The sequence below is a fragment of the Tripterygium wilfordii genome, chromosome 12 (genome assembly GCF_013401445.1).
Source record: "Tripterygium wilfordii isolate XIE 37 chromosome 12, ASM1340144v1, whole genome shotgun sequence".
In the NCBI taxonomy this organism is placed as follows: Eukaryota; Viridiplantae; Streptophyta; class Magnoliopsida; order Celastrales; family Celastraceae; genus Tripterygium; species Tripterygium wilfordii.
This window is the reverse complement of record NC_052243.1, coordinates 9880256-9951971: the sequence shown is the minus strand read 5'-3', so window position 1 is coordinate 9951971 and position 71716 is coordinate 9880256. Positions and strand designations below refer to the sequence as shown.

General features: G+C 35.5%; 5 protein-coding genes across 13 annotated transcripts; 3 read left to right on the top strand and 2 right to left on the bottom strand.

Moving 5' to 3' along the window:
- The first annotated feature begins 14342 nt into the window (after window positions 1-14342).
- Window positions 14343-17200, top strand: LOC120010610. Of its 2 annotated transcripts, none has more exons than XM_038861391.1 (2): window positions 14343-14755; window positions 15580-17200. In XM_038861391.1, exons 1-2 carry the CDS (start codon window positions 14693-14695, stop codon window positions 16675-16677), a joined length of 1161 nt encoding a protein of 386 aa, XP_038717319.1. In that variant the 5' UTR covers window positions 14343-14692; the 3' UTR covers window positions 16678-17200. The 2 variants fall into 2 exon arrangements, with proteins under 2 accessions (XP_038717319.1, XP_038717318.1); XM_038861390.1 differs by having other exon boundaries at window positions 15577-17200.
- An 18423-nt stretch (window positions 17201-35623) lies between these two features.
- On the top strand, window positions 35624-38646 carry LOC120011322 (glucuronokinase 1-like). The gene is made up of 6 exons (XM_038862409.1): window positions 35624-35974; window positions 36076-36225; window positions 36297-36485; window positions 36581-36697; window positions 37478-37638; window positions 38329-38646. Exons 1-6 carry the CDS (start codon window positions 35750-35752, stop codon window positions 38582-38584), a joined length of 1098 nt encoding a protein of 365 aa, XP_038718337.1. The 5' UTR covers window positions 35624-35749; the 3' UTR covers window positions 38585-38646.
- Window positions 38647-38791: 145 nt separating this feature from the next.
- On the bottom strand, window positions 38792-41256 carry LOC120011323. Of its 3 annotated transcripts, none has more exons than XM_038862411.1 (3): window positions 40707-41256; window positions 40173-40327; window positions 38792-39354 (listed from the first exon to the last, which is right to left on the bottom strand). In XM_038862411.1, exons 1-3 carry the CDS (start codon window positions 41181-41183, stop codon window positions 39348-39350), a joined length of 639 nt encoding a protein of 212 aa, XP_038718339.1. In that variant the 5' UTR covers window positions 41184-41256; the 3' UTR covers window positions 38792-39347. The 3 variants fall into 3 exon arrangements, with proteins under 3 accessions (XP_038718339.1, XP_038718338.1, XP_038718340.1); XM_038862410.1 differs by having other exon boundaries at window positions 38792-39347; XM_038862412.1 differs by having other exon boundaries at window positions 38792-39344.
- Window positions 41257-47883: 6627 nt separating this feature from the next.
- LOC120010718 lies at window positions 47884-55203 on the bottom strand. 3 transcript variants are annotated; one of them, XM_038861527.1, is made up of 16 exons: window positions 54899-55203; window positions 53608-53767; window positions 53352-53463; window positions 53088-53240; window positions 52152-52256; window positions 50033-50116; window positions 49851-49966; window positions 49662-49763; window positions 49475-49588; window positions 49271-49327; window positions 49124-49190; window positions 48989-49042; window positions 48819-48893; window positions 48672-48707; window positions 48478-48580; window positions 48242-48381 (listed from the first exon to the last, which is right to left on the bottom strand). In XM_038861527.1, exons 2-15 carry the CDS (start codon window positions 53625-53627, stop codon window positions 48491-48493), a joined length of 1185 nt encoding a protein of 394 aa, XP_038717455.1. In that variant the 5' UTR covers window positions 53628-53767; window positions 54899-55203; the 3' UTR covers window positions 48242-48381; window positions 48478-48490. The 3 variants fall into 3 exon arrangements, with proteins under 3 accessions (XP_038717453.1, XP_038717454.1, XP_038717455.1); XM_038861525.1 differs by lacking the exon at window positions 48478-48580 and having other exon boundaries at window positions 47884-48381; window positions 54899-55201; XM_038861526.1 differs by lacking the exon at window positions 48478-48580 and having other exon boundaries at window positions 47884-48381; window positions 54962-55201.
- A 5334-nt stretch (window positions 55204-60537) lies between these two features.
- Window positions 60538-67954, top strand: LOC120010724 (SAGA-associated factor 29 homolog A-like). 4 transcript variants are annotated; one of them, XM_038861542.1, is made up of 10 exons: window positions 60538-60805; window positions 61475-61726; window positions 63316-63409; window positions 63729-63805; window positions 64517-64632; window positions 64784-64869; window positions 66751-66804; window positions 66987-67140; window positions 67308-67321; window positions 67560-67954. In XM_038861542.1, the coding sequence occupies exons 2-10, from the start codon at window positions 61609-61611 to the stop codon at window positions 67660-67662; spliced, it is 816 nt and encodes a 271-aa protein (XP_038717470.1). In that variant the 5' UTR covers window positions 60538-60805; window positions 61475-61608; the 3' UTR covers window positions 67663-67954. The 4 variants fall into 4 exon arrangements, with proteins under 4 accessions (XP_038717470.1, XP_038717469.1, XP_038717468.1 ...); XM_038861541.1 differs by having other exon boundaries at window positions 60538-60837; XM_038861540.1 differs by having other exon boundaries at window positions 60538-60867.
- The last annotated feature ends 3762 nt before the right edge of the window (window positions 67955-71716 follow it).

Below are 71716 nucleotides of genomic sequence, written 5' to 3'. Positions count from 1 at the left end.
CATTTGCATCACAATTCATCAAAAATGCTATTACAAGTTCTCTTAAAAACTCAACTTTATCCATTTGAATATCTACGCATATATATCGAAGAGAAAACATTGGTTGACTCCCCGCGGAGCTCACCATATCATGAGAATTTATATTGGTTTTCCACACACAAGAAGTTATCTTGATCTTATATGGACGAGAAGTTACACCTTTCATAAAATATAATTGTTGAAATCTACTACCTATAAAACTAAACAACTTTTGAAGGTATGTATCATAGGTTAAATTAACGGAGTGTCCATATCATAGGTTTTTCAATCTTTGCATGACCAATTTGCAAGTTCAAATATTTCAGTGAGTGAATTGAAAATGGATCCTTCCGGGAGTAATCTTTAATTTTTGCCTTTAATATCTAGACCACTAAGTAATCAACTTGTAATTTAAAAGGTGATACGGTGCGGAAGTACGGATCGAACGGTTAGTACACAATTAAGTCAATATAATTTGAAATTCATCAAAGAAGCTTGTAATTCACCAAGAAAACAGAGAGAAAACTAAAAAAAAGTACTTATTTTATTTTAAAGATTACTTAGCATGACGGCTTACAATCCTATTCAAATAAAGAAAATAAAGAAACCCTAATGAAATTAACAATGCTAGTTTGACCAGAATTCCTATAGACAATTAAAGTTTCTAATAATTCTACAAGAATTACACTTCTAATAGGAAAAAGAAAATAATAAACTAACTCCAAATTACTATATGAAACTACTAAATCTTCTCCTACATCAAAATGTTTGAAGAGATCGAGTCTGTGCTCGTTGGAAGTTGTGATTCAATTCTTACCTTTGAGCCCGTACTTGAAGTTTCCATGTACATGCGTAATTTATAAAATATTACACGAACTCATAAGTTTATCCAGTACAGAAGTGGGTACAAGTTTTCGTGTAAAAAAATATAGGGTCCGTTTGGTGCACCATTTATTGTTCACTAGCCATATATTGTGGAGACCCACCAAACAACAATATTAAGGTTCAAAATCCTAGATATTTGTTTGACAATTATATTGTCATTTTGAAATTGTTCACATTTCAACAATTTCAAGACCATTTTACATGCTAGTTACTCATTTGCCCTTTAATTTGAATGAAATATCACTTATACCAATAAACGGGACCACATTACATGACAAGATAGTTCTTTTTTATATTAAAAAAATGTTATAAAAATACTGTTACAATGTTTGGACATTTTCAAAACTTTTTCAGTTTTTAATTCTTTTATTAGTTAAAAGTTTTTTATTAATATAAACATTATAAAACTTATAAAATATAATTTTTATAATACTGTAATTTATTTAATATTTTTATTATTTATTAGAAATTGTTTACAATCTATTTTGTTATTTATTTTAATTTGTTACAACCTAAATGTATAATACCCCTACGCATAATTTATACAACAATTATATCACCATATATGCTAACAGTAAAAGTAGCATCAAACAGCTACCAGTATTTCAATCACCATATATACTACCATTTATTACCACCATTTATTATCTATAATATACGCACAATATATGCTACTGTCAAAATTGTCTACCAAACAGACACATTACCTGGTACAGATATGGGCCGAGTGAACAATAGAGGGGGGTGGTTTGAAGAGCCCATGGAATTCAAAGAGTATAAAGATCTTCTCACTATTTTGGAAACAACTAACAAAGTCAACACATTGAATGATAAAATCTCAGCTGATGTGGTTCCATCCCATTGATCCAGTCATCATGATCTTGTGATTTTTTATCAAAAACTGTGAAAACTGGATAAGGTGTGCAGACAGTCGAGGTGGTGTCTGGACACCTATGCAGGAAATCAAGTCAGAGGCGGCGGAAATACTAAGTGTCCGGAAAGCTCAGGGAGGTGTCTGGACGGGGTGTTGGGGCTGCACTATTTTAATATAAATAGGGGATTTGTTTCTAGGTTTTTAACCCTAATTCCAGTTATAAGTTTCTCTGGGTTTTGAGAGGCGCCTAGGAGTGAAAGAGTGAGCAAGGTTGGGGGAAACTTCGTGGTTTATCTCTTAGGTTTAATTGGGTTCAAGGTGAGAGAAATTGAGTGCGTGGTTGTACAAATTTTCTACATAGTGAATTTTCTCTTGGTTGTCTTTTGACAACGATCGTGGTTTTTCCTGCGGACTTGGAGGTTTTCCACCTAAATCTTGTGTGTTGATTGTTGCTTTTCTCAGTTTCAATTTCTCTATTATCGTGTTGATTTATCTGTCTAGGAGGAGAGTGGGTCTAATTTCCCAGCAATTGGTATCGAATATCTAGGATTCAGTTTCTTGGGTGGTCAAAGATTCTTTAGAGTAGATATGTCAGGGGTAAAAGTCAACATTGAGAAGTTTGATGGGAGAATGAATTTTGGTTTATGGCAAGTACAAGTCAAGAATGTGCTGATTCAATCCGGGTTACACTAGGCGTTGAAAGGGAAACCTGATTCAATAGATAATAAGGGACAGGTTAGTAAGAGTGATGAAGCTTGGGAGGAACTTGATCTAAAGGCGGCTTGTGCAATTCGGTTATGTTTGGCCAAGAATGTTCTAGCAAACGTGCATGGAATATTGATGGCTAAGGCACTTTGGGAAAAGCTTGAAGAATTGCATTAGTCGAAGGGTGTTTCAAGTCAAGTGTATCTAAAAGAGTAGTTTCACACACTGTAGATGGATGAAGGCACAACAATTTCAGATCACTTAAGTGTTCTCAACAGGATCATCTCGGAGTTGGAATCTGTTGGAGTGAAGATGTATGATGAGGATATAGCCTTACGACTGATATGGTCTCTTCCATCTTCCTATGAGCACATGAAGCCGATTTTGATTCATGGGAAGGAAAATGTTGTTTTTTCTGAAGTTATCAAAAAACTTTTCTCGGAGGAGCAAAGATTGAGTTGTGGGAATAAGGATTCACAGGAAAACTCAGCATTGGTAGTGGAAAACAGGAAAAATAAAAGGGGTTCCATGAAGCAAAAGTTGAAGTGCTGGAGGTGTGGTAAAAGGGGGCACCTCAAAAGGAATTGTCAAAAACGTGGAGCTGCTACGACAAACAACTTGGGTGAAGTTAACGGTGCATTTTCAGAAGAAGACGTGGATGATGCTCCTTTCTAAAGGGCAAGGACATCCTCATGGCATGGCGATAGTGCCATGAAAGAGGATGTGTTAATTGATAACGGGTCCATGGGTTTGCACACGGGCATTGGCTTGAAGGTTATGCAGGGTGTGTGGTGGAAAGGATGTCAGAAGACTAAGGAACTCCCAGGAAAAGTCAAGATGAGGGTCGTACCATTAATTCAGTATGTTTATTTCGACATGTGCCGAAGGAAAATCTTAGAGTGGTAAAGTTCTGAGTGGGTATATTCTTTATGGTGGAGTATGATTGTCAGTCAAGGCAATGTATAGCGAAAGCTATGGAGGGAAATTCTCGGTGTAGAGAGTTGTGACTATCGGTGAAGACGGTGGTATAGCGAAAGCTATGGATTTTTTTTGAGCAAGGTGGAAATTTGTGATTTTTGATCAAAAACGGTGAAAACTGGATAAAGTGTCCAGACAGTCGAGGTGGTGTCTGGACACCTATGCTGGAAATCAAGTTAGAGGTAGCGAAAAGACTAAGTGTTCGGACAACTCAGGGAGGTGTCCGGACGGGGTGTTGGGGCTACACTATTTCAGTATAAATAGGGACTTGTTTCTAGGTTTTTTTGTTGGGGCTACACTATTTTAGTATAAATAGGGGACTTGTTTCTAGGTTTTTAACCCTAATTACAATTGTAAGTTTCTCTGGGTTTTGAGAGGCGGCTAGGAGTGAAACATCGAGTGGGCAAGGTTAGGGGAAACTTTGTGGTTTATCTCTAAGGTTTAATTGGGTTCAAGGTGAGAGAAAATTGAGTGTGTGGTTGTACAACTTTTCTACATAGTGAATTTTCTCTTGGTTGTCTTTTGACAATGGCTGTGGTTTTTCCTCCGAGCTTGGAGGTTTTCCACGTAAATCTTGTGTGTTGATTGTTGCTTTTCTCAGTTTCAATTTCTCTATTATCGTGTTGATTTATCTGTCAAGGAGGAGAGTGGGTCTAATTTCCCAACATATTAGCTGCTTGATTAATGGAGGAATATTAGCATAAAATTTCCAACTACGTTACAGGCAAGAATCAAGCAACAATAGTAGGAGAATAATCCGTATTTAAGCTAGTCTTTTCTTCTTGTTTTAGCACCTTACTTGGATTTGATTAATTATCTTGTATTTGGGAGAGATTCCTTGGAGTGATTCCATTGTCTAGAGAGTGATTCTCATATATTTTTTTCCTAATATCATATTTCCTTTCGTTCCATCTCTTGTTATCTACCCTATTCACATCAATTTGGTATCAGAGGAAAGATCGATTCGTAAGAAAAATGCCTACTAGAAAAGAAAAGGAATACTCAGCAATTGAATTTGATCCAACTCACCAGCACAACAGAGTGATTTCATGAAGTCAATGGCCTAGCAGCTTCCGTAGATCCTTCTAGTGGTTCAATAGGTTCCTAACATTGCATAGCAACTTGAACATGTGACGGAACAATTGAACGAGATGCGAGAAAAAATGGAGTTGATGTTCCCAACGAAGGCTGAGATAGGAGGTGCTAAACCAACGAAATCCAGTGAAGAACCAGTGGAGAATGGAGAACAGGGTCAATACTCAGGGACTCATTAGCAATGGGATGTTAGAGACCGAGGCCAGAAATTGGAAGGACATCAACTGTGGTCCCATAATCAAGGGAGTTGACACCATGCTTACGTGCATAGTATGATCAAGAGACACATCCGCCTTATAAATCTGGTGGTAACTTTGACCAAGGTGATCAAATCATGAGACGGATCAAAGCAGATGTCTCGGAGTTTGATGGCAACATGGAGTTTCATGAAGTGATGGATTGGCTGCTTAAAGTTGAGAATTTCTTTGAGTGGGTTGGAATGTCGAGCGAGCAGAAAGTTCATTACATCAAGATGAAGTTCAAGGGGCAGGCTTGCGTGTGGTGGCAGAGCATGGAAGAACAAAGGTACCATTCATAGCTTCCTACAATCACGGACTGGAGGGACATGAAAGATTTATATCAAAGAAGAGTACCTTCCTTGTAATTATAAGGAGTTGGTGTATCGAGAGTTACTCACTTTGGAGCAGGGAAGTAGCACTGTAAAGGAGTCCAATACAAGATTTCATGAGCTAAATGTCCGTTCTAGAATCAATGAAGACCTTCAACAATCATTGGCAAGATATAAAAAGAGTTTGAGGGACGAAATTTGCAGGGAGTTGGAAACTGTCAAGTTGGAAAATGTGCGAGAGGCTTACCAGCTTGCTCTCAAAGTGGAAGCATGGCTAATGATGGAAAACTCAACCCACCAGCATGATATTGTAGGCACTGTGTCATCTCAACCCAAAAACTAGTTTAAAACGCGTCATACTAGTTAAGGAAGGGCTTGTCCATATAAAGCACTTCACAAGTCATCACCCAAACGATGTGGGACGAAAGATCTGCCACATGAATTCACATCATTACCACCAATTTTCAATTTGTGTTTTAAGCAAGAAGTAATGCATATAGCAAGTAGTAATCCTAAATGTGTCAATACAGCAGGATTGAGCCAATCACATCAAGGACTACCTCTAACACAAATGTAATCCATAAAACAAACAAAACTTTGATTTATGCAACATTAGTGAATCTTATCACTTACAAATACGTATACAATTATATATCTATGGAATATGTAAACATAGGAAGCAAATTAAAAGTCTACTTTATTTTGTATCTCTATGTGATAAGAAGGAATGTTTGGCAAGACACATGGACATGTACGATAAAGTGATCATCTCTCTAGATTAATTTTTTCTTTTTTCTTTTAAAAGATATTCTTCTTAAATGTCACTATTAAAATAAATAAAGTGATCATCTCTCTAGATTAATTTTTTCTTTTTTCTTTTAAAAGATATTCTTCTTAAATGTCACTATTAAAATAAATATTTCATTTCTTTATACGTTTTCATATACTATGAAAGGATATGAATTCAATAAGAGTTGATAAAAATATGATTTATAAAAATATGATTCTAGATAAAAATGAATAGTGAAAACGAACAAACTTAATATATTTTCTCATAAATTTTTATAGCCGACCCTACATTTTAGGGATAAAGACTCAAATAATATTGATATGAACCCAAAATGTTTGATTGCATCATGGTCTTTAAAATATCTATAAAAAAAGTGAGAATAAATTAAATAAATTTAGTATGAGGGAAGATTAATTCCAACACTTATCCCTATAGAATGAAGCACTAATTTTTAAAAAAAATGAATGAAACATTATTGTCATGTACTAAGAGTCTTTTAATTAAATTCACTACCAAATTCTTAGTTCACTTCTTTCAAAGTCACTCTCTTTCAATACCCATTCAACCAAAAAAAAAAGGAATAAAAATGGTTGAAACAAACAGGCATTGTGACTTGTGAGAACTCTAACATTAATTAGACAAGCCCTAGTTGGATATCTTTATGACCCAACTCAATTTAAAATTGTTATTAGCAACTAACAACAGTACTCGCATTAGAATCTCTTAACAAATTTTCTATTTTACATACTTAGAGCACTTACATTAGTGTCTCTTAACTGATTCTCTATATTATCTCCTCAAACACCATTTTTTGATAATTTACAGCTTCTCTATTTAATAATCACTGCATCAATATCTCTGTTATAATCTCTACTTCATTAAAATATTAATTTTTCTTTCTTTATTGATTTATATTATTTAAGAGAGGAGTGAGATGCAGAAGAGAGGAGATACAAAAATAATATTAGTTTAATAGTTTATTATCTACTTGTAGATAATGAATACAAAAGTTATCTATTATATAGAACTCTAACAGATTCTGATGCAATTGGTTTTTTGCCCAAATCTGAATTTTCTATTATCTAAAATACCTACTTAACTCAGTTTGTAGAAACTGATGCAAGTGCTCTTAAACATCACTTTTTGACAATTTACAATATCTCTATTCAACAACAACTACATCTATATCGCTATCATAAATCTCTAAAACATTAAAATACTAAGGGTCTGTTTGGTTACAGTTTTCAAAACTGTTTTCTGTTTTTGAAAATTCAAATGGGATTGAAAATTCGTTTGGTTGGGTGTTTTTAGAAACTGTTTTGTAAAATTGAAAACTGTTTTTGGTTTTTAAAAACTAAAAAACCAAAACTGTTATTTGAAGTTTTGTAAAATTCTTTTCTGTTTTCTCTTTCATCTTTCCTTTTCTCCGTGCAAAATCCTCTATCAAATGAATTTTGTTTTCATCATTATTTCTTAAAATTGTTTTCAAAATCTAATCTTAAAATCAGTTTTTGAAACCCAAAAACCAAAACCATTTCCAAACACACCCTAATTGTTTACATTAAAACGTGTGGCATATTTTAGTTATTGATTGTATCTCAAAACTTATTGTTCACTTATGATATAAAGTCTGTATGAGTTCGTCTCACCTTGTAAAATTTTTTTGCAAAAAGGCCCCACTTAACTGTGCAGCTTTGGATACCAAAGTAGTTAGGACTGGCCTTGCTTGATCCTAACCAATGTTTTGAGTTCCCATGTTGACACTACTATTCCTAAAAGTTTTTACATTTCAATTTCATGAATTGGTCATGATACAAAGAAATAGCAATTCTGTGTTCAATTAATATGAGAAAATATAAGTCCAATTGTATGTAGTCCTTCCATTTACTTACACTAGATCTAGTTGGACAAAGTATTATCAATCCTCCATTAATGGACACAACGCTGGTATATACTTGGTCAAATAATATTCATTTCCTTATTTTTCTATATCTAATTTAATAAAAAAGATACTTTTTTTTTCCTGTGCAATAAATGGACAAGAAAATTCGTACCTAAACAAAGCTAGGCCCCTTTTTGATGTTATTGAAACCCCCCCCAAAAAAAAAGAAGGTCCAATCCTTTTCTTGGTCGGGTTGAAATGGTAAGAAAATATTTTCAACATTTTTTGTATTTATGTAAATAACATCACAAAGAGACCTAGCTTTTTTTTTTTTTTTGGTTTTCAAAAATTATTTGACTTTTTTGGCATTACAAAATTAAAAATAAAGAAAACAAAGGAATGAATGTTTCTTTCTATAATGTTGGTCCTGTCCTCCCTTTTCCACACACAAGAAGTTATCTTGATCTTATATGGACGGGAAGGTCACCCTTTGATAAAATATCCTTGTTGAAATCTACTCCATATCATAGGTTTGTCAATCTTTGGATGACCTATTTGCAAGGTAAAATACTTCAGTGAGTGAATTGAAAATGATCCTTCTGGGAGTAATCTTTATTTTTGCCCTTTAATATCTAGACCACTAAGTAATCAACTCTTGATAAAAAAAAATTTAAAAAAAAAAAGTATTCAACTTGTAATTTAAAAGGTGATACGGTATGGAAGTACGGATCGATTGGTTAGTACACGACTAAGTCAATATAATTTGGAATTCATCAAAGAAGCTTGTAATTCACCAAGAAAACTAAGAGAAAGTACTTATTTTATTTCAAATATTACTTAATCTGAAGGCTTACAATCCTATTCAAATAAAAAAAATAAAAAAACCCTAATAAAATTAAAAATATTAATTTGACCAGGATTCCTATGGACAATTAAAATTTCTAATAATTCTATAAGAATTACACTTCTAATAGGAAAAAGAAAATAATAAACTGACTCCTAATTACTATACGAAACTACAAAATCTTCTGCTCCATCAAAATGTTAGAAGTTGTGATTCAATTCTTGCCTTTGAGGCCGTACTTGAAGCTTCTGTGTACATGTGTAATTTATAAAATATTACACGAACTCATATAGCAAGTAGTAATCCTAAATGTCCCAATACAGCAAGGATTGAGCCAATCACATCAGGGATTACCTGTAAACAAATTTAATCCATTAAACAAACAAAACTTTGATTTATGCAACATTAGTGAATCTTATCACTAACAAATACGTATACAATTATATATATCTATGGAATATGTAAACATAGGAAGCAAATTAAAATTTTACTTTTTGTATCTCTATGTGATGAGAAGGAATGTTTGGCAAGACACATGGACATGTACGATAAGGTGATCATCTCTCTAGATTAATTTTTTTTATTTTTCCTTTTAAAAGATATTCTTCTTAAATGTCACTATTAAAATAAATATTTCATTTCTTTATATGTTTTCATATACTATGAAAGAATATGGATTCAATAAGAGTTGATAAAAATATGATTTTAGATAAAAATGAATAGTGAAAACGAACAAACTTAATAGATTTTCTCATAAATTTATGTAGTCGACTCTAAATTTTTGGGATAAAGACTCGAATAATAATGATATGAACCCAAAATGTTTGATTGCATCATGGGTCTTTAAAATATATATATAAAAAGTGAGAATAAAATCAAATACATTAATTATGAGGGAAGATTAATTCCAACACTTATCCCTATAGAATGAAGCACTAATTTAAAAAAAAATGAATGATACATTATTGTTATGTACTAAGAATCTTTTAATTAAATTCACTATCAAATTCTAGTTCACTTTTTTCAAAGTCACTCTCTTTCAAAACCCATTCAACCAAAAATAAAAAGGAACAAATAGTTGAAACAAACAGTCATTGTGACTAGTGCGAAATCTTAACATTAATTAAACAAGCCCTAATAAAATTGTTATTAGCAACTAATAGCAGTACTCGCATTAGAATCTCTTAACAAATTTTCTATTTTACATACTTAGAGCACTTGCATTGGTGTCTCTTAACCGATTCTCTATAATACCTCCTCAAACACCATTTTTTGACAATTTACAGTTTCTCTATTTAACAATCACTGCATCAGTATCTATGTTATTCTACTTCATTAAAATATTATTTTTTTCTTTCTTTATTATTTTATATTATTTAAGAGGGGAGTGGGATGCAGGAGAGAGGAGAGAGAAGATACAAAAATAATATTATTTTAATACTTGTAGATGATCAACTCTAACAGATTCTTATGATGAAACTGGTTTTTTGCCCAAATCTGAATTTTTATCATCTAAAATACTTACAGTATCTCTATTCAACAACAATTGCATCTATATCGCTATCATAAATCTCTAAAATATTAAAATATTAATTGTTTACATTAAAACGTGAGGCATATTTTAGTTATCGATTGTACCTCAGAGCTTATTGTTCACCTATGATATACAATCTATATGAGTTAGTCTCGTCCTGTGAATGTTTTTTGCAAAATGGTCCCACTTAACCGTGTTGCTTTGAACACCAAAGTAGTTAGGGTTCGCCTTGCTTGATCCTAACCAATGTTTTGAGTTCCCATGTTGCCAATACTATTCACTATAGTTTCTACATTTCAATTTCATGAATTGGTCATGATACAAAGAAATAGCAATCCGTGTTCAATTAATATGAGAAAATACTAGTCCAATTGTATGTCGTCCTTCCATTTACTTACACTCGATCTAGTTGGACAAAGTATTATCAATCCTCCATTAATGAACACAACGCGTGTATATACTTGGTCAAATAATATTCATTTCCTTATTTTTCTATATATAATTTAATAAAAAAGACACTTTTTTTCCCTGTGTAATAAATGGGCAAGAAAATTCGTACCTAAAAAAAGATGGGTCCCTTTTGATGTTATTGAAACCCAAAAAAAAAAAAAAAGAGGTCCAATCCTTTTCTTGGTGGGGTTGAAATGGTAAGAAAATATTTTCAACATTTTTTGTATTTATGTAAATAACATCAAAAAGAGACCTAGCTTTTTCTTTTGGGGGTTCAAAAATTATTTGACTTTTTGCCATTACAAAATTTAAAAAAAAAACAAAAAAAAACAAAGGAATGAATGTTTCTTTCTATATAGCTGTCGTGACCGGGTCAAAACGGCGCGTGACTAACACTCAATGACCGAAATACCCTTTAGTCTCCTTCCTTTTACAAGTCGAATAATCAACGGTAGTGATATAAATACATAGGATTGATGTACATAAAAGATACATAATGATGTGGTTGCTGATTGGATATGCTGACTAAGCAAATTCAAAAATCAAAAACCAAATACTACAAATCACTTTTATCTCTCCTCAATTTTACTTTTCTTTCTTCTCTCTCTTCCTCTCCTCTCTCTCACGCGATTCTCTCGTTTCTCTCAGGGCCAATAACGGACCTCTGTCGTCCGGCCACCGATATGAACGCCGCTGCCCCCAAAAGAAGCTTCCGGCCACCAGGAGCAACTCCCAGCCACCACTTGATGTCACCGGTTGTTGATTTTGTCGGAAATCCACCATGAAGCCTTGGGTATCCACCAAACAAAATTCACAGATCCGGCTTATTCTGATGTCGGTTTGGCAATCCGACACCACCAATGGACTCCTCTACGTGAGGAGCACTTAGCCCAGCCCTTCGTCAATCGAAATGGCCACTGAAATTGGAGACCCACGTCAAAGGTATGCCAGTGCGTTATTACACTATACATTTGGCAGTGTATTTAGCCTTTTCTGTTGATTGAACATCTTATGGATTACTTGTGAAGTTTGATAGTGGGTTATTGCGCTGTCATAATGAAAAGTGTAATTATTTTGTTTCATGGTTTGTTTCTTGCCTAACTTACCAGATACTGTATTTTGTAAATAGTGTATTTAGCATTTAGTGTATTTAGAACATAGTGCATTTAGCATTTAGTGTATGTTGCTGGGCTGCTCCTCTTCATGGTGTCCTGGATTGGTGATTTCTTGGTTCCACAAAATATTTGATTACACTTTCATTTTAGTAATGCATTTGTTTTATACAAAACCAAAATATTACATACACTGTAAGTTCCCATAATGTAGTTGCATTGAATATGTTAATTTCCTTGCTTGATGGGGTTCGATTGGTTCACTGTCAGTGTGCATAATGTTTTTAACATATGTTCAATGTTATCTTGTTTAGGTATACTCTGTTCATAAATTTTTGTATGTATGAACAATGCTAGAACTACACTTCCATATTGCCTAACGTATTTTTTGTGAGTAATTTTAATTATGGACAAAGCTAGTAAAATTTGTAGTTATGAACATTGATAGAACTTTTTGATGTCCTCTTATCTAGTTTGATATGCTTGTATTGAGATATTTTTGATTTGATTTTTTATTCCCTTAGGTTGCAATTTCTCCTGGTTTGCTCATTCATACCCTTTCGAAGTTGTTTGAAGGGCTTGATTAGTTTGAAGGTGTTGGTTCAGGTCATGGGAATATATACAGAGTTAAATACACTTTCAATGCGCAATGTCATTATGATTTTGGTGTAAATTCATTTTGATTTACATTGTTGCTGCCAGACAAAGTAATTGGGTTGTTATTTACAATTATAAATGAGTTTGTCAAGTTCTTTAGTAGCAATGAGCCATTGGTGATTAAACTTGTCATTGCTTATTTATTTAACTTTCTAATGGCTTATTATACTGTGCAATTGACAGTGTATTTAGCTCTCTGGTGGCTTATTGCACTAAAATTGACAGTTTATTTAGCCCAGTCCATTATTACACTGTGCAATTGACAGTGTATTTAGTCTAGAAAAATCTTAATTATCAAGATAGAGAGTTGAGTTCAAGTTTATTTGGTGTGATAGAGACCCACATAACATGTTGTGTACTCATCACAAACAGAGCCTATTGAGAGAGCAAGCTCGTTAGAGAGAGAGATGTCGAACGAAGTCAATGAAGAAGGGCAGAACCCTGGGAAGGACTACGTGGATTCTGGTTTGGGGGGTGTTTGGATTTCTTTTTGATGTTCTCTTATCTAGTTTGATATGCTTGTATTGGGATATTTCGGTGTAATTAGGATTTTGGTGTAAATTCATTTTGATTTACATTGTTGCTACCAGACAAGGTAATTGAGTTTTTATTTACAAATATAAATGAGTTTGACAAGTTCTTTAGTAGCAATAAATCACTGATGATTAAACTTGTCATTAGTTGCTTATTTAGCTTTTTAGTGGCGTATTACACTGTGTAATTGACAGTGTATTTAGCTCTCCAGTGGCTTATTACAATGTATTTAGCCTAGTGATTTATTACAATGTGCAATTGACACTGCAATAAAATAACAAGTCACCAATCATAAACTCGGAAGAAAAAAATGAAAAAGTAAAAGAGGTGAGGAGAGAGAATAAGAAAGTTGGAGAGAGAAGAAAGAAGTACAAAAAGTTAGAAAGAAGAAAAAAAAAAAACAAAAAGTTAGCTTGATGAGAGAGAAGCGGGAAATTAAATGTAAGATATAGGGTTTTTAAAAAATAATCTATGTGGCATGCTTAGTTGGTATGCCACATAGATTATGTATCTTATGTACCCCATATATTATGTATCTAAGTCATTTTCCAATAATCAAAGGTTATGAAAACTAGATTTTCGCTTGTCAGATGTTTATCCAAATTTAGAGGTGTAAATGATGGTCGGTTACTATTTTTTTCACATGAATTTAACCGACTAATCAATCGGTTATTGAATGTTATTTTGGTTATTTCTATCAATTAGTTCTAAGTATTTTTTTAAAAAAATATAACTTACCAATTAATCGATTTGACGATGAATTCGATTTCTATAATTTTTTAACACCCATATCCTAATCAAACACATCACACCCTGTTGTAATAGGGCGGAGGGGCTTTTTTCGTAGTTATCTATAACAGCCCGGCTATAGCTAATTTTGGCAATAAAAAATAAAATTTCTCAAAAAATTATGTGTGTAACAATTAATTTAACAAATACAACAATATAAATTTGTGCCAAACAAAAATCTAGTGAAGAATATTTAAAACTTTCAATTTATAATTCTTATTTTATCCTCAATTCATGTCAAGTGTTGGATGTTAAGGAATCTGCATATGTGTTTATAATCAACGGATTTGTAGCCTTGCTCAAATCTAATTAATCTTAAAAAAATTGATAATATTTTGAATTTATATTCAACGATATAAAATTATCATCGATTATTAGCTGGAGATGCTGCCCCGACCCCATTTTAACAAAGGCGAATGACAACTAAGCATGTAATTTTCCGTAAACTACAATGTAGACGTGGCAACATAGGCATAATCGTCAAATCATTTACAGAGAATTTCTAGGACGGATAAGGAATTTGGGAATATTATTTAATTGTTTTCTTTTAAATTTGAAAAACAAAATTAGGAAAAAATATATTTTGTGTGTGTAGTTGGGGAAGTGTGCGGCTATATATTCTCCCTCATTTCCTTCGAATCCACTATATATAGAAGAGAGGGTATCCGGTGAAGAGCGAAAAAACCACCAAACGGCTATTATTGACGTTACAGAGACGGCGAGGCAGGGGACAATACAGAGACACACGCACAGACAGACAGAATGAGAGGGATTGGGCATTGAGAGATCGTCGGTTTTTTTTGGAGAGTTTGGGTGTTTTTTTTTTTACTACTATTAGCCAAAATTTTCGAGGGGGAATTTTGGCCTCTGGTTTTGGTTTTTGGGGGGTTTGATCTGGGTGGAGGAGGATCTGATTTTTCCTGGGTTTGTGAGGGAAAGCTGAAATTCAGCATTGATAATTTAATTTAGTGTTAATCATGTCTGAAGGGTATTATAATTCCAAGAAGACTGATGATATTTGCGAGGAAGTTTGTGGCCAGGTATTTTTCTTCTTCTTTAATTTTGTTCTCTTCACTCTTCTACTTTTTTTTTTTTCTAATGATTTTGTTGTTTCTGAGATTCTGTTCAAGATTCTGGGAGTTTAATGGATTAAGTTAGTTTTCAAATTTTTAATAAGATTTTCTCTGATATGGGAAAATTTTTCCTGGTGAATGCTATTAAAACCCCTTTTTCTCTGAATTTTGAATTCCTTGTTTGGCTTTTCATTGTTATTTGTCTTCTACGTTCAGAGTTCACAATTTTTTTCATCTTCTGATTGGGGCTCCTTGGTTTTGGCATTTTGTGCTTCTCTTGCCTTTTGTTTCTCTGGGTGATTTTCGTTTCCTGAACTGGCAATGTAATACAAGAGAACGTGAAAGTAGACTTTGTTTTCATGTCTATTTTTTTTTTTTGTCAGAAGTGCTTGTTTAATTCTTATTCGTGTTGGCAATAAGAGTATAGGGGATGTCTGGTATTGCTTCATTTCAATGGTTTTTAAATCTCAATTTCCTTTGTCTCCATGTTCCTATAAGAATTTAAAAATTAGTCGTGGGGTTCACTGTCACAATCTCTCTATGAAGTTAAATTCGACACGGTGAACAAGCTATTGAGGGGTTTTTGACATTTGAAAGGCCTGCTTCATAATACATTTACTAAAATATGAGTGTCTTTTGTTGTGGTTAATGTTCTCGAGTAGCCATAGTTGGTTTTGAGTCTTTTGTTCTTTAGAACTTTCTTTAATTTTTATGTGAATTAAGATTTTTTTTCTATGTTTCTTACTTATAGTCTGGGTATCTTATGAACCTTTGTTTTTAATTTGCAGCAGGCCTCCCGCGTAGCATTGGGCATGTCCAGATTGCGGTGCATCTTGAGAGGATTGGATTTCAAGACCTATATATTTTTGTTTGTGGTGGTTCCATTGTGTCTCTTTGGCGCATATTTACATGGCCAGAAAATCACCTATTTTTTGAGGCCTTTATGGGAATCTCCTCCGAAACCCTTTCAAGAAATCCCGCACTATTATCATGAGAATGTGTCTATGGAGACTCTCTGCAGACTTCATGGGTGGGGAGTTCGTGAATCACCGAGAAGAGTCTTTGACGCAGTGTTGTTCAATAATGAGGTAGACATTCTTACAGTTCGTTGGAAGGAGTTGTATTCTTATATAACTCAGTTTGTGCTTCTTGAGTCGAACTCGACGTTTACTGGCTTGCCCAAACCACTGCTCTTCTCGCTGAATCGTGAAAAATTCAAATTCATAGAGCCGCGGCTAACTTATGGGACGATTGGTGGTAGATTTAAGAAAGGAGAAAATCCATTCATCGAAGAGGCATATCAGAGAGTAGTGTTAGATCAGCTTCTTAGAATAGCAGGAATTGAAGATGATGACTTGTTGATAATGTCTGATGTAGATGAGATTCCTTCTGCCCACACAATTAATCTCTTGAGGTGGTGTGATGACATCCCTCCTAGTCTTCATCTTCAGTTGAGGAACTACATGTACTCTTTTGAGTATTACGTGGATAACAACAGTTGGAGAGCTTCAGTTCATAGATATCAGAAGGGAAAGACTAGATATGCACATTATCGTCAGACAGATGTCCTCTTGTCCGATTCAGGGTGGCATTGCAGCTTTTGCTTTCGTCATATTAGTGAGTTCATATTTAAGATGAAGGCCTACAGCCATTACGATCGGGTGAGGTTCTCTCATTTCTTGAAACCCTCGAGGATTCAGGATGTGATTTGCAAAGGAGATAATCTGTTTGATATGCTTCCGGAGGAATACACATTTCAGGAGATAATTGCAAAGATGGGACCTATCCCTCCTTCCTATTCTGCTGTGCATCTCCCTTCATATTTATTGAATAACGCTGAAAAGTACAAATATCTATTGCCTGGTAATTGCAAAAGGGAAAGTGGCTGATTCCTTTTGAAATAATAAGCTTAAAGATGCAGATTTTGCTTTGGGCTCTGTTTGAATATTGATAGCCATGGTGTGGCATTGATTGGTAGAGCCTTAGAGATGTATAACTTGTCTGACAAATTCTCGATCATTCTTGAGACACTGGAAGAGCTTGATGGGTCCTTGATTTTGGGTGAAAAATTATGTGCATTCTGTTTTGGTTTCTTCCCACATGGAGGTATAGCTAGTTTATCTATTCAGGGATCTGATTTGAGGTTCAATGGCACCTTTGTTTGTAGAATTTGTAGAATTCTTATGTACCAATGCCTCCCGTTCGCAGCATGTCTCGATCCCCTTACTTCGTGAGATTAGAATTGATGTATCTCAGGTTTCTATGCTGGGAGTTTTGTTGAGATGCGTTTTTTTTGGCAGGAAGCTTCTAACAGTCACTGTAATGTAGATTAATTGTCTCTTCCCTGTTCTTTTGTTTGCTGTATCAATTGATGAGTGGTTTAGTTTTGGCATGTAATAATATACTCAACTTTTGCATAAACACACACTTCATGAAGCACATCTGCTTGTAGGAGGAATATTTCTTTTTTTCCCACCACATAAGGTGTGATGACTTTGATTTCTTCCACAATTTGTGACCTGTGATTAATACCAGTCAGCTTCTGTGTATCTTGACCTCAAGGAGTCTTTGGCCCCATGGAAGTTGACCTGGTCACTTGGTGCTGTCAAGTTTCCAGGAAAAGATTAAGCAAAGGTTACCCCACTAGCCACTCAAAAACCGTTTTTAGATAAAACCCATTAGAAAATTTTGATTCCTCCACTAAGCCTCTCATTTACTAACACTTGGGTTTGATTATGACTGTGTTTGGATTAACCAAACAGATCATTTATGGGTTGAAAGTAGACCCTAGCTTTATGCCTTGTCTAATATAAATTCCTTGATATGTTAATTTATTGGTTTCTTGCCGCAAAAACAAAGAGAGAGATTGGATTTTTTTGTAACGGAAGGGGATTCAAACCCTGATTATAAGAGTGATACACACTATCTTTACCCATCAAACTGGCTCGCGTGTGGGAGACTAGACTTGATACATCATGACTTTGGTTCAAAATTCATATCATAAAGACTCCTTTTGAATATACATAATTACATGTATTCTGCTAAATGGGCCACTATCCAAGGCAGTGTTTGGAAGGTGAAAAAATATTGGACTTTTATATATGCTTGACACTAGTCGTTAGTTCCTAAAGAAATCTCACATTTTAACTTTGTTTATGAAGAGCTTATAATACCATTTTCTTAAGCTAATTGCTTCGATAATAAGCTAACTAAACCGATTATTTTTCAGGGCTCGATTCTAGCTTTTATTTGGTTCATACATATATGGTAGTTGAACTCGCACTGCCTGATTTTAAAGAACGGAAGCTAAGAGAAAGTATTCCCAGTTTCAATCTACGTATATCTGCCACATGAATTTGTCTTCAGTAAATTAAATTATATTAAAAAGTTTCTTCTTCAAAATAGCAAAGCAGATGACGATGTGATCTTTCAATATGTTGTGCTAAAATTCAATACTCACAAACTAAGTACAAAATCAATTGACTGAATCAAACAAATTCTAGCTAAGCAATAAATCAAAATGGTAAAGAACACAAATGATATATGTGTTTCAGCGTAAAACCTACGTCCACGGACAACAGAGATCCAATATTCCACCATGTTTGGAGAAGTTACAAATCGAGAGACTCACCAATACAAGGATAGCCGCTTGCCAATATGATTCTGGAGTTGCAAGTAGTAGGAAGAAAAATACGTCAGAGAGTAGAAATGATGTTGAATGGGAATATGATATTGAGGTTGGTAATGATGCAAAAAAGGTGCAATGCAAATCATGTGTTAAAATTTCCATTGAAGGTATATATCGTTTCAAGCATCATCTTACTTGCACAAACGATGATGTTGGAGCTTGTCGAAGTGTACCTAATGAGGAAGAGAATGTTCGAGATTTTTTCTCAAGGTGCAGAAGCAAAGGAGAGGAAGAGTAGGATGTTGTTGCATCAACATGAAATTGGGAGCTCAATTATTGAAACACAACCCGAATCTCAAATTGGGATGTCATCAGCTATGTCTAAGGGTAAAGGGAAGAAAAGTTCTACTCAAGTGACTATGAATGAGTTATTCAAGAAAGATTTGATAAAAAGTGCATTTAGAAGTATTGAGATATGGTTTGATACAAGTGGTAATCATTTTAATACAATAAGAAATTCATAGTTTACAAAAACGTTTGAAGAGGTAGCCTGACATGGACCTAGTTTTAAGGCTCCCTCTTACCAAGAAGTTAGAAAGACTATGTTGAATGACGAAGTGAATGAGACAAAGGATTACATTGAGCTACATAAGGCTAAATGGAGAAGAGTGTGGTGTAGCATAATGTCTAATGGTTGGACAGAAAAAGCGAAGATAAATATGTAATTTTTTGGTGAACAATCCTAGAGAGATTGTCTTTTTGAAGTCATTGGACACATCTGATTTTTTTAAAAATAGCATAATTTTTTTTATTGAGATGTTGGATAGGGTTGTTGAGGAAGTTAAGGAAGAAAATGTTGTGCAATTGATTACTAAGAATGATGCATCCTATAAGGCAGTAGGTTCATTGTTGATCGACAAGAGGAAACATTTATTTTGGACACCATGTACAACACATTGCATTGACTTGATGTTGGAGGATTTTGAGAAGAAATTGAAGGTCCATTGCGTGACAATCAAACAAAGTAGGAACATAACGACATACATATATTCATGAACATTTCTCATTTCCATGTTAAAATACTTTATTGAGGGGAGAGATTTGATTAAACTTGTTGTTACTAGGTTTGCTACGACATACTTGACTTTAAGATGTCTTAACGAACACAAGGGTGTATTAATGATCATGTTTTCATCTTCAAAGAGCAAGGAAGCAAGTTTGTATGCGTTGAAGAAGGGAAAGGGGTTGAAAACATTGTACTTGATTGTAGATTTTGGAGAGATGTTGGTATACGTCTTAACGCCAAATTACCATTGGTTAGAGTGCTTGACTTGGTGGATTCAGGTGAGCAAGTCGCTATGCCTTTCTTATATGAAGAGATGTATTGTGCAAAGGAGAAAATCCAAGCTAATTTCAATAATGTGACAAGAAAGTTAGTAAATTTACTGATAATATACAATTTTTACAATTCCATATGTATTGTAATTTCTCAATTTCTAACTATTTTATTTTTTCATTGTAGTTATATGCCTATTTTACATTCATCTTTAGCAAGTCTCCCAATCGTGAATTTGTATCGGACTTACCATGTTTTCCAAGCTTCTCACTATTCCCACTCTTTGACCTTCCTCTCACCATCAATGCATCAGTAGAAGAGTCACTATAAACTTCCTTATCCTTCTTTCTGCACTTATTGTTATTCAAGGCATTGCACATTTTTTCAAGCTCAATCTCGTTCTTCCCATAAAGGAGTGTGGTGATTAAGTGATCCTATGATTCAACAAAGAATTCAATAGCAGGAGAGCTTTATCCTCATCTTGAACCTTGACAGCCAAGTTCTCCAAATAAGCCAAAATCATTTCGTACTAAGTACTAACTCAGATGGTCTGACATAGTACTACTTATCGAATACTGGAATCGAAACAACTTCTTCAAAATGAGCCTATTCTCAATACTCTTTGTTATGAAGTTACCCTCTAATTTTTGCCACAAATATTTCATTTTTGTATCCTTCATCACTCAGTACTTCACTTTGTTTTCAAGGCATAATTGAATGGAGCTGCACACCCTGCCAATTTAACTTCTTTCAAAGACCATTCGAAATATCAGCAAGTTTGTCACCTAGAATGACATCCAAGTCCTAGTGATATAACATGTCCATCACCTTACACTGCCACATCCCAAAATTTCCTTTACCATCAACTTCTCTACTTCAAACCTCGCATTAGAAATCGCCTTCTCATAAGACGGAATTGATGTGTAAGATGATGGTGTACCCCTCTTTGAATTCTTCCCACTCATCTTCTACCCAGCAATATGTCAAAGTGAATTTCTCGCTTCAAAAAATGTTGTCCATAATGTTTTCTGTAATTTAAGCCTATATTAAGGCCAAAACACCCATCTTTTCCTCCTCCTGTCTGATTGGTCAATAATTAGAATCCAACTGAATATTTTCTAATAGAAATACTCCGGTCAAATCAATACTTGGTTCAACATTAATCAATATTTGGTCCAACTAAGTCCAACATGAACTTGCCCGAGGTGAACAAAGTATGGCTCTCCATTATCTAAACTCATAGGTGTTATTAGTTCGATGGCATTCCATTGCTAATCATACCTTTATGTGGGTGTTCAGGATTTGCGCAATTTGCATAAACGTGGTGAAATGTTGAGAGAAAGTATTGACAATTTTGTGCGAAGCCAAGTAGACAATTGAGGTCTGTATATGACTGCCACCTAGATTTGTTTTCCATTAAAATGAATTATATTAAACATTTTGTTCCTTAAAATTGCAAAGCACATGACGATTCTTCAAATGATATGTCAGATATGGTATTATGGCCTTTTTAGTTCAAGTCGGATGTCTATCTAACCGACTTACGCTAAGTTGTGTGTACTCTATCTGTGTTAATTGTTATTTGATGATTTTTGTATTTTTATTTTTTATTTCAGGTTCTCCATGTTAATCGCACTGATTACCAATTGAATGATATTTTCCAACTTAATTTTTTGGACTAGTAGTAGAAGTTAGAATTTGGATCATGGACTTACTTGAGGTCTTTGGTATATCAGATTTGGTATTATGGCCTTTGAGTTCTTGTTGGGTGTTCTATCTAACTGATTTTCACTAAGTTGTGTGTAATCTATCTGTTTTTATTTTTATTTTTATTTTTTGTTATCGGTTCTCCACGTTAAGCGCACTGAGTACCAACTGAATGGTATTTCTGAGGATGGATTTGTGAGTTCTTTAATAAAATCTTTAGGAGTAAGTAGAAGTTAGAGATTGAATCTTAGGCTTATTGGAGATCTTCAATAAACAAATGAACTGCAATGCATAACTTCAGCAAATCTCATAACAAGTTCTACAACTCTCGAGCAACATTCACATTTAAGTTATGTTTTGATTGCCCTTTTGACAAAGGAATGGTAATAGGCATTACATCACTTTATTATCACTCTTATGTTTGATTGGTTTTGGGCGTATTGTCATGGAATGATCATGGGAATGGTCATTCCCTTGTTGGTGGTAATGGACATTCTCACCTCTCTCAATGAGTGGTCATTCGCTTTCCCATGGGAATGGTCAACTATTGCATTTTTATTATTATACCCTCATTAATAAAACATCTCATTAAAATGTAAGGCTATTATGGTCAAAAAATTTCATTGTCATTCCCTTATCACATATATTTTGCATATCAAAAATAATATTATAATTATACTTATTGGAATATATTTAAAAAAATAATATTATATTATATTTTAAATCTAAAAATATATAATAGAATATTTTAAAAAATATTATAATATAAATTTTTATCATATTATATTTTAAAATCTGTAAAACATATATAATAATATTTTAGAAAATAATATTCTACAAATATTTTAATCGTATAATATTTTAAAATTTATGAAGAGACAAGGGTATTTCAGTCAAAAAATAATTCATTCCTATTCCGTTCTAACAAAAATTTTGCATGCCAAACGTTGTAATCCATCATTACTATCATCATTCCTCAACCAAACATATCATTATCACGGTCATTCCTATTCTCATTCTCATTCTCATTCTCATTCCCTAAGTCAATCAAACATAATAATAGTATTGTAGTGGTACTAGTACTATTCCTACCAATTGAACATAGCATAGGTTTTTACCTAGTTGTGCTTATTTTAATAGTCTCAATTAAATGAACGATAAGTTATAATTAGTGAACAAATGAATATTGAACAAGGAATATATCCAGTGACTAAAATCTTTTGTGGAGAAACAATGCTCCAAACAAATTTGGCACTTCTAGAATACAAAGGAAATTGACAGTGCAGAAATACATTCTTCTACACCTCCTATGGTAGGACTAGTGAACTCAGATTATATGAAGTCAAAGATGCTTAAATGTCCCTTTTCATCCCCGCTTTGGTGAAATTGGGAGCTCAAGGGACCTAGTACTGGTCACGAGTGGAGGTCTTAGAATCTAAGAAAGCTTTTGAACGTAAATGGACTCACTTGATTTACTCATCCTTCTGGTTATTAGCTACAGATGCTTCGTAAAATCATAAACGGGCATCAAGCAACATAGCTGGCTAAGAAGGTTCCCTGGAAAGAAAGAAAATTGTTGATGTTAGAATAGTGAGGTTGACTTAGTCATTTCTCATATTTTGTTTAGTTGTATGTTTACTGTGTTAAGTGTGTTTGACTTATGTGTGTTTAGTTTGATATATCAGCTTCTATCTCTTACTGTTAGGTTGATACTTGTTTCTGGAAGGTTGCATAAAGAAAGCTATGTATTGTACTGCTTCTTAGTTTTTGTTAAGAAAAGTATCGAATGAAGTAGAAGCTTTTGTCCTAAGTTCTTGCTTTCGTATATATGCTCTAAACAAGCTTCCTTCTTTTGTATCAGTTGTGTCAGTTGCCTGTCTTATTTCATTGAGAAGAAGTGAAGGTTGTTGAGCTATTGGTTCTGTCTTTGTTTGCTTTCAAGTGGTATCGGAGCCGTCTGTTCTTAGTGACCTGTGGTGATATCGATGGCTATCAGTAAGTTCATCAGTATGTATGCTTCTTCACTTCCTTCTGCTCTAGTTTTTTCAGGTGACAATTTTGATTTCTGATGTATAAAAATGGAGGCTTTCTTTATGGCCCATAATTTGTGGGATATAATTGAATCTGGCTTTGATTCTGCTTCCTTGTCTAAAATGCTTCCTTGTCTAAAAATCCCACTGTTTCTCAAATTAAAGAACACTCTAAGCAGAAACAAAAGAATTTTAAGGCTCTGACTATTCTTCATTCAGCTTTATCTGATGAACTTTTTCGTAGAATTGTGGGAATTAAGATTGCCAAAGAAGCTTGGAATAAGTTGATTGAAGAATTTCAGGGAAGTGAGAGGGTAAAACAACATAAGTTGTTAACTTTCAAGAGGGAATTTGAGGTGCTTAAAATGAAAGATTCAGACACTATTAAGTCTTACTCTGTTAGATTGGTAGAGTTGGTGAATCAAATGAGACTATATGGTGAAGAAGTTGTAGATTATAAAGTTGTGGAAAAAATTTTAATTAGCCTGCCAGAAAGATTTGAGTCAAAAATCTTAGCAATTGAAGAAAGCAGTGATTTGAAGAAAGTGTCAATCTCTAAGGTCTGTAGTAAGTTACAGGCTCATGAACAAAGGGTAAATTTAAGACAGGATGATGTGATTGAAGGTGCTATGCAAGCAAAACATAAGGGTAAAAAGCTATTCAATCCTAAGGATGGCAAGAAGAAGAATAATGATAAAGGGGGTAAGGAGAAGTCCATGGAAAGTTCCAATTCTGGTGGTGACTCTTTTAAAAAGGGTGAGTTCCCTCCTTGCTCTCATTATGGCAGGTCTAATCATTCTGAGAAGTTTTGAAGCCAAAATATAACTTTTGTAAAAGTTTGGGCATTTGGAGAAGAATTGTAGACAGAAGCAAGGCAAAGGGCAAATTGGCATTGGCAATAAACCTACTAAGGAAGCAAATTACTCGAATGAACAACAACAGTCTCAAGACTCTCTGTTTATGGCTTTGAGCAATTATCATGATGAAAGTCAGAGTGTTTGGTTGGTAGACAGTGGGTGTACAAGTCATATGGCAAAGGATGAAGGCTTGTTTACAACACTGGATCATTCGGTTAATATCAAAGTCAAGCTTGGCAATGGTGAGATTGTAGTATCCTCAGGTAGGGGGACTGTTTCAATTAATACCAAGCAAGGTACTAAATTGATTTCAAATGTTTTGTTTGTACCTCAACTGAAGCACAACTTGCTCAGTGTGGCACAAATGATGAAAAAGGTTATGAATTGTCTTTCAAAGGTTGCTATTGTTCAATTATTGCACCTAGTGGCACCTTGATGGCTAATAGCAAAATGGAGAATAATTCATTTCCATTGCATTCTGGTCCTGACAAGCAGCTTGCTCTGAGTCTAAGTGCAGATGAGTCAGTCTTATGGCACAGCAGATATGGTCATTGCAGTTTTGACACTTTGAAAATGGCATCTGAAAATAAGTTGATTAGAGACCTTCCAAATATAACTGTGGATCAGGGTGTTTGTGGAGTCTATCAGTTGGGCAAGCAGCAAAGAGAATCTTTTCCATCTGATGGAGCCTGGAGAGCTAAGGATAAATTGGAGCTGGTCCACACTGATGTGTGTGGTCCTATGTCAGTGCCCTCTCTTGGCCAAAACAGGTATTTTGTACTGTTTATTGATGATTTCTCGCTAATGTGTTGGGTGTATTTTATCAGCAACAAATCACAAGTCCTCTATGTTTTTAAGAAGTTTAAAACTCTGGTTGAATCACAATCTGGGAGAAAAATTAAAACCTTAAGATCAGATAATGGCACAGTTTAACTCAGCTGCTTTTAATCAGCTTTGTGATGATTCTGGGATTTTTCATCAGCTCATAGTGAGCTATACCCCACAGCAAAATGGGGTTTGTGAGAGAAGAAATAAAACTGTAATGAATATGGCTAGATGTTTACTGGCAGAGAAAAAGTTACCTAAAAGTTTTTGGGGTGAAGCTGTTTATACAGTAGTGTATTTACTAAATAGATTACCTACCACGTCTATGGAAGGCAAGACTCCTACTGAAGCCTGGTTAGGCATCAAGCCTTCTCCAAACATTTAAATGTCTTTGGTTCTATTTGCTACACTCATGTACCTTCACAGAAGAGAAGTAAGTTAGACATGAAAGCCGACTTGGGAATTTTCTTGGGCTATTCTTCTCATTCTAAAGGTTACAGGGTATATAATATTCAGTACAAGAAGATTGTGGTTAGTAGAGATGTGGTGGTAGTTGAGCAGTGTTACTAGAACTGGGATTTGAACTCAGTCCAGAAAATTGATGAAGGACAAGAGGAGTTTGTTCCTACTGGTGTTGTTTCTGAGAAGCCTGTTGAGGTGGTAGGAATTGATTCTGATGATGACATACCTGTGGTAAAGCATAAATCGCTTGCTGAAGTGTATGAGCAATGTTGTGCAGCCTTGGTGGAGCCTTGCAGTTATGATGAAGCTTCTAAATTTCCTGAGTGGAGGTCTGCCATGGATGAAGAATTGAGGATGATTAATAAAAATCATACCTGGATTTTATCTAAAAAGCCTCTAGACAGGTAGGTTATTGGTTTGAAATGGGTCTTTAGGACCAAATTAAATTCTGATGGTTCAATTCATAAACATAAAGCCAGATTAGTTATAAAAGGCTATCCTCAAGTTGCTGGTGTGGAGTATGGTGACACTTATGCTCCAGTAGCTAGGCTGGATACAGTCAGGTTACTGTTGGCATTGGCAGTTCAATTGGGTTGGAAAATTTATCATTTAGATGTGAAGTATGCTTTTCTAAATGGAGAGCTTGAGGAAGAGATATTTGTGGGGCAACCTGAGGGATATGTAATTCCTGGTAAAGAGGGGTAGGTGTACAAGCTCTGTAAAGCTCTTTATGGCCTTAAACAGGCACCTAGGGCTTGGTACACTAAGATTGATGTTTTTTTGCTGGAAAATGGTTTCACTAAGAGTGATAATGATGCAACACTCTATGTGAAACATGGTCAGGATCAGTTGTTAGTTTCCTTATATGTTGATGATTTTCTTGTTGCTGGAAAGAATCCATATTCTGTGGATTCTTTCAAGAAAGTGATGAAAAAGAAGTTTGAGATGTCTGATTTGGGTGAAATATCATATTTTTTGGGTATGGATGTAGTTCAGAAATCAAAGGGTATTTTCTTGTGTCAAAAGAAATATGCACTTGAAGTTCTAAAAAAATTTAAAATGGATCAATGCAAGTCAGTTGTAGTTCCATTGGTTGTGAATGAGAAGTCATCGAAAGATGATGGTGCTGAAAAAGCATATCCTAGTGTATTTAGAAGTCTAGTTGGCAGTTTGCTATATATGACTGCAACTAGACCTGATTTGTTGTTTGCAGCCAATCTTCTTTCCAGATTTATGAGTTCTCCTTCTCAGATTCATCTTGGTACTGCAAAAGGGGTACTTAGATACCTAAGAGGGACTGTAGATTATGGTTTTTGGTATGGAAAAGGTGGAACTTGCAGTCTTTATGGCTTTGTAGACAGTGACTGGGCAGGGAGTTGTGATGATATGAAAAGCAAAAGTGGCTATGTTTTCTGGCTGGGATCACGTGTATTTTCTTGGAGCTGCAAGAAGCAATAAGTTGTGGCTCAATCCACTGCTAAAGCTAAGTATATCTCAGCTGCAAGTGGGTCAAACCAAGCAATCTGGCTCAGAAATTGAAAGATTTGGGACATGAACAACAGGGTGCTACTGTGATATATTGTGACAATAAATTTGCCATCTCCATAGCGAAAAATCCAACTCATCATGGGAAGACAAAACATATTAAGGTGAAGTATCTACAATTAGAGAGGTAGAAAAGAGTGGTGAAACTCAATTAGTGCACTGCAGTTCAGAGGAGCAGGTTGCTGACTTGTTAACTAAGGCATTATCTAGAAGAAGGTTTGAAGAGCTGATGTTCAAACTAGGCATGACTAAGTATAACCTCAAGGAGGAGTGTTAGAATAGTGAGGTTAACTTAGTCATTTCTCATATTTTGTTTAGTTGTATGTTTATTGTGTTAAGTGTGTTTGACTTATGTGTGTTTAGTTTGATATATCAGCTTTTATCTCTTGCTGTTAGGTTGACAAGTGTAAGGTTGACACTTGTTTCTGGAAGGTTGTATAAAGAAAGCTATGTATTGTACTGCTTAGTTTTTGTTAAGAAAAGTATCGAATGAAGTAGAAACCTTTGTCCTAAGTTCTTGCTTTCGTGTATATGCTCTAAACAAGCTTCCTTCTTTTGTATCAATTGCCTGTCTTATTTCATTGAGAAAAAGTGAAGGTTGTTGAGCTGTTGGTTCTGTCTTTGTTTGCTTTCAGTTGATCAGGATAATATTAGAGAAATACGCTTAATAAAAGTGGTGGGGAGCGAAGAAATAGAACGAAAAAATAACCCTATGAATATATGAGTCTCTGCAAGTCCTTTCGGATCATTTCGCTAGCATGTTTATGACAGCTCAATGTTCCATGAACACTGCTAAGTTTTCTGTCCGCATTGCTACACTGGTGATCGATCTTTGCTCGCTGCGCAATGAGAGTTATTCTCAATTGCCTCTACCAGATTTTCATTGTCGTTCATCTTGATCTTGTCGTAATTATCACGTATACAATGGTATTGTGTCTTGTTGTGTTATTGATGGCTGTGGCATAAAGAAATTACTTCACAGGATTGTTCTGCGATGTGCATGGTATACTGATATTAAAGTTATAATATTTGATTTGTTATCTACATTCTACACCCATCTTTTCTTAGAATCTACTGGGCCGGAATGCATCTTTGGCTGGTGATGGCTCTTCCCAACATGAGCAAAGGGTTAGTAGTGGATCAGATAGAGTCCAGGTAGAGACACTCCGAAGGGATCTTCAAGAAGCATTGCAAAGGATAGAAATATACTCAAGGCAGAGAAATCTAGAATTGAATCCGAGGCATCCATGTACCAAACTTTAGCTGGGAAGATGGAAGGTGATCTAAAAGGCTTATCTGACGCGTACAACAGTCTGGCATTAACAGGCCAACTTCCATCTGGAAAAGGAGGTGAAAACACCAAAGAGTGGAGGGACTTCTACATTTCCTGATCATGTAAAGGCAGAAGCACAAAAGGAGAGCGAGGCAGAATTGAATGATTTGCTCATGTCGTGTGCCTTGGGCGGGGCAAGAGCAAAGTAAGGTGGAAAAGCTGAGTGCAAGTTTGATGGAACAAGGGGTGGATGCGGACAAACTGCTTGAAGATATTGGAGATGATATTGATCTGACAGGAGGTGGTGATGAAGAGGAAGACTAAAGGGTGCTTGTTCGATCTTGTGCTTGATTTGTATGTTTGTGAAGTTCTTCCCTAGTTGACTTAATTCCCATCTCTGTTCAGTTATGGCTGCTGGTGCTGACTGCCCCTTCATTTGTACATTTCTCAGTGAATTGTACATTCTACTATCATTCATCAGCTATTGGGATATTAATCGACTTGTTATAATAAAACAAACATGAAACACCATGCATCGAAAAATTGTAATTGTAAGTCTATGTCTGAAGACCAAATCGCCATGGATCTACTTCATATATGGACCAAACTTAATCACTATGGATCTACCTCTGTCGGAGGTTTATACGCCACCTCATGAAAATGCTTTAAAATTTTATTCGCTAATTTCTATTATAACTGTACCAAAGTGAGTAGAAAATTATATAAAAAAAATAAAAAAACTTATTAGTTTCCATGAAACAACTACTTTAAGAGGTATATTAGTCGATTACACTAATTAAAACGAAATAATAGTAAAAGGATAGTTTTTAGGGCATTTCGTTTGTCCAATTAATGGCAAAAGAGTATTTTACATCCCTAAACTATTGGTCGGGTTTCATTTTCGTCCCTTTGCTTCTTCTTTTTTTTTCCCTTTTTCGTCCCCTAACTATGGGAAATTACCATGTTTATCCCTCGAATAAATCTGGCCATTGAAAAATCCTACGTGGCATCATATTGTTCGTCAGATCAGGTTTTTCCCAACCTCAATCTCACTTGAAAGGATGAAAATGATACTTTTCAATAGTTGAGGGACACAAATGGGAGAAAAAAAAGCTTAGGGACAAAAATAAAACTCGCCCCATAGTTGAGGGACGAAAAGTATCTTTTTGCCTACAATTAATACATTATATCATCTCTATAAATAGGAGTCACTATTCCACCATTTTACATAATTTCTCACAAGGTTTGTTTGATAGATAGTTTTAACAATATATATGCTGGTAAAAAAATGATAGAAGATATGATTCCTGAAATGTTGATAGGTGTTTAGTTGTAATTTTACTGGTAGTATATTAGTGTTAAAATTATTGTGACAAATTATGTGTAGGGGTATTATGTAATCAAGTTATAACATATTAAAATAATTTATAATAACATTAAAAAACATTTAAATAAATTTAATAAGATAAAATAAAACTTAGATATTTTTTAATGCTTCCATTTATTTTATGTAACCATATATAAAAAAAAAACAGAAAATCAAGGAGGAAGATAGGAGAATAGAGAGAGGGTGAAAGTGAGGGTATCATTGATAAATCATTAATAATGTGAGGACAAATTGATAAAGACGTGTAATTGTGCCAAAATGATCTCAATATTGCTGAAAATGAGACAATTTAGAAATGTTCATATTATAGTCTCATCTCTCTATAATTCTTTTAATACTCTCTAATTTTCTTATCATCATGTGGAATAAACCAGCTTAATTATGACAAAAGTAAATAGTTAAGTATTCTTAAAGTCGTGTACAAGCACAACCGACCGCAACAAAACTGAGAATGAAAATTCCTATGAATGGAAATTGTATTCCACCAAGAGAAAATTCCAACAAAATTATCAAAAATCCAAGAAGTTACAAAAATTACGATTGATTGATCCAGTTGATTCCTCTTTTTTCAAAAGAATGTGCAAGCCTTTTACAGTGAAGAGCAATTTAGTTTTTTTTTTTTTTTTTAAAGGATCTGCATGACTTCTGCTGTGATACAATGCTCGTCCAAAAAATTTAGGGTAATCGAAAAGAAAGTAAGCTAACAATGTATGATTATTAAGTTATGGAAAAAATGTTAATTTTTTTTTAACCTTTGTACGTTATTAATTTATGCATAGTTCAAATTGCTTTTATTTTATAATACAATTAATGTTATATTTTTGAGGTGTCAATAGTGTAATATTATTGAGGGTGTTGATTGTGTGGACCAAAATGTGATTAAAAAAAAGCACTTTTATAATGTTTGGAAGAGCATTTTTGGTCTTGCTATTGGTGTGTTTGGAGTCCAATGTTATCAAATCGAATCGACTAGTATGAATTGTCGAAAATTTTGAATCGTAAATCGTTAATCATAAGATTCACTTAATTTTTAATAATATCTTACGATATATATATATATATATATATATATATATGCATATTCATATAAGATATATGTATGGTACAAAAAAAACACATTTATAACAATCTAACATAAATTTTATATTACTTGTCTCGATGTGATACGATAAATTAGTTCTTGACAATAGATGTTGGATATGTTGAGCATGAATAAACCATGGTGGAACTCCATATATATGCATAATCAAAATGACGTCGTGTTAATTTTTTAAAGAAAATAAAAAAAATTTCATAAATTGAATCCTTCTACTTCCTCCGTCTCTAGAATAGTGTGTATCGCTTGAATCGGTATGAATCTTACGAATTGAATCGCGAATCGATCGATTCATCAAACTTCACGATTCAAGCTATAAATCGAATCATTTCACCTTGAAGTCTATGAATTGTGAATAGTACGATTCTAAAGAAAAAATCATTTTATAACTATTATAGGTTATTGGATCGAGAAATTTTATTTACACCACATAAACTAATAGCACTTATTTTAATCCTATAAGTTTACATCCATATTTTATAAGTTTATACCAAATATTTAAATAGATAACCTAAATTATCATTAACTTGTAAAGTTGTGATTGACAAACGATTAAGTTTACACACTCTAATATGTTAACCACTGAATGCACTTATCAAATAGACACTCACGCAGGCTCGATTTGAACTCCCCTTATCAAGAAGAATTTCGAGCCACCTAGCATTTGACCGACAAACGTCCGTCCACCGACTACAGAACATCTCATTTTTGGGCATAGCACCACCCACGCTGTCGACATCCAATCACCGACCAGAGCACCTCATCTCGCGGATAAAGACAAGTTTAATATTTCTTCAAAAATCAATGTAAAGAAAGTGGGCCCCGGCCAACCCAAGTAATAGGATTGTACAATCTAAAAGATCGTGTTCTCAAAGAGGGAATAGTGGAGTTGCAAAGCGATTTTAATCTAGCACCAGCCATTCCAACAACTTAGTCGATGAGCGGAATCTACCAGTAGAGTTCAAAAATTGCTATCTACCAACTAAAGAAGGCGAACGTAAACATAGAGCATGCGAAATGAACCAAACCTGCAAAAAACAAAACGAATGAAAATCCCAAATCAACAACCACTCTCAATAACTAGAAAGTCCATAAGAGTATACTGGGTCATAAATTACAGTAGAATCACATGAATAATTGCTATTCGCAATCTAGCTAGTCATGAACAATAATCAGCAATAAGCATTAATAAACCTCCTCAAAGTCAAATAAGTAAAATCTGGAACCGCTACGATAAAACAATCAATTTATGTTATAAATCCACACCCCCATACACACCAACAATATTATCCGTTTTGGTTGTCCAGTTCCCGTGGATACATTGAACCCACACGTCTTTGTTTCTCCTTAGACCCAAACAAGTGTACTGACCCAACTCACTCAAACCTAGAAAAAGATCTTGGCAGTGGTTAAGGGTGGATTTGATCCTTATAAATAAGGAATCGAAAATGTTAATCTTCCATAGAATCTTTTTCCATAAGTGTACATAATAGCCACATGTGAATGCCACCTAAGAATGTGGTAATAAAATATTTATATGTAGAGCCACATAAGTCTATATGTTCCTGCCTCTCTCTCCTGTTTTGTCTTTATCCTATTAATTAAGTTGTTTCTTTCTCATACTTTGTCAGAAACAATTAAATGCATTGAATTATAGAGTGAAGTTATTTCTCTCTCTACTGTCTTCCTTATTATAGCTTTTTACCTTTTTTGTTTTTTTCTCTTTCTTGCTTATACTTTTTTCTCTTATGGAGAAGAGAGTTATGACAACGTCTAAATCAATGTGTAAATATGACAACGATAGTGTAATTAGAATTTTCAAGGTGTAATTCCAAATTGAAATAATGTAATTACCCACTTCAGACAGTATAATGTGTAGTTAAAAGTTATCCAGTGTAATTGGACTTGTAAACAATGTAATTATATATATATTGTTGAGTGCATTAAAAGAGAAAACAAATTGGATTCACATTAATATTTGTATGTTTGAACTCAGTCTTTTTGATGATTTCATAGATTTTATATAATTTTGAGAAGACAATTTTTAACTACGACGTTAAAGCAATATGTTGTGAACTGTGTAAATATGATCACAATAATGTAATTAAAAATATCAATGTGTAATTACGCATTGGAATAATGTCATTATTCACTTGTTTTGTAATTAAAAGTTATCAGTGTAATTACGCATTGAAATAATGAAATTAAAAGTTATTCAGTGTAATTGGACTTACAAACAATGTAATTACACATATATTGCCAAGTGTATCAAAGACAAAATAAGCACCAACGACAAAAAAACCCACAACATCAAAGACTCCAAACACCAAAGCCACAACATGAAAGACCCCAAACAAACAAATCCATAATATGAAAGATTCAAAACAAACAAACCCACAACCAGCCAAGAAAAAACAACAGCGACCCACCAACCTAAACAAACCAAGCTGTGAAGATATGACTGTGTCATTTTACACCGGTCCTAATTACATTGTTTCGGTTCATAATTACATAGTATATGACATTGATTACATTGTTTTGGGTAATAATTACACAATATCTTACCTGCAATCTACAAACGGATTTTCAAATTTTCAAAATCAAATCAGGGAAAAACAAAATATGTAACTAATTAATAAAATTAGAAAAACCCCAAACCACCAAAGCCACAACATGGAAGACCCCAAACAAACAAACCCACAATATGAAAGACCCCAAAATCGAATAAAACTCAAATCTCACATCAAATATCACTTTTACTTACAAAATCGTTACATAAACACAGATCAATGGATTCCATATCATCTATGGTCGGAAACCGATCGAATCGCCTTTGAAAATGGAATATTGGTTGACCGTCACCGTCGATAATGGGTATCAACTTCTCTCATTTTCTCTGGGCTTCTCGAATCTTCGACTTGTTTGAAAGAGTCTGTCTTTGTTTTCTCTAAGAGGAAGAGAGAGTGAGGGAGAGACTGATATGAAGAGAGTGAGAGGATGCTCTAACTCTTTGTCGTGATACATTGTCGGAACTGGAGTGCTAAACCATCATCTGTAGAGGAAGAGAGAGTGAGGGAGAAAGTGCTGGAAAGTGAGAGCAAGAGAGAGTGAGGGAGAAAGTGAAGTAAAGTGAGAGAGAAAAAAGGAAGTGTAGGAAAGTGGAGAGGGTTGCACACCTTTTTAGTCTAGGTTTTAATTTTTTGAAATTCAAAAAATTACCATGTCATATGGCTTATGTGGCATGCCATGTGTATTAGGGATATTTAGGGATGTTTGGCTATGTACATCTAGCACTACTGATAAGGAATTGTTCTCGCATCTTACCGATGTGGGACTTTACAACTTACAGGATTTGAAAGAACTTCAAGCAGAAAATGAAATTGGTCAGGGAACGAATTGCTTACTTGCTTTTTCAATTTTTGCCATGATGGATTTTAGTTTAGAGGATAAACAATGAACAAATTGGAACTATCTTTGCTTGGTCTACAAGGTCATAGAAAATTAGTAGATTGGAACAAATTGAAACTATATTGATGGATTTTTTTAAACTTTTAAATTTTTAATTCAATATGTAAATATTTATTTAACTTATTTTCAATAAAGGTGTATTTATCATTCCAAAAAAGAATATATATATATATATAAAATAAAAATAATGTAAACTTAACAGATTTTGTGGTTGAATTTTAAGCTCGACTCACCGGCCGCCTCTAGGCAGAGCCGGGCTCACTTAACGCCTGCCTTAGGAAAGTAGAAATGGGATCAAGATTTGACAAAAGAAGCAATCATTAAGATATATGAAATTTCAACCTCGTAAAGTTTGTCTCAGCGAAAAGCATTGATACATTCTCTGTACACAGTTGTTAAGAAGGTCCTACTGGTTTGTCTTCTTCCGAAATATTGTTTCTACCGCACAGTTGGCCGATGTATATCCACCAACTCTCTCCTTTCATGAATTTTGAAGAAACCAACTCGTGCCCGACTCATTGGTTGACGAGGTCGACCCCGATCATTACTTATTTTTTAGACGGACAGGGGTTATACTTATTGTATATAATCAAAAATCCTTAAGTATTCATAATTACCGTTTCTTTTCTTAACCAAAATTTCAAAACAATTTATCTCTTGAAATACATGTTAGATTTCGAAAAAAAAAAATACACATTCGGAATCAACAATCACTTTCCAACAAGACCCTTTATCGATATTTTTCGCATGGTCGTACTTTTTTGCACTATTTGGAATAATAAAAACACAAACATTTATTTCATTATTTCGATCTCTTATTACATTATTTCACATTCTTATTACATGATCTCGACTAACTATTACATTATTTTCTCAATAAACCAGACTTCTTTCACTTTGTTACTATAGGAGCGTTCAAATTATATGTGACAAGCTAAACTCGTCGGAATTGAGCTCAGGGTAGTGAGACAAGTCGGAATCTGTTCTCAATGTCGTTGGAAAATAAAAATTTAACAAGATTCACGTCAGAGATTTTCTGAGGATTTCAATAGATTTGCACAAACTTGTACTACGTTATGTCAATATCTTACTACATTATTACAGTCTTTATTACACTGTTGCATACTCTTATTATTTTCATATATATCTAACTAGTAGGATTATGGATAAATAATTATATGGAAGTCTAACATTTTCGTTCCAACTCTAATGATGAATTCAATTAGTGACGTGGGGTGTACCACTCTACCCATCATTAGTTGGCACGTCGTGTTGATTTGATTTGATTTGTATTTTATACATATACAATGAATCGAAGACTCAGAATTCAGGACTCCATCGGCGAAAATGGATCACATTGACGGAGACGCCACGACTCCTTCAACAATACAACACAAGGTATACGCTCGGGTCGGCCTTCTCGGTAACCCCAGCGACGTCTACTACGGCCGCACCATCTCCTTCAGCCTCGCCAACTTCTACGCCACCGTCAACCTCCAGGCCTCCGATCACCTCCTCATCAAACCCCACCCCACTCACGACCTCGTTCAATTCACATCCCTCGATCACCTCGTAATTTACCTTCCTATTAAATTATTCACATTGCATTCAATCATCAATCGATTTTGATTAATCAACTTCAATTAAAGCTGTATTTGATTGATTTCGTGCAGGTTGGTCGCTTGCGAAATGAAGGCTACTATGGAGGAGCACGGCTGCTTATGTCGATCTGTAAGGTGTTCTACGGTTATTGCAGAGATAATAACATCAATCTTCACAAACGAAACTTCACGCTCTCTTACGATACCAATATTCCTCGCCAGGTATCTTAATTTCGTGATTTGATTGTCAGGTTTTGATACAAATTATATGACTCATCTGGATCACAATCCAGACAGGATTATCGGGATCTAGTGCTATTGTGACGGCTGCCTTGAACTGCCTTCTTGATTTCTACAAAGTGAGGCATCTAATCAAAGTAGAAATCAGGCCTACCCTTGTACTTAGTGCGGAGAATGAACTTGGAATTGTTGCTGGTCTTCAAGACCGGGTAGCCCAGGTGTATGGTGGTCTTGTGTATATGGTAATGTGAATGATTTTATGTGATTTGGTGTTTGTGAAAAACAGGGCAAAGTGTAAGAGATTCATTGAGTATGTTTGTGTACTTTGGGTGTGTAGGATTTCAGCAAAGACCATATGGAGAAGCTGGGACATGGAATTTATACTCCCATGGATATTAGTCTTCTTCCACCTCTCCATCTCATCTATGCCGAGAATCCAAGTGACTCTGGCAAGGTTAGCACCATGCAATAGCCTCCAGTTTTGTATATTTTTGTGTATGTGTGTAGATTTTTTATGGGTATACTGGGTTTTCTTAGTTTCAGGCATTGATAAAAATGCATGGGCCATGGCATACCTCTTTTAACATCTGAATTTATCAGGTTGTAAAGTTTGTTCTAATGGTCATTTTCTTTGTGGGGACCGGAGTGTCTGTGCTCATATTTGGTGTTGGGGAATGTCCTTCGATTTTCAAACTTCATTTTCTGCTGTGTCCTTGTCGTGGCTGCCAAAGCTTGAAATCAAAAGGAGTGCCATTATTTATTTTCTTCTGTTTTTGTTGGTACAATGGTAAATTGAAGTGAGCCATGCTACTAGCCTTCCTAGAGCTTATCTCCTCTGATTTGTCACGGTGTTAGCTTATCTCATCTGATTTCACATGCTTAATATATAGGTTCTTGATTAGGGTTAATTCTTCAGCAATTTTTCTGTCTTTCAATGTTGCCTGTTTGACTGCTTGTTTTTATGCCTTCATCTGACATCTAATTTTATTTTCGTATTTATGTGTCAGTGTTCATTTGGTTTATTTTCATGTCAATTGAAGCTAGTGCATATGGCATAAACATATGAAAGTTGCATGTAATTATGTACATAGGCTCACTGGAAGTATACTGGCAAGTGGCAAGGTTTAGAAATTGTAGCACCCTATTTAAGAGAGCCATAAATTTTGTAGCAATTCATAAGCTTCTAGTGATAGGCTTGTGAGATACATTTCCCAACACAATAGTTTGAATTCAGGTACATAGTTCAGTCAGGCAAAGGTGGCTTGATGGAGACAAGTTTATAATATCATCAATGGAAGAAGTTGGAAGTTTAGCTGCAGAAGGACGGACCGCATTGCTGGAAAAGAACTATTCCAAACTTCTAGATCTCATGAATCGTAATTTTGACCTACGGAGGTAAGATTTTTTTTGCAATTTACAGTACCAGAACATAAGTGAAAGGAAACCGCCAATCGACTTCTGCCTATCAAATTACTGGCTGGGTGCACTCTTGCATTCTTCAGTAGCTCTGTATCATGAAATGGTTTTTGAATCAGGAAGTTCTACTCATTTTTACACTTGCTGCTTTCCTTTTTCTTTTCTTTTTTTATTTTCCTGTTTGATTTCATGCATAACACTGTACATGGCTCTGCTTTGAAGAGGGCATATGAGTAATTGCTGAAATGTTGTTGATGGTCCTGAAAAAACTGTCATTTATCGCTGTGTGAACCCTACAATGAGATATCTCATCTCTCTTGAAAAATGGTTCTCTGTTTTAACTTTTAATGCCTCTGCCGACAAATCTTAGAATCCTGTGTAAATCAACGGAGATTACTTAAGTGAGCTTCTTATGTATTATCTTGTATCTTATGTATCATCTTGTATGACGCAGATTGGTTATGGTTAATGTAAACCTTATTACCTTGTTCATATCACTTAGCAGATTAAGAGACTCTTAAATTAGGGATGTCAAAAATACTCATACTACCCACATAACCCTACCCTAAATTAGGAGTCCTAATAGTATGTTTATTCATTATATTGTGGCTTTAAAAATTTTCCATGTCGTGTTGTTGCTCAATTCTTCTGGTAATATGTTTCATTTAGGAGCATGTTCGGAGATGATGTGCTGGGCACTCTAAACCTAGAAATGGTGGAGGTGGCCAGACGGGTCGGTGCTGCTTCAAAATTCACAGGTAGTGGAGGCGCTGTAGTGGTATTCTGCCCCAGTGGGCCATCACAAGTTAAGCTTCTGGAGGAAGAGTGCCAGAAAGCTGGGTTTGTCATTCAACAAGTGAAAATTGCTCATTCCTATTTAAAGGATGATGATTACAAAACTGTCAAAGTAGGCCACGACAAGTGAAAAACCTGTTTTTGCCTTAAATTAATTATTTGATTCAATTCATTATTGATTTTATTTTTTAAGCAGTTGTACTTGTACCCCAACAGTGGTGTTACTACCACTTAGGGGTGTCGAGCCCGCCCCGCTTGGGGCTGGCCTGGCACTTGCTGGTTGAATATCCCACTGCTGTCGAGGATTTGTTACCAAAAATGGCGGAGTGGAGTCACTCAAACTTTCCTCCCTGAGGGGCCTCATGCTACTTTTCTCTAAGGCCGTAGGTTGGTTCGGACCGGGGCGCTGTAATGAAATGGTCAAAACCATTTCCCACACTTGCTTGCCTTTACTGATAGAAGTTTGTCACTCTAGGGACTGAAGAATTGAGTTAGTTAGGACAGAGCCACCTTTACTAGTTAAAAAAGACAGTGGGGATGAATGATCATATGAAAATTTAGATTTTCAGCTACCTCAACTGCAAGAAAGCTGCAACAGCTTCCTTCCATTGTTAGACGGCTAGTTGTAGAAACTTGAATCGATCTTGAGCTTGGTGCAATTATATTCTTTTTATGATCTCTGCAAATTGCAGCTGATATCGAACTGTTAACTTAGACAACTGCATCAATATTGAGCTTGAGCATTCAATCCAATTAGTTGGAGGCGGCTTCCAACATTCTTTAGGCACTACCTTGCTCTGGGCTAGCCAAGGTAGCTCCAATGCAGTCTCTTTCTTGTAGAACTGAACTTATCAAATGTGCAGCATCGCTTGGCAGCCTTTATATACTATCTTCTACATTCTCAAGGACACAAAAACCAATATAACATCAATTGCAACCAAAAGGTAAATGCAGAGAGATTATAGCAGAAAACAATCACATAGATTGCTGTTGTGCACTGTTGATCTAGTAGACTGTAAAATGAACAGATTGAAAGAGAAAATGATGAAATAGAGAAGGATGGGCACGCCTATGATAAATGGGGTAGCCAATGGAGGTCTCACCCAATTTCATCTCTTCTATTACATCCTCTAGTATTCATGCGCTAACCAAATCTTAAAATTGTTCACCTAGAAACAGTTTAAACAGGACATCTGTAGCAACTTCAACAGTACAACATAAAAGTCTAAGACTCTATTTCAGAAGCTTGGATGGTCAGTCTGCTTAACCAGACCAACAATACATCTTATCATAAAATACAAATACGTGATTACATGAATGAAAAGAAACTCGGGTACCATATCCAGGGTTGGGAGGTTCAGAAGAAATTATGAAACTGCTTCAGGAGTCAATTTCATACCATTATCTTGTTCTACTCAGAAAGTTAGGGCTTGCATTCTAGCAAGAAATACCAACCAGGCAAAGCAATATGAAATCCATTTGCCTCGACTAAAACCAAAGTGGCAAACAATGCAAAAAAAGGAAAGAAAAAGGCTTCTCTACGGGCAAGCGTCAACTTTGTTAAACCATCTTCTTCAAACTCAAAAAAATCGACCATGACAATAATTTTTACAATGTTCAACATATAATGCTCGGACCATGCAGTGGAAAACCAACTTTGACGTTTTCCTGTTAATTGCTATGAACCTAAGAGTATGCATACTTTAGAAGAAACTTACTCATCACACAGCGATGCCATGAGCTCTTCAAGCGAAGACCATATCGGAAGATCAAAATACTGCTGCTTTAATCGTTCCTCTTGGGCATTATACATCGCTTCCGCTACATCACAGAGATTTGAAACATCATGGATTATTGCTTCCTGTGCCTCTATCTGCAATTCGAAACTCAAAATCAGCCAAAATGGAGAGCTTATACATAGATCTCATTATTCAGCTAACTTTAAATGCATCTAACATCATGGAAAGTGTATTTAATCAAAATTAATTGAACAACATGCATACGGTTTATGCCGCTAGTTTGACCTGAAAAAAACCATTTAAAAAAAAAAACTAGAAATCCATTCAAATCTTGATCTTCTTCCATCTTCAAACCCTAGGGAGATCATTTGGGTCCACATCACTCCCCTCCACTTTGAGACTGTAATTCTTGGAATATGAAGGGAGATGATCAATTTAACTCAGAGCATTCAAGATCCAGTACACAAAAGAAAAACAGAAAAGGTCACCTAATTGGGGAAGAAAATGTGTCACCTGCAAAAGGAGCTCATCGACTAAAGACCCCCCACTATCCTTGCCCCCTTGAACTTCTGTCAGAGGGGAATTCGAAAGCAATGCTGTTTCATACTTCTCTTGCTGTTCTTGTTGCCAAGTAATCTGATGTTGCGTCTTCTCCTGCATAGCATGCAAGGTGTTCGATAAATTCTCCCAGTGGTCGATCGCACTCTGGTACTCCCTCTTGAGTCTCAAAAGAGTCCTCCTTTTACGCCCTCTTCTGCTTCTCCTCTCTAACTCAGGATCCGGTGCAGATGAGACGAGCTCTGGGTCATCGACTCGCAGTCGCTTCTTGCGCTTGTATATGAAGCCGTCGTCGTCGTTGCAGAGCTCCCACTCGTCATCGGCTTCCAGACGTGCCGCTGCTGATGAGGTTGAGGCCATGGAATCCCCACACGAGCGGGAAAATTTAGAGCGAGACAATTGAAAGTTTTTATTTTTCAATCGAATGATCATAATCTAGTTTGGGATTTCAATTTCGAGAGAGACGAAAGGCGGGCTCCACTCCCTCTCTGTCAAAGAAGGTACTTCACTGCATTGACCCTATTCTACGGGCAAATGCAATGGTAAAATATTATTGGGTCAACAAAGATGTTGTCTTTTACTGATGTGACTGTATTATAAAATGTGTTTTGCTTATGTGGCCATATCGGGATAAGTGTTTTGCTAATGTGGATGTATTGATATTTGATGTTTTGGTGTAGTTTTGTTATGGATAATATGAAGGAATTGAATGTTATTGACCTCCACATTGGATGGGAAGAGAAATTGTATAGAAATTTATGTTTTGTTGATGTGGTTGTATTGGAATATGTGTTTTGCTGATGTTGCTGTATTAGAATACGTGTTTGACTTGATTTTTTGTGTAATAGAAGTGAGACCGGGTCAACATTTTTGTTGGCCCAACAAATAACAAACCATTGCATTTGCCCTACCTACTTCAAATTTTACTCTCCATATAGAGGTAATAACAATTTTGGATACTGAATAATTTAATCCAATTCAACTCGAGAATTCATTTTCCAAACATTTCAAGTTGGATATCTAAATTTTAAATTTGTATCAAACCACTCACATGGACAGTTTGTCGCCATTTTGGGCAGTCAACTTTCTCACGTGGCATTAAAAAGTCAAATTCAACAGGTTTTGCTTAAGTGACTTGGTGACTTGGATATGATTTATATATTTTTTAAAAACTATAATAACACATAAGAAAATAACAAAAAGGGCAAAAAGCAAAACCAAAAATTCTACTAGTTCTGTACCCTCTCGAAGGTTCATATCCTCTCTCCAGACGGTTCCGCCCACGAAATTTCAAGATGCACAACTATCGTTTCTTGTTCTGCAACATGCTATAGGCAAGGATGTTTCTAATGGATCCGACTATGGATCTGACTATGGATCGAGGATTGGCACGTGATTGGGGAGCATGTATTGCCTTCCATGGAGATTCAAAGGCATATCCAAGATGTTCTTATACAAATAAGATTTCTTTTATAATATAGATTAATATTTATAGGTAGAAACACATATTAATTTGTTTAATATTTTTATTAAAACTTAAAGCTCTAAACATAATATATTACCCCATACTCCTAATTAGATTGAATAAATGTTGATAAGAACTTAAGAACCTAAACTCTAAGTTAAATATGACCATGTACTCCTAATTCAATTGAATTGATGTTGATAAAAACATAAGACCATAATAAGTTAAATATGACCCTTTACTCCTAATTCAATTGAAGTAATGTTGATAAAAACTTAAGACCCATAAACCCTAACTTAAATGTGGCCCTCTACTCCTAATTCAATTGAGTTGATATTGATCAAAACTTAAGAGTTAAGACACAAAACCCTAAACCTGATTTAGGTTACCTTGCTTTGTTTCCTTATTTTATCCAATCAGTTTTGATCAGTTTCTCCACCATTGCAATTGCACTAACAAGCTGTGCAACAAGCAAGCCTAAGAACAAGCCCAGATCCATACCAAAACCCATTAAGATTGCAAGAGGTAATCCAATAACATAAAATGAACCTAGGTTTATGTTGGTACCCAGACTTGGTCTAGTGCTACCTGTCGAGGCTCCACAACCGATGGTCTGCGGGTAGTTCTTGATCTCACACAATGACACAAACCCACAACCGGCATAGGCATCGCCATCAAAGATAGTATCGATTTGTGCAACCTTTGATCGGGGCGGGGACTCGTTGGTTATAACGGGGCAAGGACGAGGGGTAAACATTGCCCCGATATACAAGGCAGGGACGGAACACACCCATGGAGGTGCGGGGCGGGGACGGGGCAACCATGGTCCTTCCATGCCCTAGCCATTGTCATGCCTAATTAAAAGAACTAACTCATTTATCTTTTCTCAAATCATGCACGCATGTCATAGAAGAATTTTAAAGGTTGATATCATTTCAATATTCAATATGGATAACCAAAATTTTAAATTGACAGAAGATCTTCAGTTATCCAGCAATTCAAGTGAGGTAATATTAATCCTTATAATTCATGTAGTTGTTTGTTCTTCTTGGTGTTAATCCTTGTAAATTCATAGCCTTGTGTAAGATACGATTTGTTCCATGAGTTGAACAACTTCCAAGATTTGTACGCATCTTTAGAGGGAGCTTATGATAGGGTGTCTTCCATAAGGGAGACATTAACATTTTTTGAGGGAGATAAACCTACACCGTTGCATCATTGGATGAGTATGCTAGACATGGGTCACTTAATTGCATCGCGATACAATGTCGTTTTGGTCTTGATTGGCTATATAAAATGCATGACATTCCTACCTCTACAGACTTACCCACTACCACCATTAGAACAAGTTGTGATTTGTATTGATTTGTCAACCAAAATCATTATATGGAAGTGTCAATGTTTCCAAATCATCCAATGACACCCATCATGGTACAATGACATAGGTACATATATGAATGTGTTACATATTGGCCATTTAGTTATGATAATGATTTTATTTCTTATAATGAACTTTTTAGTTCATGTAATGATCATAATGTTATGATCACATTTGTGGTTGTCAAATTCGATTAAGTCACGGCTCCTCCCTTTATAGTAGTGTTAGGTAGCCCAACTCGACCCAAATCTATATGGCAAGATGACTAGGCAAAATTGAAAAGGAACAATTTTCAAAATACAAATGAATATGAAGTTGGTTTTCTTTTCCCTATTCATGAAATTTATTTCCTTTTTAGTTCAATATTTCTTTTTGATTTGTGAATTGGGTTTGGAAACTTTTGCATTGAATTCTTAGCTACGGTTTTAAAGAGTTTTTAATATTTTCACATTGGTATTTTTCTTTTGTCTACTAGGTTTGTCTTAGATCAATTGGTGATTATGTGTTTTCCTAAAATACTTTTGTTTCTAAATCTATAGGATTTTAGATGAACAAGTTCTTCTTAGATGAATATAGTCCTAGTTGTGACTGAATTCTAATTTTTTCATTTTTTATCATTCAAAGAATTGCAGGTTAGTTTTTTCCCCTAGGCATGAAACTTTTCTTTGTTTAATTCAATGTTTTTGATTATGTGCTTTGATTTGTAATCTTTTGCATTGAATTCTTAGGGTTTTAAAGTGTTTTTGGATACTTGCCATTGCTTTCTTGGTAAAGATTCTAATCAGGTTCTTTTTTGAGGAATCTAATCTTAATTATCATTTACAATAAACTAAATGATTAGTGATTAAATTACATATAATTGAAGTCAATCTGATTAAAAAAATTTGATCGAGAATGGCATACATGACCCCGAAAAGTAGAATAAGATCAAATCTTTGCTTTTTTTAGATGGATAATGTATACGTGTATTTGATAATATTCAATGTTAAATAGATTTTAAATCAATCTCTAAAAATCTGTATGTAAAAGGTTATGTCTTTAAACACTAAATATGAGGGGAGACATTATAAGATTATTACTAGGATAGCTCCTCATCTTTGATGTCTTCTTAGCATAAAATAATGAACTTGGTTTATGACATGTTAATCTTGATTTTCTAATTATTGCAACAAGATGACAAGAATGAATACTTGCTTTCTACCTTGTCCATCTAATAGAGGAGAAGCATATATGGATTCTAAGGTTGGACATCAATGGAGCTATGACAACTTCTTTAATGGAATTGACAGCCAAATCGAAGGCTATGGAGAACATCACTAAAATCTCCATGCAAACAACTTTGAAGAAATGGATGGACTTGATTGTCCTCCAATGGATGAAGCTTATTTCAAGACGATGGATGTGAACTTGTTTTACGGGATTGATAATTATGTAGATTTGGATTCAAAATCAACGAAAGTAGACAACAAAAATAAGGGAAGTCGAAACGGGAAAGGGAAACCATAGAGCATCTTTGTGCCAAAGTTGTAACCTATTTGCAAAAGCAAAGAACTCCAAAAAGCCATTGATCTCTACAATGAAACTAAAATGTAGAATAAAGTAGCTTGTGACAAAGGAAAGGAACTCAAGAAGGTTGTCCATCTCTACAATGAATGCAAAAGGTTGAAAAACCAATTGACGTAAGAGGTTATGAGTTGAAACTAGAATCCACCAAGAAGAAACTCCAACAAGACTACGAATAATCTAAAAAGTGGAGAAAAATACCAAGCGATTGATTGATGTATATATGATTTGACAAAGCGAAGAGACCCAAAACCTCACAGCAAGTCATTCAATGTTCTCCCAAAAGTATATGTAAAAAAATGCACAATTTTCAAAGCATTACACGATTGTTTAACGGATTTTAGCTATTCCATTTATTTAAAACAATGGAATTCAAAAGACAATAATATCTCTAAATCGTGAAATGCTTCGAAAATCGTTCAATTTCAAAAGTGTGGCCTCAGGCATTTTAGAAAGTAGTGAAGTTGACGGTAAATGTGATCATACTTGTATTATCCGACACAATGCATTACGCAAGCTTGCTTCGGGTGTTGTTGAGGATGCATTGATGAATGAAGAAATTTATAACCTTGCATTAGAAACATTAGAGTCTCTTCGATGCAAGATCGATACGTTGAAAAAAATGATGATAGACAACCTTTTGAACCAATTATTGATGCTTCCAAACGAGTATACAACGAGCTTGATAAAGTTAGAGCTACGGGTTGTGAAAAAAGGCTAAAGGGAGGCAAAGAAATTGCTACAAAGAAGCCTAGGCGTTGTAATGCGTGTGGGTTGTCGGGACAAAAATACGACTAAAGGAATTGTCTTATGATTACATTTATGTAAGTATAGTTTATTCATTGATGTAATTGATTTATTCATATGGCTAATTCATTGTATTTTTTGTATGCATGAATTTTAAGTAGTAATTACTCAATGAATTCTCTTGTGAGTTGTATATTGAATGTACTGGTTTGTTGGATTTTGAATGTACTGGTTTGTTGGATTTTGAATGTACTGAGTTTGTTAGAGTTTGATCATTATGCGTTTGTTAGATTTTGTATATACAGGTTGCTGGATTATGACTATTATGCAGATTGCATTGCATATATATGTGGATGTGCATATTTATTTTCACTAGTGTTGTCAATTCTTTATTTAGTTCATCTGAAGAATTTGTACAAAGAGTTCCAAGTTGTACAAGGAGCTTTAGCCTGTACAAAGAGTTCTAACCTGTTAAAAGAATATAAACACAGTTCCTATGAGAATTCAGTGAACAAGCAAGAACCACGAGCTGTTGATATACAAATATTGCCAACATAAACCCAGCCAAAAGTAACAATAGGTGGCAGCATAATTGGGAGCAATATCAACATCCAGTTTTTAATTTCTAACTTGTTCAATCAGCTGCCCATTCAAAGGAAACTAGAAATGATATAATCACAAAGAAAACTACAATGATATAATCACAAATTGTCCAAAAATACACAAGCAAAGAAAACTCAAATCGGAAGACCCAACGAAAGAAGAAGGATTCTTGCCGCCCTCTCGGTGTCGCACTAAGGGGTGAAGAACTAGAAGGAAGACCTAACTCTCTTGCTCTTGTTTGTGTCGCAAATCAGAAGTACAAGGGAGTATAGAACTAGAAGGAAGACCAAGTCTCTCGCCCTTCTCTGTATCGCAAATCGGAAGAACGATCACTCTCTGATAGTTTATATGAATGCGGCTTGGTCTCTCTTGCCCCTCTCTAGTCGCAAATCAAAGAAGATGAAGAGAGCATTGTATGAAGACGAAGACCCATCGCAAATCGAAAGAACGATCCCTCTCTGGTCGTTTACTTGGATGAGGCTTGGTCTTTCTTGCCCATTTCTGGTCACAAATCGAAGAAGATGGAAGAGAGCATTGTACGAAGACAAAGAGAGCGTATAGGCGTATAGATGATAAAAAGGTTGTTTTAATCTCAGTCGTTGGTGAGATCTAATGGCTGAGATAAAAGTGCGTATATAAAGTGTGTAAATTAGGTGCGCATAGGAGAATTTCTATATATATATATCTTAAAATGATATCTTAACTTTTAAGATTCACTTTTAAGGTTCAAATATTTTTAAAAAATTTGAAAAAAACATATTTATATTTTGATCGATCTTACGAATCCAACGATATATTTTTTATTCGAAACAAAAATCAAATATAACCTAAAATATATATGAAATGTCTTTTGTTTCAACATTCCTCTCAAACCTTATTGTTTGATTGATAGTTACGTTGGTTATACAATTCGTGGTCTCCATTACCATATATTTACTTCTAGGAATCACTTGCTGCAAACCAAATCACCATTTGCAGCATGCTGAACACTTGTTTCTGGGTATTTCATTCATGTTCAAAATGCAACTATAGAAGGCATGAACGTTCTCATACAACAGAAATATAACTTTCGATTCCCAGACAAAATCAAAGAAGTATAACTTTCGAGCTCCACAAAAAATCAAAGAAAATGGGGAAAAGGAGAGCAGCAGTATTTGAGAATCCGCATCGTCAAAGTCACTGCATTGTAGCATAAAATTACTGCTGCAGTATAAATTAAGCAACTTAGTTTTACTACGTTACACTGTGCAAAGCGTTTCCAGGGCACCTGAATTTGAAACCTTTTCACAATGTCAAGCCAAAATTCTTCTAGCTGTCAAGTATTTTGCTTTGGGGATATTCCCATACCAACAAAGTTCTTTTGCCTTATCACTTACAAGAGAAAGCTCCAACCCAGAGTCTTATTACTACAGAACTCGCCACATCCAAATCCTTCTCCAACATAAGCAGTAAGGACTAAAGATCTCTCGAACCCAAATTCGAGATTCGTGTCAATTAATTCTAGCACCAGTACGTGAAATACTAAAACAACTTTCTTTTGCTCTACTTCTCTGAAGGAACACTAAAGGGCGTAACATGACATCATACTTATCACAGAAAAAGAGCCCGACCCTTTTCATCTTTCAGAAGGCACTAATAGACATCACGACATAGACTTGTAATTATATTATCAACATAACCCTGTTGGACATAATAAGAGTAATGCTTTAAGCACCTTACAAATAATCAATTATGTGAAGATACTATTTCTTGTGTGGAACCCCACGGAGACTTGAATTAGAGGAGTCGATTCCCAAATCGTCAAAATAGGCTTTTTCTGCATTTACCATTCGATCTTGGAATATTGTCCATTCTCTTCTACACCTCTCCCTCACCTGTAATTTAAAAATAAGTAAAAATTAGAAGTCATCGTCTTCCCAAGTCAATAGACATAACTCCTTGCTCCCCAAAAATAGTCCAGTAAAATGTACTCGGTAAGTGTGCCTATTTAAGAGAGAGTTCGGTTCTTAGTGGCAATGAATCATCATCATCAATCGAGCCTTTATCCAAAAGTTTGGGGTCGGCTACATAAGTCTATGAGAACATCACCGGAAATTCACCACATGTAAAAAAAAAATGTTCCACACACAGAACCCAAAAGGGAAAGAAAAAGAGAGTTACATACCCCTTCCCATGGTGCCTTCCCAGCCTCTGATTTCCCCTGTGGAAAGAAGAAAAGCTTAAGCACTTCTACATCAAAGTTAAAAATGGTTTCACTGGTCAAAAGCATTTTCACTTCCCCTTCCCATAGCATAAAACTATTTGGTTTTACCTGATTCCCAAGCGAAGGAACGCCTTGATGGACAATCCATTGAGCATCTACAACTCCTATTTTCTCATGAGCGGGCTGTTTCATAGTAAAGTCACAAAAGTGGCGATGAACTTAATGATCATCAACGGGTACAAGTTAACCAAGGCAGAAGGGTAAATGCAGACACTGACCTCAACACATTTCCTAAGAGCAAAATCTAGGCCCCATCCATGAACCAAGTCATTCTGCGATTGAAGGAACAAACAATTTTAAGACTAGATAGGCAGCGGTCATTGTGGAAACTTCTTAAATATACTGCTGTCTACCTGAATCATATACCAAACACAACGCCATGCATCTCGAGAGAATACCGTAGCCATGATCTCAACAAATCTGCAGATTTTAACATATGAGCTAAGGTGATTAAAAGTAACTCAAATGAAATTTATTCCAAGTCTAATAAGTTCCCATACGCAGCACATGGTGGCAAATGTGGGTCAGTGCACCACCCTGGTCTCTCCTCAGTGTCCCTGCAAGAAGAAAAACGAAATAGGATGTGGTCAAGCTATAAGTAGAACAACTAATGCATATGGAAACCACACATATAGAAATGTAACATAGATGGTAAATCTCAAGTTATGAACATAATTAGATCAAAGAGCATTTTCCGTCCTTACTTGTGAACCTCACTGCCATCTCTCCTCTTTGTCATTGCCCAAGTTGTTCCTCTGCTAGGGTCTAAACCAGGCTGCGAGATCTCCAAGCTATGTTTCCTGACCAATTTTAAGTATCTGGGAGAAAAAAGAATTAGACCTTCAAGTATTGTTTATGCTACTGTGAGGAGTAGTGAATGTAAGTACTCACTCCTCAGCATCAAAGTGCTCCACCCCAAGATCCTCGTCCCACATAAAAATGTAGTCATAGGGTGCCACAATATCAGGGTGCAGAAATCGTTTTGCATACCACCTAGAACAAATGTTGACGAGGTTTACGTGAGAATACTTACTATATGCAAATTTGTTAATTAAATTTATAGCGCGGGTAGTTGCTAACCATTTAGTTTGCTTGTGAGCACTCACGTGAATTGCTCGCTTTGACCATTCAAACTCATCCCATTCGCTTGTCCGACCATCATAGTGAAACAAAAGAATAGTGAAATTCTCTGAGAACTGCGAAAACCCAGGTTTTAGTGGGTGAGTCAATGAGAAGGAAGGACAGAGGGAGCATGGACTAACCTTTTTAACTGCTGCATCAATATTTTCTTTTTGACCATAACCAACAGTGAAGGTTACAAGATACTTTGGTTTGACGGTGAAGTCCTGCAAGTGTCACCTCCATCAATAAAAGATTCTCACCAAAATGCCAAAGTAGTATAGATTGTATCTCAGCTGTATAAATTTGGTGGTTCTTTTTGTTGGGGGTTTAGGGTGGGGGGTTGGGTTGGGGATGTTACACTTAAAAATTGATTCCAAATATTTAGCATGCGCATTGTTATGAAATTGTGCATGCAACTGATTTTCCTGTGCGATAAGTCTTCTTCAAGAACACTACAGAACATTTCGACCCAACTTCTGTTTCTCCAATTAGGTCCCAAAGGCAAGCAAGGAGTAAATTACTATTCAGATTTAAATGATTATTCATCAACCATCCACTAACACATCAGTTTTAGGTAATTCCATGTTTCTATTTATTTTAGTTCATGCGCAAACTGCTTATCCACAGCAAAACCTCAAAGTACCAATGCTTTTGTTTTGTTTTGCATTATCTTAAAAAATCCTTCATGTTTCAGTTTTCCTTAAAAGTATGTAGCACGGATACAGATACGGATACGGACATGGACACGACACGCGGATACGTGATTTTTCAAAAAAGTAGGATACGTTGGGGACACGTTGAATAACTATATATATATCAGTGGTTCTCTTATGCGGTACGAATTTACAGTTTTATTTTACGGTATCAAATTAAGGCCGTTCGATCAATCCGACGGTTTAAGCAACTCTCTTGTCTCTCTCCTTCACTTCTCTCTCTCTCGTTAACATCTCTCTATCATCAACGCGATTTCCCACCTCCTCTCAATCGAACTCCCAAATCGCCTCCCAAGACGACCACTTCCGACCGACGTCACCTGCCCGGAAGACCACCTCCGACCACCCCCTCTCAATCGAATTCATTGTGTTCTATCAATGGAGTCTTCACCACATCACGATTTTGAGATCCTTTAGCAGTAAACCTTATCTCTATTTTCACAGTCATGATTTGGGACAGAATCAACCCATTTGAGAAAAGTAAATTCGATTTGGGAAGGAGAAGGTTGGATTTTGTCAAATCCAAAAATCAACAAAAATCAAGATGATTTTGTCAAAGAGGAGAACGTTGGATTTGAGGCTCCTTTTCTCAATTGGGTCGCCACCTTCGCTTAGTTTGACACTTAAATGTTGAAGCTGGGTGCGGTTTTTGGTTTTGGTTCTTATCCCACAAGCTTTGAGGCCAACGAAGAACCAGATTGGCAATTTCACTAGGCTTGGAGGCCTTGGATTTGGGCTTCGGGGAGGTTGATTTAGGGCTTCCCATTGACCTAATGGAGGTGGTCTTCTTGTTGAGTGTCGTAGATCGGAGGTTTCTTCCGTCGAAGGTGGTCGTTGGTAGGAGACGATCAATCACAGAAAGAGGCGATGGAGGTGGGAACGAGAGAGAATTGAACACGTGAGAGAAGTGAACGAGAGTGGGGAGAGAGAAGGAAATTGTGTCAGCCATACGATTCGTCTAACGGTATTAATTGATACCGTAAATTAATCCCGCATAAGAGAACCGCTGTGTGTGTGTATATATATATATATATATATATATAATTTATATTTCATTTCAATATAAAATCCGCAAGATTAAACATAAAATAATGTTGGTCGATGTTGACCAAGGATTTGCGATCTTCGTCTTCTTCGATCTCAAGAGACGATAAGGCAGGTAGGCAAGATAAGGCAGGTAGGGTCTGCGTTTCAATTTTATTTGGTCTCAGTTTGGATTAAATATAAGCCAGATTAAATAAATAAAATAACAACAAAAAAGTGTCCATAACGTGTCACACAATTAAAAATAAAATAAAATAATCCGACTCAAATTAACGTATCCTACACGTGTGGTCACGTGTCCGACACATGTCGGACACTGACACTGTCCAAAACAGAGTGTTCGTGCTTCTTAGCTTAAAACTCGTTATGCCTTCTGTCTCATGTTCTTCACCAGTAATATTTATACTTTTGTAGCAAACTAGTTTCCATTCATATGACCAATGTTATGAGTTTACAACACAGACAATATTTTCATGCTAAATTTACCATAGAAGAGACGCACCTCATTAGGCTGACCCCACAGTCGGCGAAGATAGAAATCTGACTCAGATTCAACTATACCCGGGGGTAGTCTCTCAGCCCCTCGAGGATTTGTTGTAACCCATATCTGCATCAGAATTATGGAATAATTGGTAGTCGAAACAAAGAGAGTCAATAAAGAGATAGAAACATGTCATTGATTTAGGTTCAGAGATAACAAAATTAGCCAAAACAGAAAATGCTTTATTTAGATTGATATATTTCTTTTTTTGCCTCTTCCTAATCCTAACCATTCATGCAACAGGTATTTTTAATTTCAAGTTCTACCAGTACAAGATAACTGGCATGGGAAATGGACTTCCCAAAAACTTCTGCGCTTGATGTCATCATAGTAAGTACAAAGATGCTGCAAAACCTAAAATGCTTTATTTAGATTAATGAAATCATTTTAACAGTCAGAGTTATAGGTGTAGATTAATGGAATTAAACTTTAGGAAGCACATATAAAACAGTAAAGCCATAGAATCGATGGATCAGATGTAGTATATATATATAACCAAAAACTACTTCAAGACAAACAAGCCTCAAATAAGTAGGAACAACATGGATCCAATTACAAGGAGAATTAAGTAGACTTTGCTTTTACGACAACAGAATCTTATGTTTAATCTATATATATGTATATAGAGGAATTCTCACATAAGGATACATATAAATCTATAATTTCTTAAAGTGACTCTTTGTGATTCATGATCCACAGTCCGTGAAAATGATACTGCAGAGCACATTGGTTCAAGTGGTAAAACACCCCACAAATTTGACCCTGAGGTCGGGGGTTTGAGTGTCTGCCTTCCACACTCAGTATTGGACCTTACCAAGAATAAACACTGTAGCAAGTCAAAAGAAAAATTAACACCCAGTTTTAGAGCACAAATACATTTAAATAAAGACAATATACCTTTGTTTCATTGTACATGTATTGAGTAACGCTGCCTCTGTTGCCCTTTATTGAAGACCAAGCATTGAATAAAGCTTTGGTTGAAAGACCAGAGTACTTGTCCTCAATGTATGTGAGATCAATGGAAGGAAAAAGGTTTGATGGGAGACTCATCTGTCACATTCAGAATTTTTTTTTATAAATGAGAAACAAAACCTTTAGCACTCTGTGTTGAACATTGTCAAGGGAAAAAAGGAGAGAAAGATGAGCATAATAGATGCATACCTTTGTCAATGAAAGTGTTGGGAAGGATACCCCCAAAAAGAAGCCAAAAATAACTCCAAACAAAGTTGTTACAATAAGCCTCATTGTTTCTTTAGGTTTCCTCATATTCCCACTGCAGCTCAAAAAATGTAACTCAGATGTGTCATGCCACTTTCAGTGTCAACGAAACATCAATAAGACAATAACTCGTAGAAGTTCTAACTCAAAGGGGAAACAGTGGGCATCTCTTTACGATGAATGGTAAGAAATTCCATACCTTCGAATGGGGATTCCCATTTTATTCAGGCTCTAAAATCACAAATATATGAATTGAAATGCAGCAACAAACAGTCGCTCCAAGTCCACGAGCTCATCAAGACTGTAGCTTTCAATGCTTTAAACACAAAATAGACTTCATCATGACAGGACAGTCAACCCTGAAGATGAAAATATAGGTAAGAAGCTCCAATTAGGAAAATGATATTCACTGCATAAATTGAATTTTTATATCTTTCAGATCCCTAAACCTGGATAAAACACTAAATTAAATCCGTTTTAAGCTTGCACAGGAAATTTCAATCTCGCTTACATGCATGATGCAGTAGCGCCACAATAAGCTCAGCCAATCTAGCGCATGCCTTGATTGCAATAAACTTTCCTATTTCTTTTACTACTTAAAAGAAATTTGTCACCGTTACATGTTACCATACTATGGTTTCATTGAGCAAACACGAATTTTAGGCGAGCCACTGCCAGTCCGACTTTTATTTTTATATTTTCTCCTAACAAATGCCTTCGAATCATTTCTAGCACTGGAATCAGGTTTGCTCACCTAAAACAAACATGAGCAATGCTATTTCATAAGCGAACATGGGCCCTGTGCTAGAATTACAGTGGAGCAACCTAAACGTCACAAGTTCAATTCCAAGAAACAAACTCACCCAATATTATGATGTGGCGGTAAGTAAGGTTAGTGTATATCCTGCATGTCCTTAACCCATCCAAGGCGGGCACTAAAATTGCTTGTCATGCTTTTATGGGGTAATTCCATCAACCAAAAGAGGTTGTTCAATACAGCCACCACATAAACTGCAGTATTGTAAAGTACACACAGCATGCCAAACAATTGCAGGACCAAGTTCATATACCTAATAGATATTTGATAATAAAGTTTAACCAGCAAATACCCAGAACAAATTAACTTTTGTGAACTCAAAAACCATAGTGCACGAAAATTTTCCCAAAAATTTTGAAAATTTTCCGAAGGAAATATTGTAACCAAACGATTACCACGAGTCGAAATTGATTTCACACACCAAATACAATTGATGCTCAAATCTGTTGTTCTTTTGAAACGTCGAGATAGCTCAGCTAAACTGAGCAGACGCTGATTACGATGTTCTGATTGGTTAAATTTGTGTTCCAAAGCATAAACTTCCCAATTAAATACTCATATGTAAACAGCGGCGTCATCAAAGCCCGCGATTCATATATGTATACATGTCTACACACATACGCAGAAAGAAAGAGAGAGAGACAGATAAACGGAAATTCGCAGAGAAACTAACCTACACGACAAATGAATACAAAGATCCTCTGTCCTGAAAACCCTCGATTGAGAGAGAGATCACCTGGAACGAAAATTGAAATCTCTTGACAAATTGGAGAAAACCAAACGTGATTTTAGCCGGTCGCTTCTTCTCTTTTAAGGAACAAACAGACAGAAGTTGACGAAACTGACGACGAAGAAGAAGTGAAGAAATGACAAATAAATGTAGCAACCAATGCTGTTGAAGAAGACGATTATTCCCTCTGGAGTGGAGGGGCTCTCGTCGTAAATTTCGAGATTTTAGTGTCCGAATTTTGAAACCAAAATTGGAGTCACGCTAAAATGCAAATTCTCCATTTCAGTTGGGATCGTGTAACGTGGTGGTGCTCTGTCATTACCGTCTGATTTTGATCAAACTGGACCCCACAGGGATAATGACGCGTGGCATGATATGGTTTTTCATTGGTTATACCAAACTTTTACAGATTGATGGTTTTGTTGTGATTCCAATTTTCGGATCTAATAAGTCGGCTTGATTTTAATTTTAGAGCATCCACATCAGATTACCTAAACATGAGTCTGTCTGTAAAATTTAGAGATTTTGTCAAAATAGAGCTCTGCATCAGATTACCTAAAGGTTCCCTATTTTACAGAATATGAACAGTAGTTCCCTACATCTAGAGAACCACTATTCACTTCCCTAAACATAAAATAATATTTTTTACTACTTTATTTTCTCCTCTCTCCTCTCTCCTCATTTTTTCCCTCCTCTCTCTCCTCACTCCTTTCTTTCTCTCTCTTCTTTCTCTCTCATCTCTTTCTCTCTCCTCTCCTCTCCTCACATTTTGACTCCTTTCTCTCTACTCACTTTTTCTCTCTCTCTTCTTTCTCTCTACTCACTCTCTCCTCTCTCTCTCCTCACTCCTTTCTTTCTCTCTCCTCTTTCTCTCCTCACTTTTTCTCTCTCTTCTTTCTCTCTCCTCAATTTTTTTTTCTAATTTTTAATAACATTAATTTATTATTTTAATTAATATATTGTTTTAAATGTAATTAATTTATTATTTTAAATAGAAGTAGTTTATATGAATAGAATAAATAAAGGAAAGAGAAATAAATATTATTTTAATGCAATAGAGAATATGATAGGTAATCTGATGCAGTGTTGATTGGATAGGGAATCTGTAAAATAGGGGAAAGTGACATTTTGTCTGTATTTTAGGGAATCTGTTAAGAGAAACTGATGCAGATGCTCTTAGAGTTACAATTTTAAAAACATTTTTTAAAATTTTTTTTTGAAAGACTATAAACCTAAACATTTCATTTTATGATAGCAAACCTTACATCTAGTACCTCGAAAGTAGCATAGAAAATTACAAACATTATCCTAGAAAATTAGGCAACAGGACCCAAGAATACAACATCGGAACATATCCATATTACATCGGGATGAAACCGGACAAACATTATCCCCGAACAAACATTATGGTTTCAAATTATTTTTATTTTTCGTGTTTTTAAAATGAAAACATAAAACACATACAAAACAAATATATGAATAGATTTAACATCCACCCTAACTTACATGCACCACACAATTTTTGAACGCTTAACATGAGAAAATTAAAGAAATCTCTATGTGGATCAACTTTGTATATTTATTTTTCAAACATAGATGTAGTGGGTCCCACAGAAAATGTGTGACCTCCACTTTTGTTGTGTTTTATTACAACCAATGGATTTTGTACGCAAAGTTGGTCACATTTTTTTTTCATATGGGAGAATTTATGTATATACATCTCTATTAATTATTCATTTATTTATAGATTATAGAATATATTTGGGTCCATAAATATAAAGTAGAAACTACAAAGTTTTATCGTCCATTTTAGTGGGGCCACATGGGAATCGTCAACCTTGATCGAGTAAATGTAGAAATTGTCAATGCTTTTCGTTTCAAATTTGGTTACTCGACATGGCTAATCCGGATAGAAACGTAAGACAATTATTTAGTTGTAAAATATAGAGTTTGGCAGTTATCACTAACTTATCTTTATTAAAATTTAATTTTTTTTTTATGTCTAAATGATAACTTATATTTATTAAGATTTTATTTTGTATGTATAAATGATCTTTCTTTTTTTTCGTGATAAAGGAATCCATCCAAGACATGTTACATTGGATCCCACCTTACATGATAAATTTTCCGTCTTAATGGTACTAGATAATTACGTAACTTTATATCATGAGGGTAATCCCACCAAAATCAATCGAATGTGAGAGTCGAACTCACTCAGGATACTCTATTTTCTTAGGGATGTGTATTATGATATCTTACGAGTTACCACCCAACCAACTCCTTTGGGTTTTGTCTAAATGGATTAGTGTAAGAACTAAAGATGCTAATCAACGAAATGTGAACCAGCAACTATAGTAGCTCATTACAATGACCAATGACAAATACTTGTGGCCTTGCATATTTATTTGAAATGCTTACAGCCTATATGGAGGTTGGGTCAAATCTTTTGCGAGACAACATGGTCCCATGATATTGAATAGCCCATTAATGTCCCTTTTTTTTCTTTTCTTTTTTGATAACCCATTAATGTCCCCTTAAAGTGGAGGGACAACCCTTTAGGTCCATAGAAGTTATTAACTCCTATGGTATATGAACTTCCCTCATAAATTTTTAGATTCAATAGTTATTCATGTGCCATAAATGGGAATATAAATATTATAAATAAATATTGAAACTTCTAACCGCTAAGGAGAGAATCTATCCTCTTTGAAAATTGCGGGTTTGATTCTTACTCTGAATCCACGTATGAAATTTATTATATACTTATCGAACAAACGTGGTTCGTAGGTTATTATGCATGCTCATGAGTTTACCTAGTGCACACGCGATAAGTTGTGACTACGTTCTTATGCAAATAATAATATTAATAATAAAATGGTATAATTTGTAAATTTTTAGATTCAAAAGTTATTCATTTGTCATAAATGTGAATATAAATATTATAAATAAATATAAGAACTTCTAATCGTTGAGGAAAGAATCTATTCTCTTTGAAATATATGGATTTGATTCCTACCCTATGTCCATACATGAAATTTATTATATACTTATCGAACAAGCGTGGTTCGTAGGTTATTACACATGCTCATGAGTTTACCTAGTGCACACACGATAAGTTGTAATCAGGTTCTTATGTAAATAATAATAATAATAATAATAATTAATAAAATGGTATTAATATTGTAGTAAATAAAATAGTTTTTTAAAAAAATACCAGTAAATTCAATATTCAATAAAAGTTGGATTGACTAAAATGAAGCATCTTTCCCATATGAAAGAGATTGCCTACTAGAAGCCCATGGATTTGGACGAGGAGGGAAGTGGATTTAACGGAAACTATAATGAAGTTTTGAATTCATATTAAGCATAATTAAGTACCAAACGTGTAAGTAAAATCTATCATGATTTCGTGAAACGCCTATAATTTTTTTTAAAGGTCATAAACCTGATTGTAACTTGGGCCACCATAACGATGGAGTACAACGAAGAGGATTGGAAAAAAAAAACTGAAAAACACAAACACCAAGATGGCAATCATCAGACATTTAATTCAATGTTAAGACTTTAAATTATTATTAGTCATTTAATTCAATGTTAAGATTTTTCATTTGATATAAAAGATTTCGGTTGAATATTATTTAAGGAAGTTTGTTTTCTTATAATATTCTCATGTTGCTCTATTTAAATTAAACTAGTATGGTTTAAGTATGCTTATAAAGTTGAGTAGATGCTTGCATATACATTATTTTTATGGCACATGTTAGACTATTAGGACGTTTAATTTGAAATATGAAGCAATAACATGTGATGGATGTTATACAAAATTCTGAATGTGAATTATGATCTCTAGCTAGATGACTGCTACAAAAAGTATAGTCGTTGACCTAAATTAAGGGAAAATTTGATTGGTAAGGATTACGATATTTGGTATATATCATAAAAATCAGTATTTACTTGAAGAAGCAAGAAATACTAAAAACTGTAACAAATCCAATGGTTCAACCTGAACATGTAACCACTTGGCAGTATAAGCGCAATATGAAACTCTATCAGACATTCAAATGCAAAGATCACATAGCTCACATACTGATGTTGAGTAGCATGCGAAATGATATGATGCCTTAGTGGTGGTGGATGAAATCAAGCAGCCCAACTTAGTTTCGGAACGGGCTATTGAGGATCTGATTATTGAGGCCTGACGCAAGCTTGATGAGTTTCATAATTGGTCCATTACCAAAATTCACAGGTGCCAGAATACCTGGGCGGATTCTCTGGCCAAATGGGGCGTTGCAAGAGATTTATCTGGCAGCATTCCCAATCACATGTTTCGAGAACTTCAGCCTTGGTTGTATAATGGTCATCAGCCGCTTGATCATAACTTTGAGACTCATGCTTGCTCGTTGTAACCCGTTCTTTGCTTGACAAAAGAAAAGTGATTTCTTGTTTTTCGTGTTTTCTAAAATGGCCAACAAACAGTGTTTTCGAGGGGTTCTTTTCTGTTTCCCGAACAATAGAAACCTAAAATGCATAGAAACCAAGTATACCAAGCAAACCCTTATATTTTCTCAATGTGAATCAATCTCGTGAGTTGTATACATGATCAACCAAAGTCATCCTTAAAATGATACAAAGTTGGATGCATGGACAATTTATTACACACTTGAATTAAACATATCATTTCATTTTGTATGTCGCAACCTTTGTAAAGTTTTCATGTACACCTTAAAGAGATAATTCACTGTGTATTTATGCAATTTTCAATCCCGTTTTGGTCTGAAAGCGAAAGAATAACAAATTTTCTGGTTTTAAAATATAGAAATCAAATCAGACAAAAATTCTAGAATAAACCGATATTGGACCAGATCGAAATTTTAGATTTGATTTAATTTTCTATATGTCTTCAATTTTCCAGAATATTTCCTTGCTACTTCTCTCAACTCCTCCAGATCTGTTTGTAGGGGGGGTGGAGATCCTTCTTTTCCACTTACTCCTCCCCTGCAACTGTTTTCGATCTCCTTCTTTATACATGTTTTCATGTTTTGAATTTGAATAAGAGTTATTCAGGATTTCTTATCTCCAGCTATAGATCTTCTCCATCCGTCGCGGATCTTTGATCATCGACGTTTTTGGTGTGTTTTGGTGACATATATTCCCCCAATTTACTTGTTGGGATCTTCATGGCAGACTCAAGGCACATCCCTCAGGATGACGATGTATTACAGTTCACTACACTTACTTCAATCACCAGAGTGCTTTCTATTCTGGATGAAGAGTATCAATCACCTTGTATCAGCGAAATTTAACATTGATTTAACGGTCAACCCGTCACATCAGTAGGTTGACCGATCGAAATTGACAAATTCTGTTCGGATGACCAAATTAACATAAATTAAACTTTATAGGTGATTAACTTGGTATCATTTGACTTTCAATGATCAAATTGAAAGACAGACAATGTTTTAGTAACCACTAATTCTATTAACCCCAACTTAAATATGAGCGACCCACACAAATCCATTCATTAATTGATTCATTATATTTGGGGCATGAATTGATGCCTATCATTACGATGGTTCCCAAATAAAGAAGAGCATCATTAGTCCACGTGTCATAATGTCCTATGGGCTCCACGTTTTATCGTTTCCAATCGAAACATACCCTAACAGCTCCCATCGGAACCCGACAACACCCCCTGAACAATTGAAGAGAACCCCCTAAAGACAACTTCATTTGTCTCTCCTCGCTTCTTTGTCTCAGTCATCAGCTTATGTAATTCGTTTGAGACACCCGGTTGTTGTGGAAGCATTGGACCAGATACGCCTCTTTTGGTTTGCCCGAATTCTTCAACAAGTAATCGCTTCCTCCTTCGAGGGTTTTTTTTGGTATTGGGGATCCTCTGTTTTCATTTCCGTGTGAGTTGATTTCGCATGCTGAAATTTGCATCATATATATATATATATATGTAGATTTGTATATAAATGCGAATCGTGGCTTGGACTATACAGCTATTGTTTACACACGAGTGTCTGTTTGTGTAATAATTATGGTAAATTTTATGAATCGATTAGCCACTGAGAAGAATCGTATGACTAGAATTTGCGTTGTGTTGGCTGCTGAGCTGTTTTGATGTTACAAAGACGTGATAGATAACGAGCATTAATTGGGTTGAACAGGATTGAGGAAAGCATTAATTGGGTTCATGATTGGCTTTTTTTTTGGGAGGTTTTCGATAGTTTGATGGTTTAATGTTTTAGTTTCTTACCACAAGCAGATTCAAAAAAGACAATCTGGGAGTTCCATTTTTCCAATTTTGTCCAAAACAGCTGAGCTGGAGTATCATACTACGCTGCAGCACAAAGATAATAAATAATTTAAAAAATGGCAAAAATCTGTATTTATGCTCATTTATTTTGCGTTTTCCACTAAATTTTATTTTCCCCTCAAATCATATAAATGCCATGAACACTTGCAAAATGTTTTTCTGTCAGCTGATGTGAGATTTTTTTTTATATCATTCAGGCGGTGTAGCAGAAAGATCAATGACATACAACATAGGAGACTATTAAAACTCCAAATATAGCGAGGTTTGGAGCGCCTATCATCTTCTATAACCGGCATTTGGATCTTTTCGTCCGAGAACAGACCCAGAAGCAATGTCATCTCCAGACATCACTACAATCTTGGAGAACTCCAGGGTACTCGATCGGATAAGGAAAGATCAAGAGGAGGTGCTAGTCGAGATCAACAAGATGCACAAGAAGCTCCAAACAAGTAAGCCTCTCTAATATAATAGTGTCCTTATTTAGAATATGCGTATTTATACTTGTGGGTAATGATTACTCATACTGATGATTGATGTGCTGCATATTGATATATGGTTATCCTAATATTTACGTATAAACAGATGCTGTTTGTGGGTAGCTATTCGGATGCACATTTGGGATTTTTCTTCCCTAGTGTATTGAGTTCCCCCCTTTTGGAGGGCTCAATTCTCTTGTATAAGCATTATTATTAATTTTCTGAACATGAATATCAGAATATATGTACGACTGTACGTCTATGTCTGACTAATTGCAGCTTGATATTTTATGCATTATTGAGGTTTGGTTACTCTTAAGATTGATTGTTAGGATGAATGAATGCTGATTTTTGTTGCCGTGCAAATGTGGGTTTTTCTGGGTTCTGTTTTGTTGGATATATGTTTCTCACTTTTCTTGAGGTGAATATGCTTAAATGTAGTTTGAGTTGGAGACCTACTTGATGGATTTGTGTGATAGTGTTAATTCCTAGATTACTAAATGGTTTTCACTTTCTATTGCTTGCTACTTTGCTGTTGTTGATGGATTCAGATAATTGGGGCAGCATTGATTAGTCATTGGCTGTTCATATTACAAAAATGGCTACTGATAGAATTCTCTAGTTTGTAAAGTAAAAGCATGTGGAATTATTGCATGTCTAGATAGAGAAATTAGCATATTGTGTTTACACTGGATGACTGTTATTGATATATATGTTTCTCCTGTCCTCTCTTTTTCTTTCTTCTTTCTTTTGTTTGTCCCAGGGTGCTTGTACAGAGGTGCACCAGAATTTTCCTAATTCTCTGCAATTTAACAACATTTATTGTTAGGGAAAAATACTAGGCGTCTTTCTTGATAGAAACTTAATTTAGTACAGTTCATAAGAGTTTGCAGGAGATCAGCTTTATTTTAAGCTGGAATTTGTTCGTTGAAATGGTGAAAGAATTTGTGGTAGGGTTGCACATGAAAGGGACTGGGATGGAATATGGTAATGGTGACGTTTCTGTCTGCTTAGTTGTCCACTTGTCCTAACTTCTGAACTGTTTTTTTTTATTGTTCAGTACTACACTATTTGCTGACTTCTATCCCTACATGCTTGTTTGTTGAAATTGAAAGTGAATTCCGGATGCCTATTCTATTGCATGTGGTCATAATATCATATGTGGAATGGTTAATCTGCCTTATTTTACGATTTACATATTGCATCTTAGTTATGTAATCTTATTGTAGATCCCCTTAAGTATTTGAAGAGTTTAAGAATAGTATATGATTAAATCTTAATTATGCTGTTTTTTCTTGATCAAAATAAATTGCTTTCTTGAGCTATTTTGTGTCTTAAATTGCACTTCTTTACTTAACATTAGAGAAATCAAGTTGAGCATTTTTTTTTACATCAGTTGAATTTTTCTCATAGATGGTCAATCAACTCAAGGCATTATTATAAGTTATTCTTTTTGCCATGATATTTGCTTCTTACTTTACTTGCTTGTTTGTGTTTCTTCGCCAGTATGACTTGTCTGTGGTAATTTCTTCTTCTTCTATTTATTTTTAATTGATATGCAGCTCCTGAGGTGGTTGAGAAGCCTGGTGATACTTCACTAGCAAAGCTAACGCATCTATATACTCGGGCCAAAGATCTGTCAGAAAGTGAAGTAACGTATGCTTGAGTTTGTACTTAATGGAGTTTTTAACCTTTACATTAATCCTTTTATTTATTTGTTTATTTTCAAATTCTTTGTTGTTTTTTTGTCGTATTTCAACAAATAATGAGAATAGAATTTGATGGTAGTGCTTTGAGCTGTATCAGTAACTTCTTACGAAGTACGTGCAGTAGTTTGGCTTGAACTTCTTTTAAAGTTTGTCATAGGTTGATTCACATTTTACTGATTGGTCTCTGTTTACCTATTATGGTTCATAATATTGATTATTGAATTCAATACCTTTTTGCCAATTATTGTCTTAATTATTTGATGCAGTTTTTCCAGTGCATTGCTGAGTCAATTGGATGCTTTGCTGCCATCTGGGCCTCCAGGGCAACAACGAAAGAGGATAGGTATGTGCTCTAATCTATGGGTTAATGAATAAAATGAGTTTTATTTGTTGTAATCTTTGAATCTAATTTTAGCATGTAAAGTCTGTATGATGCAATTTCAGCACTAGATGGAATTGATGATGTACTTGGGTGGCACTGTCTTGGTAGATGTACTTGGGAGGCACTCTCTTGGTGCATGTATAATGTTCACACCCTAGAGTTTTTTTCTAGTTCTTTGCTGGTCAGAAAATGACTGGTATACCGAGCTGTTAGATGATGCAGAATTCATGGAGGTTGCTATCTATCTGTGCCTTCTGTTACTTAAGTAAATCTATCCTCTCCTTCATAGTGAGAAGATTCCATTGCAGCTTATTTTTTGCCTCACGGGAATTGAAACTGTGTGCTAGTATTCCACCAGACGTTGATTTTAAATTTGGTAGTGAGTTACACATATGCTAATATCATTCACTGCCTTAGTGTCTCAAATTGCTAACTGCATGTTCCATGACTTGGTTTCGACATGCTTAGCAGTGTTGATTGATAATATGCAAGTTATTAGATGAACTGGATTATTCATGTAAGTAATTGAAAATTAAGCGGAGTATAGAATGTGGGATTAATAAACTGGGCAACAGAACCTGAATGTAAAATCGTTTGCCACGTACTCCATGTCAACAACGTGCATATGTTGAAAATAACCACACTCTATAGTCACTTGATTGTTGACGGAAGTTGCAGATGGTAATGAACAGAAAAGAAAACGAATGAAGACTGATTCAGATATCTCAAGGCTCTCTCCATCAATGAGAAGTCAACTTGAGCCCTGTGCTAACCTAAAGGGGGAACAGGTATAAGAAAAGCAATTACCAAATAATTATTGAGGTTGATGTACTAAAAGTGGCACAAACCTACTTCAATGTTTTACATTAGTTTTAAACTTTTGATTCATGAATACAGTGCAGTTTCATCAAACTGAACAGTTCATTCTGATTTATGTAGGTGGCAGCTAGAGTCACGGGAGATAATTCTGAAAAGGACGAGTGGTTCGTTGTAAAAGTGATACATTTTCACAAGGATACAAAAGAGTAAGACATAACCTGACATGCTTCATAGAACCAGTTTGGGTCAATATTTATATGGATTCTATCTTCTCAAAATAGAGGTATTGAGAGATGTCTTTCGTAATAACTAATTTCTAAAATAATCAAATGGTTCAGGAATTGTGAAATTTTCCCAGAAAGATGACTACAGCCATATAGATGGACTATGAAAAATTTTGATTCCTCAAAAGTTATTATATCTAATTATAGAGAAATAAATCCAGATGCAGGTGGATTTGTCTGGTCAGCATAAAATCAAATTATAAAAAAACTGAAATCATGATTATGTCAATGTCTTCTATGCAAGTGAAAATGTATGGCAAACGTACCCATTTTCCAGCGGTAAAATTTATTACTATGTGAAAAATCTTTTACACCTAGTGTTTGCGGCAGGGTACTGGAAGTTATGACTTATGATCAGATTCCTGACTCTAATTGTTATAGTCTTGCACTGCTCATTTGATCCTAAGTTTGCATGAGTTTTATAAGTCTGGTACGAGTTTTTTTCTTGTGTAGTTTCTTTTATTTTTTCTTTTCCCACTGAGGTCATTATTATGTACTGTAGTACTTGTTCTTGGTACTGCATGACTGCTGTCATAATTCAATCAATGTTAACTTTCTCTAGATACATCATACATCTAAACAAGTATATGGGGTGAGCTCAGGTTAGATCTTTGCTGATATATCTTCTATTGTACTTCGTAGGTGCCTTTACAATACCTTGTGTTTTCCTCTGATGCTCCATGATCGTATTCAAGCATTATATGAACCTTATCAGAGTGTGTGTGTGTGTGTATATAGATATCTGTGTGTACTGTGTGGCCTTGCATGAACTTCATCAGAGTTTCAAACCCAAAGAAAGAATATTTGGTATTGACTTGCCAATTATTTGGTGGTGATTTATGCTGGCCTGCTTTTATGACTTGATGAAAAGCTTCCTAGATTAGGTATCTGGGAATATCAATTTACACTAAGGCCGTTAAAAAAAAATTGCACTAGGACCTTACAAGATTTTTTGAGTTTGATTTTAAAATTTTTTGGATGGCTTCGCGTAGCCAACCCAAACTAATTGAGACAAAGGCATTGATGATGATTATGTTTTTCCCTTTGGTTGGGAAGTGTTGGTGGAGAGGGGAACCGAACCCCTGTTCTTATGGTCAATGCGGATGGGTGTGATCATATTTAATGCTAGAGCCTGCTTTGACTCGATTCGTCGAAGAAACAACCAGCTTATCAGCATTCTTTTTTTTTTCTTTTCCCTTCTATCATCTCGTATCGAGTATCCTAATGGTGAAGGAGAATTCAAGTTATGGGTTCTCACTAATTTCTCGTATGGATTCATGTAGCTGATCCAACATATTGTTGACGATGATGAAAGAAATTCCTTCCTTAGTGTTTTATATAGTGTACCCTAAGTTATTTTTATATGATAAAGAAATTTCTTTATAAATAACTCTAAGAACATAGCTGTATTCATGTATTTTTTTTCCTGAAAGAAGCACTGGGTGCATTGTAGTGGTATTAGTGATACGGATTGTATTGTGTGACTTGGATGTCTCTGTTTTTTCTATTGTATGTGTATGCATATGAAATTTGCACATGTTGATTATCTTATAATATGTATTGAGTACTCTAGTTTGGAATTTGGATAATGGGATGCTGTGAATTAACCTTTAGAGCATCCCTTAGAGTTGGAGCCTACGTGGAGATGCTCAACAGTATTGCTTGTTTCCCTGAAGTCGTAATTTTATTTTTTCATCTTCAATGAGTGCTTAATGAACTTGGTGGTAATAGGGTACTGTTTCAACTGGCCTTATTTTGTGTCATTTATTTGTTCTTTCCTGTAACTTGTATCTGTATGTGCAGATTTGAAGTACTTGATGAAGAGCCAGGTGATGAAGAAGAAGGCAGTGGCCAAAGGTTGGTTTCTCAATTGATGCTCTGTCATTTGTTTAAAATTAAACTAACAGTGCAGTACCCGTATTTCATCTATTATTTCCCTTGATGTTGTATGGTATTGCCAATTCCTCTTGCACGCGCTTCATGCTTGTACTTAATTAAACTCACGTGGACAATGTTCATTTATCTCACAATAACTACAGGAAATATCATCTGCCCATGTCACACATCATACCTTTTCCTAAGCGAAATGAACCTTCTAGCGTACCAGATTTCCCTCCAGGGAGACAAGTTTTAGCTGTTTATCCGAGGACTACTGCACTTTATAAGGCAACTGTTGTCAGTCCTCAGAGGAAGGTGATCACTTTCTCATCCACCTTTTTGTGCTCGTACTGAAAGTATAGCACTATGTGGAAGTTTGTTTGTTTTCGGTTGTCAGAAATTATTAATATGTTAATGCAACTGACCTTAAAGTGTATTTGTGCATGTTGCGTTGTACGCTCACCCCCATGAAACATATGTAGAGGAAGACAGATGAGTAAGTAATATCTTCCTATCATTGTCTGTCATTTGTGCTATAATTTTATCAATGTAGTGTCTCTGGCTATGTGCATTATCTGTAGTTTGTCTAATTATTTGGTGTCGTAATCTCTGAAATGAAGACAATTTAAGTGAATGATGCTATGGTTCCCTAATGCCTAATATTCTACTACTAAGCAAAGCATGTGGAACTTTGTTGTTTTGTTTATGACATGGTATGCTTTTTGGTTGTGCAGTTATTTACTGGAATTTGACGACGACGAAGAAGATGGCAAAATGCCCCAAAGGATAGTGCCTTTTGACAGGGTCGTTGCCCTGCCTGAAGGTCATCGTCAGTGAATTCTTGCTGTTTATATTTGTGTACAAATACAAAGTATCGAGAAGACTCCCTCCTAACGAGTTAGGCTCGGGTTTGGTCTATTTATGATATACAGAATACTCTCTTTAAATTTTAAATCGATGTATATTGTTAACCTCTTTCGAACTTTCGAACCTTAACATGCTATGAAGAAAGGAAATGATTGTGGAGAGGAAGAATCATAGAGAAGTGAGAACCGAACAAGAACTCAACTCCACACCGGAGAGAGGCCTCTTTTGGTGGGTTGTTGGGTCTTCTTGGAAATGTCCAATTTACAGTTACCTGTATCTGTTGTCACCAAAAAGTGGCCCAAGGTGGTGGTGATGTGCAGGTGTGTCAAGGATTATAGTTTCCTACACTAATGAAATGAAATACACCAAATGTAAATAAGACTTCTATCCAGACAATTGAACGAAATATCTTGGGACCTTAATAGTTCTAGGTTCCCCAACTCCACTGAAATGTGCTTTGTTGAGATTGAAATGAAGAAGATTAACTAGACACCAAGAACAATTTACACAACGATGGTTGACATTGAAACTTGACAAGAAATAAATACAAGAAAATTTGGAATGAACAACATCATATTTGCTCGAAATTGACAAGGATTTGGAAAAGTAATTGAAATGCTAGGAAGCTTAAAAGTGCCTTTTAGCTTGAGTTTTTGTTGTTTGTTTGACTGATTGTTTGTTTGTCTATCTCTGTCTATCTACCAGCTTTTATACTATGTCTTGCACGAAATTCTCCCCCATAAATCATGATCCTACTGCAGTTATCCTTCATTTGTGTCATTTCCTATCAGTTGGAAGCCATTATCACCTCTTCATACCAGTTTTTCTCACTTCTCTCATAAGCTGTCACCTGGTCCACCTTGTGGTAACTGTCATAACCTCCTCCACTTTACATGGGCCACTCTCAACACTACTCTTTCTTGGGCAGATATACTCATCAATTGGGCTTCTCTTGTTTAACAATATCGGCTTATGGGCTGTGATTGATGATGGGTCGTATGAGCTGCAGTTTGGGCCTTGTACATGGACTAGGCTTAGCCCATAATATTTTTAGTGCCAACAATTGCCCCCCCATCTTGAATTTCAACTGTTCAAAGTTGGATTCCAAGCTAATTTTTTGGCCATTCTCAACAATCCTTCAAAAATATCAGTTACTATCAAATAAAATCCATTTAAAATTCAAACTCTTCACTTACCTCATTTAATTTGAGCTGCTGCTGCTTCTAAGGCTTCTCCCACTTCCGCACGCCTATTCATTCCTACCGTAGTTTGAGAAAGCTCTCACCTTTTTCTTTTGTATGGCCCGTGGCCATCTAATATTTTTATTCATAATATGCGGCCACTAAGGTCGGCTCATGATTGCTGTTAAATAGCATGCTTTTACATTCTTTATACCATTACAGATTTAGATTCCCAAATGCTTGAGAAATATGGCTTTAAGTATTTGCCATTGATAAATCTCTTATGTGGCTGACCATCTAGGTCTGCCAGCCAATACGCATTGCCTTTGAGAATTCTGTGGACCTTGAAGGGTCCTTCCCAATTTGGAGACCATTTGCCTAGCTCTTTGTCCTTGATTCCTGGTGGTAGAATCACCTTCCACACCATTTGGCCTTCATGGAACACTTTCTTCTTCACTTTCTTGTTATAGGCTTTTGCTATCTTCTTCTTTTGGACTATCATCCTGTTCAAAGCCTCCATCCTGCTTTCATCCAATTGTTCCAGCTCCATGCTCATAGCTTCTGAATATTCTTCAGCAGATAGATTATATCGCTTCATGATCCTTAAAGATGGAACTACCATCTCCATAGGTAGTACTGCATCATTCTCATAAGTGAGAGCAAAAGGGCTAGTTGTAGTGTTTGTTCTCTTGGATATACGGTAGGCCCATAATGTCTCTGGTAGTATCCTGTGCTATGCTATGGGATTATCCTCTATAGTTTTCTGCAAGATAGAAATGATCACCTTATTTGAAGCCTCTGTCTGTCCATTGGCCTGAGCATAGTATGGAGTAGATGTGAGCAATTTGACTTCATAGTCTGTCCATTGGGATATGTTAGATGGTTAATGATATCTCTTCTCCAATCTTTCATCTGATAGTCAAGAGCTAGGCATTCAACTGCCGTGCCTCTTTCTTTGATAGATGGATGAGATCGTCTTTCCACCGTGATGATTTGTTGTATCAAACTTTTTGGAAGTATTAAACCAGAAGCTAGTTGGGTCAATCTGTTGGCCTCATGATTTTGTTCTCGTGGAATGTACTTCAACTCCACCTCCTGGAAGTCATCAAGCAATTGCAGGGTTGTACTGTAGTATGGAGCCAATGTAAAACTAACACATTTGTATTCTCCAACAAGTTGTTTTAGCATCAATTGAGAATCTCCAACCACCAGAATATTTTTGGCTTTTAGTTCATGCAAGATCTCTAAGCCAATGATCAGTGCTTCATATTCTGCCTGGTTGTTAGTACAATCAAAATCCAAAGTAAAAGCTAAGGTGGTTTTTGTACCTCTTGGGGATTGAATGACTACTCCAGCTCCAGCAGCCATCTCTGTGCTAGACCCATCAAATTTTAGTACCCATTCACCTTCATTTTCAAAGATTGGTGTAATTTACGCATCTATCATGCCTTGTAGGGTCTCAGGAATTTCCAGGCATGGGTGGTCAGCAAGGAAATCAGCAAGTGCTTGCCCTTTGACTGCCTGTTGTGGTCTCCATTTGAGGTTCAATTCTGTCAAGGCCAATGACCATCGACATATCATTCCTATCAACAATGACTTGGTCAGCATGTGCTTGGTCAAATCCATCTTTGAGATCACGTACACCTTAGTTTGAAGCAAGTAGTGCCTCAACTTGGTACATGCAAAATATAATGCAAGATAGAGTTTTTCCACCACGGAATACCGCCCTTAGTATCTGTCAACAATCTACTCAGGTAGTAGACTGCTCATTCTCTTCCAACGTCATCATCTTGGGCTAGTAGGCACCCAATGGAATCATCAATAGCTGATATATACAATTTCAATGGTTTGTGCCTGTTGGTGGCATGAGAACTGGAGGTTTGCTTAGGCAGGCCTTGATGGTTTGAAAGGCCTCTTTGTGTGTTGGCTCCCATCTGAATGCATCCTCCTTCTTTTACTTCAATAACTCTGAGAATACCTTGACCTTACCTGCAAGATTGTAATTTACCTGACCAAGAAAGCTTTGGAGCTGTTGTTTGTTCTTCGGTGGTTGAGCTTGGCATATGGCTTTAGCTTTGTTTTGGTCAACCTCCATGCCTCTCTGGTGAACCAAAAACCCCAAGAAGTTTCCAGCTTTAACTCCAAATGCGCATTTCAAAGGATTGAGCTTTAGTTGGTACCGCCTCATCCTTTCAAATGCAAGTTTGAGATCGGCCATATGGTCATTGGCCTTGACTGACTTGACAATGATATCTTCAATATAAACCTCCAGTTTCCTGCCCATTCATAGGTGCCCAATGCTCCTAGACATCTAAATGCCGTTTTTGAAACATCTTCTTCTGCAATCAGCATATCAGCAATTTGCATAACATACACATCTTTAGGTGTAGCAGTGTTTACATCATGAAAATCAACACAGATACGAATTTTGCCATTTTTCTTAACTATCGGTACAATATTGGATAGCCATTCAGCATACCTGGTTGGCTGTATGAAGCCAGCCTTAACCAACTTTTGTATTTCTTCTTTGACACGTAACTCCACTTCTGAAGACATTCTTCTAGATGGTTGCTGGTATGGTTTGTATCCTGGCTTGATAGGCAGTTTGTGTTCTATCACCTTTCTATTCAATCCTGGCATTTCCTGGTAATCCCAAGCAAAACAATCACGAAACTCGTGAAGTAAAGCTATTAGTTTTACCTTGATAGATGGATCCAAGGTAGAACTAATGTAAGTGACTCTAGACTCTTCTTGCCCCCCCAAGTTCACTTCTTCCAAAGGATCTTGGGTTTCAGCCTTTAAATAATCTAATTTGGCTGGTGTTACCTTCAAATTATTTCAGT

Coding starts and splice junctions, on each gene's coding strand:
- LOC120010610 (XM_038861390.1), top strand. CDS start 14,693: ATGTCTGAAGGGTATTATAATTCCAAGAAGACTGATGATATTTGCGAG. Junction 14,756..15,576: donor GCGAGGAAGTTTGTGGCCAG/GTATTTTTCTTC, acceptor TTTAATTTGCAG/CAGGCCTCCCGCGTAGCATT.
- LOC120011322 (XM_038862409.1), top strand. CDS start 35,750: ATGGATCACATTGACGGAGACGCCACGACTCCTTCAACAATACAACAC. Junction 36,226..36,296: donor ATACCAATATTCCTCGCCAG/GTATCTTAATTT, acceptor ATCACAATCCAG/ACAGGATTATCGGGATCTAG. Junction 36,486..36,580: donor ATGGTGGTCTTGTGTATATG/GTAATGTGAATG, acceptor TTGGGTGTGTAG/GATTTCAGCAAAGACCATAT.
- LOC120011323 (XM_038862411.1), bottom strand. CDS start 41,183: ATGATCATTCGATTGAAAAATAAAAACTTTCAATTGTCTCGCTCTAAA. Junction 40,328..40,706: donor TCGATGAGCTCCTTTTGCAG/GTGACACATTTT, acceptor TTCGAATTGCAG/ATAGAGGCACAGGAAGCAAT.
- LOC120010718 (XM_038861525.1), bottom strand. CDS start 53,627: ATGGGAATCCCCATTCGAAG. Junction 49,043..49,123: donor GTGTTTGGTATATGATTCAG/GTAGACAGCAGT, acceptor CTTCAATCGCAG/AATGACTTGGTTCATGGATG. Junction 48,382..48,671: donor GGAAGGCACCATGGGAAGGG/GTATGTAACTCT, acceptor TTTAAATTACAG/GTGAGGGAGAGGTGTAGAAG.
- LOC120010724 (XM_038861542.1), top strand. CDS start 61,609: ATGTCATCTCCAGACATCACTACAATCTTGGAGAACTCCAGGGTACTC. Junction 63,806..64,516: donor GCAACAACGAAAGAGGATAG/GTATGTGCTCTA, acceptor TGTTGACGGAAG/TTGCAGATGGTAATGAACAG. Junction 64,870..66,750: donor TTTCACAAGGATACAAAAGA/GTAAGACATAAC, acceptor CTGTATGTGCAG/ATTTGAAGTACTTGATGAAG.